Raw genomic sequence first — 72,089 nt, 5'->3', positions numbered from 1 at the left:
CTTCATCCACTGTTTCTGGTAAATAACACTTAAAACCCCAGGAATTTCCTGGATGATGTGAGCTGTAAAAGTATCTTTTGTCATTTTAATAAGGGGGTTGATTGACACTGTAGCCAACCATGTGATTAGAGGGTTGGAACTTTCATTCTTATCCCCAACTCTGGGGAGAGGAGAGGGGTGGAGGTTTAGTTCAATCAGCAATGGCCAGTGAATTAAATCGGTCATGACTATGTAATGAAGCCTCCATAAAAACCCAAAAAGATGTGGTTTGGAGAGCTTCTGGGCTTGTGAGCAGGTGAAGGATCTGGGAGAGTGGCCTGCTTGGAGAGGGCATGGAAGCTACACACCCCTTCCAACACTCCTTACCCTGTATATCTTTTCTATCTGTCTGTTCCCAATTTATCCTTTTATAATAAACAGTAATCCATTAAGTAAAATGTTTGTCTGAGTTCTGTGAGTTGCTGTAGCAAATTAATCACACTCAAGGAGTTCATTGGCACCTCTGATCTGTAGGTGGTTTGGTTAAAATCACAAGTGACAACCTGGACTGGCGATTGGCATCTGAAGTAGGATTGAGGGATCAGTCTTGTAAGACTGAGTCCTTAACCTCTGGGATTTGTACCTGTCTCCAGGTAGATAGTGTCAAAATTGAGTTAGCTTGTAGGACATCCAACTGATGTTGGAGGATTGCTTCGTGATGTGGGAGCAAACACACACATCAGAATTGGTGTTGGAATTGGATGGAGATATATATAAGTATATGTGTGTATACACACACACACACATATATTATTTCTTGTTTATAGATTTTTAAAGCCTCATATTACTTTAAAAACAGAATTTTCACCTGCATTTGGCTAATATTGTTTATGTTACAAGTTGTGATCTACTCAATCAAAAAATTTTTGGAACATGTAAGTAATTTATGTGTGCCTTATAAGCAACATCAGTACCTTTAGGCAACTGTAAACACTCTGAGAACAGAACTCCAAGGCTTGTTTTTTTGTTTGTTTGCTTGTTTTTTGTTTTTTGTTTTGCACTTTCTCTCATTTAACATTATTTATCGTTCTCTCTTCATCTCAACCAATAAACTCACATTTCCTACTTGAAGTTTGCCTTAAATCGGTGAATAAGGAAACTAGAAATTTGGAGGTATAGCTCTATGAGGCTGCAGCTCAGATTTTCAGGGAGATGACCTTGTGGTAGCATCTCTGAGGCTGTGTCATGAGGCTGATTTTAGTAGTTTGGGAAGTATGATGGTTAATTTTATGTGTCTACCTAACTGGGCTAAGGGATGCCCAGAGGGCTGGTAAAACATTACTTCTGCATGTGTCTGCAAGGGTGTTTTTGCAAGAGATTAGCATTTGCATCAGTAGACTGAGTAAAGAATATCTCCCGTTACTAGTGGGGGGGGGTGCAGCACCCAATCCACTGAGGGCTGGAATAGAATAAAAAGTCAAAAGAAAGGTGAATTCTCTCTATCTTTTCCTGCCCCTGGATGTCAAAGCTCCTGGTTCTTGGAACTTTGAAATCTGAGACTTATACTAGCAGCCCTCCAGTTCTTAGGCCTTCAATCTTGAAATGGGACTTTCACCATTGGCTTCCAGGTTCTTGGGCCTTCAGACTTGGACTAAATTTTGCCACTGGTTTTCCTGTTTCTCCCACTAGCAGAGGGTAGGTGATGACAGTTCTTGAGAAATTTAAGTCAATTTGGGGATGATCTTTTCAATACTATTACATATAAAATAAGCTGTAAGTGATACTAGATTTTTCACTAATGGTATATTCTGTAGACTTTCCTATTCCTATGTTTACCTCTTTACTCATTATTCATTATGGTAGCATTCATTCTAGATCTAGGTCACTGTAGTAGTAGAAAAAATTCTGAACTACAATTTCCCTGTCATCATTGTGATTTAGGCAATAAGGGCACATCTCTTAATTATTTTCAGCCTCATTTTCTTTCTCCATTATCATAAGAATTTAGAAGATATTCGTTAATTTATTTGGTCATTCAACAAATATTTATTAAACTTCTAATATGTATGGGGTTTGTGACACATGATGAGATATAAAAAAAAAAAATTGGATGATATTGAGCTGCCCTCAAGAGAGGATAAAAATTTTTAAGTGTCCAAAATTGCACTGGAAATATTTCCCAAATGTGCTGTACTCATATCAAATAATAAAAGGAAAAATAATAAGTGAAGTTTATATTTACAGAAAAGCCATAAGCCAAGCTTACAATCATTAGCTAAATATAATATGATGCTTGGAATTATTCTGCTAGATACATACAAATATTACAAATATGCTTAATATATTTTTAACACATCATCATTATTTTTAACAGAGAAATGTAGTACCAGGGCAATATAAATTGTTATGATCTAATGAAAACACAAAATAAATCAAGTACATTAAAAAATGTAGTACAGTAGGAGTTTTGCATTTTCTATTAGTCATCAAATTTCTGAAGTTATGCATAGTGTAATGAAATATCATTAATGACATATGGTCTAGAATTGTAGTAAAAATAGATCCCTTAGACTCAGTTTTCACTATTTCCATATGCATTACTAATCCTGCTATATTTCCTTTTTACTCTTAGAGTCACGACCCTTTGTGGCTCTCATAGATGCTAGCAGTATTAGATATTATTTTGTCCTTTCTTCCATTTTGTTTGGTCTTGGTCATGCGACTTGCTTAGGTCAATAGGATGATGAGCATGCATCCATGGCTTATGCATCCTGATGAGAAGATTTTAGAGACCTTGTGAGTTGTCATGAGCATACTATGAAGGTGCACACACGAGTTGTGTCTTTCCACTATGTCAGTTTTATTCAGTCATAAAACAAGGTTAACATAATTATAAAGTATGTTCAGGATTCCAAGCACAATGACATTTCACTGCACAGTTAACATGGCTTCTTGTGTGGAACACGAAGCAGAACACAAGACAAGTCACAGAACAAACAATATAACACAGGGGGTAGGAAGTTAAGGAACCAAACACGAAGTCAGTCTGTGGTGTGCAGTTGAGATAAGGCCTCAGTTTGGTCTGGATCAGCTTTTGGCACTTGTTTATTATATTCAAGTAATGAAGGATCTCAGTTCTCTTTGGAGATGGATCAGGCTGAGCCTTCTGTGACAGCTGCCTTTTTGAGTTGCTCAGACATAGAGGGGTCAGTGTCTGAGGAGTCTACAGTTTGCTGCAAAAATCCACCCTTACTAAAGGCATTTAATCAGTTGTGGACCCTTTCAGACCTATTCTGCTTCTGCTAGTTATTAGTCCTGAGGTATCGTCAGCTGGTACTGGTCTTGGCGATATCTGATATCTGCAGTATACTTAACTACTTGCATCATTGCTTGACAAAGGCCTCTGCTTGACAGGAGTGACTCCATCTTGCTCTCTATACCTGGTAAAAATAAATATCTACAGCATACTTCAGTTTAAAGTCATTCAAAGTCTCCTCCAACACCCAGTTTTCTAGAGTCTAAAAAAAACGTAGCCCTATTATTGCTTCAAATTCATGATAGTTGCTAATTCTTGGGGGTAGAAAAGAATCTGCAGACAGTGCCTGTGGGTAATATAGGAAAAATACGGTAAAGGGTATCAGAATATGCCCCCCCAAAATATGCCCTTTTGGCATAAGTATTATTTTGAGGAAAAACAGACGATAGAAGAAGTTCTGAAAACAAAGTAGAAATTACCCTTTTGTAGGGAAATGTACATTTATAAAGGAGATCTCCATTTGTAAGCCTATCTCTCTCTGTACCAGGAAGAGAAGACAACTGTAAATCATAAGAAAATCTTAACAATGGAGAAGCCCCTGCTTAAATCTGCATAAGAAAACTTACCATTACCTTACCAGAAAAATCTTACTTTTCCTGGTAACCTTACCATAACTGGCCTTGCTACAACTTTCTTTTGTCTTCAGCTGAAGATGGCATTTAAGCTAGTATCTTAGGCCACCTCAGAGACTTATTCATTTTTCCCAGGGTATGTCCCATATATACATGAAATATACGTGTTAATAAACTATTTTTCTCTTAGTAAGCTTTTATTACAAAGGTTTCAGCCAAGAACTCAGAAGAATAGAGGGACAATTACTTTTCCTCCCCCATGACAGCAAGGTAATACAGCAGGTTGAAAAAGTCTCTTCTCAGAGAAAATGAAGGTAGAACTTATGAAAAGCCATCTTGTGTTCCATAGACATAAGAAGAGGCACTAACATTGGTAGGAAAGTCTCAGAAAAGCAAAAGCTAGGAATATGTTATATATTGAAAAAAAAAGTCAACAAAGACACTGAACAGAGGTTTTTAAGGTCAAAATATGAAGGAAAAGGGAGGGATTTCCCACTGCTTTGATAATTGTGTAATATTGATATGACAGAGCAATGAAAACAATACATTCAATACTTTGCTATATCATTCCTATCACGTAGATATAATGTTCCTACAGAAAAGGAGTATACCAAAATTATGGATTAAGAGAATCATTTTATAGGTTTCTAGCCATTTTATATAATTTTAACTCTTTGATATCAAATTTAATACAATTTAACATTGAAAGAACTACTGATATAATTAAAGAGGTAAATTATTGCTTCACTATAAGATTCAAAAAGTGTAAATATTAAATGATATGAAGTTTGTTTGCTTTAAAGTCTCTTTTTATAAATGAGAGAATTAAGGCATTGGAAATTTAGGTCCATGATCATAGATCAGCCTGCTGGGCAAATGGCAAACTAGAACTAATATCTAGTTTGAAGTAATATCTACTAGAAGTAATATCAACTTCCTTTTATAAGACAGAAAATGAAGCTCATAGTGATTGAATTACTAGCCAAATGTCACATAGTCAATAAGTAGAACAGTTGGTATGTTTCATGTATCAAAATGGTACTCTGTTCATATTCCTAACATTATGCATTAGTCTAGTACATTTAAGAAATATAATTCCTCTGTTAGCATGTCAGCCAGCAATGTATGTACAGATTTTCTTATCAGCTTGTTTACTTTTTATGGTATACTGTAGATCACTGATCCTCAAAATTCATTGCACATATGAATCTCTTGGGGATCTTGTTAAAATTCAGATTCTGATTCAGATATGCTGGAGATTCTGCAATTCTAAGTGATGCTGCTGCTGCTGCTGCTGGTTACAGACCATGTTTAAGTAGCTAACCATTAGTTATGCTATAACACAGGGGGCTGTGGACCTGTAGCAGTCTGGAAACTATTTTTCTGCAATGAGATAAGAAACTTGTACAAGGATCTAAATAAATGTCCATCTTTTTTCATGGAGAAAGTTGTTAAAATAATGACAGATGGACTAAAGGGTGTTCTTAATGACACAATAGATTTATATTCTGACCCAAACTCCTTACTTTAATTAACACCCAATTCACAGAGAAGCTTCTTTCAAAGCACATACGTTGGGGGTTAAGAGAGTATAAGAATTTTGAATGTAGAGGAGGAAGAATAAAATAAATATCTCTGAAAAAAAGCACTACCTGTAGGGAAAAAAAAAAAGCCATGCTGTGAAGAGGCATGAAGACTGCATACCTGAGATAATACCACCAAGGGAAGGGGGAAAAAAGAGTTTGGAAAAAGGGTGGTTGAAAGTCAATGATAGACTTTTCCTATTAAAACAATTTATCTTAGGCTGTGGAAGAATGTTCTTCCTTTCTTTCTGGCATTAGAGTCTAGGAAATGATGGTGCTAGTAGTTTTCAAGTCAGACTGTACATTAGAACCAATTTTGAGAACTTTAAAAATTATCTCCACAGAGACTGTGACTCAATTGGTTTGCATTCAAGTGCTTGATCATTAGAATTATTTTAAGCTCCTCAGGGGATCTTAATATCCAGCAAAGGTAAAGAGAAAGATAAGCAAGGGTAGAAATATCAACATTTCAGATAATTAGGCCTCTGAAGGCTAACTTGTGAACTTAAGTATTATTTATAACTTCGTTTCTAAAGGAAACAATATTAACTTCCAAAATTTGCTAAAGAATTCGAAGGAATTAGGTTGTGGGAAGAGATGGACCAGTGAGGAGTGATTGCTAGGATACAACATGAATTCAGTGAGTACTAGTTGGGGCAAACCAGCCTTATTTACTTTTTTTGGTAGTTATTTCATCTGAGACAAATGGAATTTGCCTGATAATACTACCTCTTATCTTTTTTAGCTCTTGAGCTCTGTGATATTCACCGCAATTCTGATTATTAGGCAAATAATACATTATTGATTTTATTTAGACTGAATTCCTGAGATGCTAAGGGACTTGCCTGCCATGACAAAGTTAGATTTACCAACATTACATTTGTTTTCCTATAAATCTTGGTGCATAAAAACCCTGCTAAGTCTTTTCTTACAACTTTTGGACAAGATGAAAAGCTGTGGGCTAGAATATAAAACAAAGAGGTGGATTTCTGATTAAATATATTTATCCAAAGAGTATTGATTGATGGTAAGCTTGATATAGTTCTACAGTGAGAAGATCAGAGTCTGTCCTGGTTCCACATTTTTAAATATTTATTACTAATCAGTGTGATAACGATATGGAAGTTAGGGTTATCAAATACACAAAGCTGAGACTGACAGCTAGTATTCTGCACACCATGATCCACAGTTAGATTCCTGACAGACTGGAATAAGAATTCAACTACAGCAGGATAAAATTTTACATGCACATAAAATTGTGCATTTGATTTAAAAACTACCAAGTACGTTTAAAGAGAACATATTAAAAATTAACATATTAACAATATGTGAGGGCTTTTTATGTAGAAAAGAAGTTTGATGTAGTTTGCACAGATCTCAAAGACAGAAATAGGAGACTGAACAAAAGATGAAGATAGTTTGTAACAGAACATGAGAGGACTTTTTGGCAAAATACGAGTTAACAATTTTAGAAATTTTGTCCATATAGCAGCTTGGTGTTCTGCTACAATTATTCTACTTAACCCTTATAACATTGCTGCCAGGAAGGTATGATAAACCCAAACTATAATGATGAAACTGAGATGATGTAGGTTAAACTTTTGTAAAATGTCACACGTGGAAAATGAGGTAAACTCATAATTGGGACTCAAGTTGGCCTGCTTCCATTTTGTACAAAATAATTAACAAATTAATAAATTATTCATTATAGGAATTTGTCAGACATGTCAAGGGGACTATTGTTGGGAATCTTCCAGAGAAAAGTTCCTTAACTGGGCAACTGAAACAGATTAATTCAAGTTTCCTAATTTACTTGTAATTGTTGTACTAAGATTAGGGATTGCTTCCTTCTCAATCACATGATTATTGTGGGCATTGCAAATTTAATATGATCTGTTCCCTAGCCAGAGTTAGATGCTCCCTGACTCACCCAAGGCATAGTTAGTTGATTGACCAAAGGATGGATATCCATTGGCTTTATACTGGGCAATGAATTCATTCTATGAGATTTCTACACTTGGAGCTAGAGCATATTATTCTTTTTACAGATTATTCAAACTATAAAATCTGAAACTCAGGAACTGCTAAAAGTCATGTTTACTTTCTAGTTAGAGGGAACTGGTCTAGAGCTAAAGCAGAGAGAATCAGAGATGAAAGGGCGAATATCAGTGGCATTCCAGAACCTGATTGTGTATTTGTGAGACTGAGCTACATTCCGGCCACTAGTTCATGATGCCACACTTTGTCTTTGGCTTCAGCTAGTCTGGGTTGGGTTTCTCACCAGTACAATGCACAGTCCCCAGTCACTTTCTGCCAAGAATGCTAGTAAATAAACCTTAACATACAGAGATGTCATAACATATTTAAGGATTAAGTCTTTGCATATAAAAGTCATAATAGTAAAGTAATTTCTGATTTTATTGTTTCATAAACATTGTTGCTTCATAATGTAAAGCTTGATATTTATCCCAGCCATTTTTTTTTCCCTTGGGAAAATGAGTTTTGTGATCATGTTGTTGAATTTTCACAATAAAGTTGCCTTAGTATTAATGGTGTAGAGTTATGGGAAACCCGAGTTACTAATAAGGTGTATATGATTGACTCTTGTGTGTATGTGTATGAAATCAGAATTCTAATTTTAGTTCCTTATACTACTCTATAAAATTAAACTTTCTATTAAAGAAATAACTGTGACTGAAAGGGTTTTTAATTAGAACATATAAGCTATATTTCCAGCATTTGACAGTGGAGCCTTAACATTAACCTTGCAGTTAATGTATTTAACTAGTTATTTTATATAAAGCTTATTAAAAATGTAGGCTTTTAATGTAGTCTCTGCTCCATTTTACTCTCAGCGTCTTGTACTGTATTCAGAATGGTGAATTAAATGATGATAAAATAGTTTGAATTGTGTCTACAACCATTAACCTTTTAGCAATGGTTTTTAAACAGAGCCATGCATCAGAGTGGTGAATTAATTGATAAGAAGTCACTCTGATGGTTTTTATTCAATATTCTTCTTATAATCATCACTCTTTAATATATTTCTAGAATCACATTTGGGATATGCATATTATGCCAATATATTTATAATTTCCTACCGCCTTGTTTTCTAAAAACAAATGTCATTGTGTCAGTTTGGCCGCTGATGTTTTACATGTTTAGTAAAAACAAGTTTTAAGTGGATGTAACGTATTAGGGAATATAAAGACATTATCTTTTAAGTTTTAATAACAGATACTATGTTGTGAAAAACTTAAAGAGATGGCACAAAAATTTTCCTGAATGCCAACAGAAGGGGGGGAAATTTATCTTGTGGTTGTCCTTCGCATACCTGAAAAAGGTGAAAGCAAGCACTTCCTGCCAGAAAAAGGATGAAAAGTACTTTCATTATTCCTTTCTTTTGGTGAAGTAATTGTACAACATTGTTTTGAGAAATGAACCAAAATGAAAATCATAGATGTCTGAAATGTAAGTTTCTACATGTTCGTATATTTATATACAAGTAAAATTATTAATTACAAATGGCTATTTTAAAATGTTTTCTAAAAATATATTAACAATCAGCAGCAGCACTTCCTTTTCTTTTGGTGATATAACCACTCTTTCACGGTGGTTATGCTCTTCCCTAGTTGTTTAGTTTTTCATAGCACTGGGGGCATGAGGGTAAGAACTGACATGTGAATAAGCAAAATAAAATCTAAACCGATATGACTTTCTCTTTCTAGAATAAAAATCTCAGAGTGGTATTTAAATTTAAAGAACTTGAAAATGAGCATTTCTGTTTATAAAATTCAAAACTCTGTACTTTTGGAGATCTGGTTATATTCAGATTTCCTTATGATTCTGTGAACTATCCAGTGATATTGAATTTACTTTTTCACATCTCTTTTTTTTCTGCTTATCCACGTATGCTTAAGTAAGTGTGAAACTATTTCTATAGTTTAACAACAATTTTTTAATTAATAAAAACATTTGAAAGATATATTTCAAGTATTGAAGATAGCTAATTAAGTGTTATTTTACTTGTGAGTTTGCTATAGACTTAATGTTTGTGTTCCTCTAAAATTCATGTTGAAGCATAATACCCAATGTGACGGTATTTGCAAGTAGATCCTTTGGGAGGTGATTAGGTCATAGGGGTGGAACCCTCATGAATTGGATTAGTGCTTTTATAAAAGAGAAACCAGAGAACTCTCTTGCTCTTTGCCATGACAGTATGAAACCTAGAAGAGGGCTCTCACCAGAACCTGACCATGCTGGCACTCTGATCATGGACTTCCAGCATCCAGAACTGTGAGAAATAAATTTCTGTTGTGTATAAGCCACCCAGGTTATGGTATTCTATTGTAGAGGTCTGAGTCAATGAAGACAAAATTACATATATTTCTTGATGTTTTAATAATGTGTGACTTATATGTGAATGATTTTAGAATTAGATTTTCCTTTCAATATTTAAAAAAAACATAGCACTTTTCACAGAACTAGAATAAACAATCCTAAAATTTGTATGGAACCACACACACACAAAAAAGCCAAAACAATATTGAAAAAGAAAAGCAAAGCTGAAGGCATCACAATTTTGGACTTCAAGTTATATTACAAAGCTGTAGTAATCAAAACAGTATGGTACTGGCACAAAAATAGACACATATATCATTAGAACAGCATAGGGAACCCAGCAATAAACCCATAATTATATGGTCAATTCATCTTTGACAAAGCAAGAAAGAATAGTCAATGGGGAAAAAGATAGTCTCTTCAACAAATGGCGTTGGGAAAACAGGACAGCAACATGTCAAAGAAGGAAACTAGACCACCTTCTTACACCATACACAAAAATAAATTCAAAATGAATCAAAGACATGAATATGAGACCTGAAACCATAAAAATCCTAGAAGAGACCACACGCAGTAACTTCTCTGACATCAGCTGTAGTAACTTATTTTCTGGAAAGATCCCTTAAGGCAAGGGGAACAAAGCAAAAAATAAACTATTGGGACTATATCAAAATAAAAACCTTTCAACAGTGAAGGAAACCATCAACAAAACTAAAAGGCAAACTACCTAATGGGAGAAAATAGTTGTCAATGACATATTCAATAAAGGGTTAGTATCTAAAATATATAAAGAGGTATAAGTACCTCAACACCCTAAAAACAATCCAATTAAAAAATGGACAGAAGACATGAACAGATATTTTTCCAAAGAAGACATATAGATGGTCACATGAAAAGATGCTCATCGTCACTTATCATCAAGGAGATACAAATCAAAACTACAATGAGATATCATCTCACACCTGTATGAATGATTACAATCAACAGCACAAGAAACAGGTACTGGTGAGGATGGGGAGAAAAGGGAACCCTTTTGCACTGTTGGTGGGAATGCAAATTGGTTCAACCACTGTGGAAAAGAGTATGGAAGTTTCTCCGAATTTAAAAATAGAACTACCCTATGTCCAGCAATTGCACTACCGGGTATTTACCCAAAGAATACAAAAACACTAATTGAAAGGTATACATGTGCCCATATGTTTATAGCAACATTATTTACAATAGACAAGATATGAAAGCAGCCCAAGTATCCATCGATTGATGACTGGATAAAGATGTGGCATATATATATATATATATATATATATATATATATATATATATATACATAAAATAGAATGTTATTTAGCCATAAAAAAAGAATAAAATCTTGCCATTTGCAATGACAAGGCTGGAACTAGAGAATATAATGCTAAGCGAAATAAGTCAGTCAGAGAAAGACAAATACCATATAATTTCACTCATATGTGGAATTTAAGAAACAAAACAAATGAGAAAAGAGAAAAAGAGTAAGAGAGACAAACCAGGAAACATACTCTTAACTATAGACGGCAAACTGATGGTTACCAGAGAAAGGGTGGGTAGGGGTCTGAGTTAAATAGGTGATGGTGATGAAGGAGGGCACTTGTGATTAGCGTGCAGTATTGCATGGAAGTGTTGAATCACTGTATCATACATCTGAAACTAATCTAACACTGTATGTTAAATAATTGGAATTAAAATAAAAACTTAAGAAAATATGTAAAAAAAATTAAATGAATTTTCAGAAATCTTTAAGATAATTTTCTGCTGGTATGGAATATTTAGGATGAAGTTGTATCATGGAGGTTATTTCTGCGGTACCTCTTTACATAGGGATTTGGAAAAACATTTTTAATTATAATAATATTAACTATATGTTTTGAAAATCTCATGATGGAAAATATGTATATTCATTTTTTTCATTTTAATTTCACTTTATTTCTGCTCTCTAATTTTATCAAGATATAACTGGCATATAACACTATTACTTTTAGGTACACAACATGACGATTTTATATATATTGAATTGAAGACCACGGTAGGTTTAGTTAACTTCCCATCATCTCACATAGTTACAATTTTTTTCTTGTGATAAAAACTTAAGATTTACTCTCTTAAGCAACTTCCAAATATACATACAGCGTTGTTAACTATAGCCAGCATATCGTACATTACATCCTCAGGACTTATAACTGAAAGTTTATACCATTTGACCGCCTTCACACATTTCTCTCACTTCCTCACTCTCTACCTGTGGCAAATCTGATTTCTGTTTTTATGAGGGTTTTGTTGTTGTTGTTTTTATATTCCACATAAAAGTGAAATCATATAGACATTTTGTCTTTCTCTGACTTATTTCACTTAGCTTAATGCCCTCAGTTTCCATCCATTTTGTCACAAATGGCAGAACTTCTTTCCCTTTATGAATGAAGAACATAGCACATTTTCTTTATCCATTCATCCACCAGTGGACACTTAGGTTGTTTCCATGTCCTGGCTATTGTATATACTGCTGCAATGAATATGGGAGTGCAAATAGCTTTTTGGGATATTGATTTTGTTTCCTTTAGGTATATACCAAGAAGTAGAATTTCTGGATTATATGATATTTCTATTTTTAATTTTTAAAGGGACATCCATACTATTTTCCGTAATGGTTGTACTAATTTACATTCCCACCAATAGTGCACAAAGTTTCCTATTGTCCACATCCTCTTCAGTATTTGTTATCTCTTGGCTTTTTGATAATAGCCATTCTAATAGTTGTGAGGTGATAGATCATTGTGGTTTGGATTTGTATTTTCCTAATTATTACTGATATTGAGAACAACAACAACATACCTGTTGGCCATCTGTATATCTTTTTGGGAAAATGTCTATTCAGCTCCTTTATTCATTTTTTTAAAATTTGGATTATTATTATTATTATTACTATTATTATTATTTATTATTAAGCTGTATGAGTTCCTTACATATTTTGGATATTAACCCCTTATCACATGTGCGGTTAATAAATATTTTCCCTTTTTCTGTAGGTTGCCTTTTCATTTTGTTAATTATTTCTTTTTCTGTGCAGTAGCAATTTCCTATTTTGTTCCTCATGCTTTAGATGTTATATCCAAACAACCATTGCCACAACCCATGTTAAGAAGATTCTTCCTTATGTTTTTTTTTTCTAGATGTTTTGTGGTTTCAAGTCCTACATTTCAATCTTTGATCTATTTGGAATTAATTTTTGTAATACAAGAATGGTGTCTAGTTTCCTTTTTTTGCATGTGACTATCCAATATTCACAGCATTATTTATAGGAGAAATTGTCTTTTCTCCACTGGGTACTCTTGGCTTGCTTATTAAATGTTAGTTGAGTTAGAGAGGGAGGGAGCCAAATCATAAGAGACTCTTAAAAACTGAGAATAAACTGAGGGTTGATGGGGGATGGGAGGGAGGGGAAAGTTGGTGATAGACATTGAGGAGGGCACCTGTTGGGATGAGCACTGGGTGTTGTATGGAAACCAATTTGGCAATAAATTTCACACTAAAAAAAAAAAAATGTTATTTGACCATATATGCATGGGTTTATTTCTGGCTTTCAACTCCGTTCTGTTGGTCCATGTTCTGTTTCTATGCCAGCATCATACTGTTTTCATTACTGATTTTGCAATATAATTTGAAATCAGGATGTATGATGCCTCTAGCTTTGTTCTTTGTCAAGATTGCTTTGACAATTTAGGGTCTTTTGTGGTTCTATATAAATTTTAGAATTTTTTTTCTGTAAAATATCCCACTGGAATCTTGATAAGGATTGCATTGAATCTACAGATGGCTTTGTGTAGTATGGGCATTTTAACAATATTAATTCTTCCAATTTATGAACACAGGAAGTCTTTCCATTTATTTTTGTCTTCAATTTCTTTCTTCATTGTTTTGTAGTTTTCACTATAGGGATCTCTCGCCTCCTTTCTTAAATTTATTCCTAAGTATTTTTATTATTTTTATGCTATTATAAAAAGGATTGTTTTCTTTACCTTTTTCTGATAGTTCACTATTAGTGTATAGAAACATTATTGTTTTTCATATGTTGATTCTGTATCTTGAAATTTTACTGTACCCATTGATTAGATCAATAGTTTGCTTGCTTTTTAAAACATTTTTATTTATTTTATTTTTTAAAATTTAAATCCAAGTTAGTTAACATGTAGTGTAATAATGATTTCAGGAAAGGAAGGATCAAATAGTTTTTTAGTGGAGTCTTTAGCAATTCCTATATATGAAATCATTTCCTGAACAAATAGAGAAAATTTTACTTTTTCCATTCCAATTTTATTTGTTTTTCTTGTCTGATGCTCTGGCTAGGAGTTCCAATGCTATGCTGAATAAGAGTAGTGTGAATGTAAATTCTTGTCTTAGAGAAAAAGGTTTAAACCTTTAGTGATTGAGTGTGTGATGTTAGCTATAGGCTTGTCACATATGGCCTTTATTATGTTGAGATACATTTCTTCTATACCTAATTTGTTGAGACTTTTATCATAAATTGATGTTTAATTTTATCAAATACTTTTTCTCATCTGTTGAGATGAGATGATTATATGACTTTTATCTTTTACTCTATTAATGTGACATACCACATTTATTGATTTGGGTATATCAAACCATCTTTGCAAACCAAAAATGAATTCTCCTTGATCATAGTATATGATCCCTTTAATGTATTGTTGAATGAGGTTGCTAGTATCTTGTTGAGAATTTTTGTATCTATATCCATTGACCTGTAGTTTTGTTTTCTTATAGTGTCCTTAGCTGGATTTAATATCACAGTATTTCTGGCCTCATAAAATGAGATTGAGAGTGTTTCCTTCACTTCAAGTTTTGGAAGAATTTGTGAAGGACTGATATCAATTCTTCTTTAATTTTTTTAATGTTTATTTATTTTGAGGATAGAGAGAAAGAGAGAGAGAATGTCTTTGGGGAGGAACAGAGAGGGAGACACAGAACTTGAACAGGCTCCAGGCTCTGACCTATCAGCACAGAGCTTGCTGTGGGGCTTGACTTCATGAACAGTGAGATCATGACCTGAGCTGAAGTCAGATACTCAATTAGCTGAGCCACCCAGGAACCTCTAGTTCTTCTTTAAATATTTGGTAGAATTTATCAATGAAGACATCCAGTCCTGGGCTTTTCTTTGTTGGGAGGTTTTTGCAAACTGATTCAATTTTTTACTTGACATTTGTCATTCAGATGTATTTCTTCCTCATTCAGTTTTGCTAAGTTGTGTGTCTCTAGGAATTTATACATTTATTCTAGGTTGTTCTAGAAAAAAACCCTAGGTTTCTTGGTTTTCTAGGTTGACCAATATGTCAACTTGCACTCTTAGGAAATAAATACCATGTTGAAGGTTCCCATTGGGGTAATTTTTAAACGTTAAATGATATTTAATATGCTATTGTCTATCAAGAAGGAGCTAGTCAAATATATTATGGGTCACTATAAATAGAATTTATGTACCCATATAAAATTATGAGGAATGTAAGTATTAATAATCTGTTACTAAATGAGAAAGCAAGTTGCAGAGCAATGTGATAGTATGTTACTTCTTATATAATAGAGTACTAGGTCATATATCCTTTGTCACTTGTGTAAATACAGGCAGCAGCAAGAAAATAAAGGCAAAAAAAAAAAACCCAGTAATAGTCCTTGTATTTGTGTATGTGTAGTTAGATAGAGGTAAGAATGAGATAGATTTTCCACCTAAAACTGTAATAATAATTAAGTATAAATATATTTAATGTTTAATATACACATGTACGCATGTTATTTGTACAAATATAAGCATATATATGCTCATACATGTAATGATACATACATATACACTTCACAAGTCCCTGTATATATGTAATGTTTGCATATGCAAACCCTTGAAAATTAAATTCTAAAATTTTGTCTGGAATATGAAAATGAGTCATTCACTCTAAGTAATATCTTACAAAAGTAATATCTATGTAGTCAATCTGGCATTCTTTGAGTGGTTAAAATGTAGCTTTGTTGTCTACATTTTACTGATACGATGTCAGTGTTTTGACACTGGTTCTTGACAATGAAAAGATTGCCCTGGGCTGGAGCCCTAGATTTGTGTATAAGACATAATATTCTGGATGCATTCCAGGAGAGCTAGGAAAAAAAAATCCATCTGCACAATAGGATCGGTACATGTATATTTGCACATTATGACTAACCCCAGATTTTTCCCCATGTACAGTATGCTTTTGTACAGTTTATCAGCCATTAAGAAATATACTTGAGCTGGGCTTTTAAGGCTTATTGAAACAAAGGCACCCAGCCCTTGATAAGCATTTATTTCTACAATAAATTATAATCCTTTTCAATCATAAGAACCACACTCTTTATTTTTGCTTCAAAAAAAGAAAATTATATATATTCATTATATGTGAAATTTGTGAAGGATGCCCCAAATAATGATGCTGTATAATGCAGCCACAATGATGCATTTGACACCGAAAGAATAGCAATGGCAGGTTCTCATAGAAATGTCCCTTGAGCAATATACAATACTTGATAGCATGCTCAGCATATTATATATTTTTTCTTTTATGACATACTTGATATAAAGAAAATTTTCTATTATCGTAGGTGCTTTTCAGTGATTGCTGTCATAACAATAATACCTAATATAATGGGCTATTTTATAATCCACAAAACACTTTCCTTCATATTATCTCATTTGTTCCTTGTAGAGGTTAATAGCATTTTTAAAAAGGCAAAACTCAGTTAAGGGATGTATATTTCTTGTTCACAGCCAAATATCTAATAAATATAGATGTATAGACAAGCCAGATTTTGTGACATCTTATTTTGTACTCTCTTTATTATTTTTTCTTAGATCCTTAAAAAATTGTGTGTTCCAAAATATCCTAAATCTCTTACGATGGTGCTAGATATCTCACTAAGGTGGCATATACCCTAAATTGTAACCACTGATGTTACTGTGTAAGGGAATATTTGAAATCTATTATATATGGGAATGAGAGTATTAATATTTTATTATTATCGCTATTTTCTTTGTGAAAGAAACTCCATTTTTACCCTACTGTAGCCTGTGGCTGTAAGTACCTTAAGATAATTTCAAGACCCCTGAATGTACACCATCACAAAGTCAGCTGTTAAAACTATAGATCCCTTAGGAATTCTGGATATCCTTCCCATAGTCCACTTTAGTTGGAGCCCAGTGAATATTGGCAAGGAAATAACCTCCCGGAGAGCAGAACCAAAGCCTGCCTTAGGACAGGGGTGTATGTTAAGGCTGCACAGCTGTATTTGGTTAAATCTATGTGCTAGTAATTTCTTTGTATGCCTTCTAAATGGGAATTTTTTATTACAGATATATTATTTCATCTGCACCATGGCACATTCATTATTACTGAGGACAGAGGAGGTCTTGTCCACTAGCTTCAAGTCAGGGGACTATGAGGCATCATCTACTGTCTTGATACAAACATAGACAGGAAGTAACACCCGGGGCTTTGAGCTGGTTTGGTAACTGGGTGAAATTTAGGGTCCGGCCCTTGTGAAGAGATTCAATCTTTCAATATATGGGGATCAGTATATCCCTTAATAGCTAGTTTGCCAAAAGGATGACCTATAAAAGGATTAAAGTTACTTACATAGAAACAGAAACCTAAATTATTGGGGAATTAAGTATCCTCACACACACACACACACACACACACACACACACACACACACACACACATGTTTTCCCAGATTCCACTGCAAATAATTATAGCATTGTGACCATGTTCTAGTCAAAGAGATTTAAGAAATAACTGGTAGTAGAAGCTTCCAGAAAATCACATTTTACCTTTCTTCATTCATCCTATATCCTGTGGAATTTGAACATTATGGTTATCTGACTGACAGATCAAGAAGTAGCACTGGAAAATGTGACCAGAAATAGCAGTAACATCAGCAAGAGATACTTGTCCAGAGGTAGCAGGACTGCTATGGCTACTATTGTCAAAGATTTTCAGTCCTTTCCAAAGTCCTGCCACCTTCAGTACCTGATTTGTATGCAAACTTGTAAGTTTCATTGCCTAATAAGATGTGTAATAGAAGATATTCTGTCTGTGGGGAAAAAAAAGTGATATAGAAGCAACTTTTTTAATGTACAAAATCTTGCACATGAAAAAGAATACTCATAAAAAGGCTAGAAGATAAATGTTAAGAAAAATCTTCCAGAAAATAGAACCAAAAATTAAATAAATGGAAAACAAAAGTAAATAATAGGTATCAATCCAGTAAAGCATATATGAAATTAATAGAAACTTCTGAAAGTCACACAGAAATGCTGTTGGAAGATTATCAGAGAAAAATGTATGAGGGATTTTATTAAAATTGAAAAGCATTAGTTTTCGGATTGTGATGCCTACTTAGTGCCTAGTCCAGTGAATTAAAATAAATAATCCAAAAACCAAAAATAATCTATGCAGAAGTTTATGTGTATGAAATTTTCAAAATTTGGAGAGGAAACAATCCTAGGAAAGAGAGAGAACAAGTGAGAGAAAGAGAGAAGGGAGGGGGGATTTCCAACATAAACCTATCCTTAGCCATTTTTTTAATCATTTGTGATATAAAAATTTTATACTTCTGCAAAGTCCCAAAACTTTTAAATTTTCTACTGGATTGTCTATAGTTCCATCAACATTGTTCTTCTCACTGCCATGCTTTCCTATGCTTCTCAAAGGATGAAGTTGTGATCTATATCTACCAGATTCTCTCGTCAGCAGAAATCTGGGTTAGATGCCACTGCCGAGAATTACACACCTTTTGGAAAGAGGGAAAGAAGTGCAGCTGCAAGGACAGAGAACATGAGGTGTGCAGTGGATTCTGTGCGAACTGCCCACAGGTCCTTCAGGCAACAAACCCCTAAGCTGCAGATCTCCTGAAGGCCAAGAACACTTTCTATTTTGAACTCTGCTCTCCTAGTTTCTCCATGCTTGAAAATCCAGATTGCTTTCAGTTTTCCTGATGGAGCTCTAGTATGCCTCCCACGCACAGTCGTGGGAAGATTAAAGGAAGAAGAATGAAAGAAAGTGAGGGAGAGAGAGAGAGGGAGAGATGGGAGGAGAGAGAGACAGTGAGCTGGGGGCAGGGGGCGGGGGAGGGAGAGGTTAAGTGAAGAGGAAAACAAAACAAGTGGGGGAAAAAGCAAGTTACTATGTGTAATTTGTGTTAAACATGTAAAGCTCAAAATCTTTACATTGAAAGCTCAAAATCCTTACATGTACACATAACCAGCATTCTTTTAATTTTTTAAAAAAAATTATTTATTTTGGGGAAAGCACAAGCAGGGGAGGGGCAGGGAGAGGAGGACAGAAGATCGGAAGAGGGATCTGCACTGACAGGCTGCCAGCAGCGATGCTGATGTGGGTTTCGAATGTGGGGTTTGAACTCAGGAACCAGAAGATCGTGACCTGAGCCAAAGTTGAACGCTCAACTGAATGAGCCACCCAGGTGCCCCACCTAAACAGCATTGTAAGGAAAAGTGCGGCAGAGTGCGCATTTGATTCCTCCAGAGAGTACAGCTGCAATGGGATAAAGATAATAAAGAATGGGATGAAGATGATAAAGAAAACATTGTTTTTCTTTATGCATAGTTGTGCCGCTTGACTTGTTACAGAGATTGCGAAGCATTCCTTTAATTACATAATGCGAACTTCCAATGTGATTTTAAGAATATTTTCCCTGAAAGGATGATATAACTCTTGTTCGTGCAGGCCTTTCATCCTCAATTCACTCCATAGTTCTTCCTGACTTCAGAATTGACTAGAGCATGTACTTCATCAACACATAACAATGTTTCTAATGGCCTTTGTATAAGAGAGTGATAAGCTCCGGATTAAAATAATATCTAGGTGTATACATTTGGGAGGGAACCCGCAGTGGAATCAGTGGGAAGCAGATTTCACTTATTCAATATACTAAAATTAAGCTATCTAATGCAGGTACTTGGGAGGCCTTAAACCGTGATTGTATAAATTTCCAAACAACACATCAAGAAAACACCGCAAGGGTTTTCTTTGCCGTGCACCTGCGATGCCACAGGGAGACAGAAACAGAGACAAGAACAGAACCCAGTGTCTCCTCGCTGAAGGTTGAGACGTGTTGCCATGATGTACTTCTCTGTTCTGTAGATCGGCTTGTCCAATTCTGGAGTATTTGAAATGTTACACGCAAATAGGACATGTTAGTTGCTCTGATAAGGTTTAATCAAATTGTTTCCTCGAAGGTGTATTTTGTTTATTATTATGAATGAACGTGTCAACATGAGGTGTGACAGGAGCAGGGGTAGTTGCGTCTCAGCTTGTGCTGGCAGCAAATTATGTTCACATCATGTTTCTGAATTTCATTTACAGATAAGCACTGTGAGTAATTGTAACATGAAGTGGTAATCTACGGCTGATATATGAAAATAGAGAAACTTAAATTAAAAACATCATTCAACTGAAATTTTAGACTGTACTGGGGTAGGCCAGACTTCCAAATACAAAAGGAATGCCCACCTGAAAAAGAATTTTGCACTCAAGTCATGTGAAATTTTGTCTCAAATAAATAGCAAGTGTTTCTACCAATAACTGATTAACATATCATTGTAGATAGTATATATATATATATATATATATATATATATATATATATTATGTTTTGATATAAAAGATTTCATTACCCTACTAAACAGATGCGTTATGTTTCTAACTGTCATTATGCTTTAGAATGTTATATTTTAGGTGATATTTGGCTAAACAGCAACTGCAATGTATTCTGATACTCTTTCTGATCACGTGGCCTAGATGAAAAAGAATCATAGTCAATTTAATTGAATGTAAGCATGTTGGTAAATGAGATTTAAATGTTAACATTAAGTAAGTAGAGAGATTTTTTAAAAGGAGCTTTATAACTAAGGTAAGCTAGTTTGGTGATTCCCAAGCCAAATCTACCTTAATGCACTTTTAGAAAATTCCATGTCCTCACTCTAATCTAATTAAACTGATTCTCTGCATTTGGGCCCGAAAACCTGATTTTTAAAAAGACTTCTCAGGTGACTGATGATCTTCTTTTTCCACATTTCTGAAAGAATCCGCCTCCTCTTGTGCATAGATGAGAAACCGCAGAACTGGAAAGTTAAGACACATATTCATCAGGAGATTAGAGCCTTGCTTGGGAGTCTGCTGCACTGTGTAGCTTCTTGGTCCCTGTGTTCTCACTGCAAAGAGTACTCACAGATTTTGAGGGGCTGTAATTTGAAGAAATAAAAATTAACTTTTAGGTCAGAGGATATTGGCTTGGAGAGATGACCCAATATGTTTATTTTAGCAACAATGGGAATCAGAGAAAAGAAGGCCTCGTACTATCTGAATTTTCCTTCATTCTTCCTGTCAATATTGGTATAAGAGGGCAGATGAAAATCAATGAAAAGTGAACTTTTAATATCTGAGGTTTTTTTCCCAGAATTTTCATTTACTATTATGAGCAGCTTCTAATATTTCCATCCATTTGTTAACCTTCTCAATCCCTTGTTGCTTAGTGCTGTTTCTACTGAGAGGGAGTTTAAAACATATCACTTGGAAACTGAATATTCTGTTAATATTCTACATATTAACATCAACAGTGCTAGAATGATCTTCTGATTTTATCATAAAGTATTTAACCAAAAAAGATATATACAAAATACATATGAAGTATGTAGAATTTTGCTAGCGGATGTATGAAACATTTGTACAACAAATGAGAAAATCTGTATGGCTTGGACATTGAGATGTGACCTTGGGCATATTAATTAGCTTCCATCTCTGTTTTATCATAATTAAAATGGAATTGGAGTGATACACAACTCGGAGGGTTGTTGTGAAGAATGACAGGTATGGATTTGTAGTGTCCATCCAGATCTCCTTCATCAAAGCTGGCGGCAAGGAGGGGCACCTGGGTGGCTTCAGTCAGTTAAGCATCCCCACTCTTGATTTCATCTCAGGTCATAATCTCATGGTTGGGGAGCTGGAACCCCACATCAGGCTCTGTGCTGACAGTTCCTGGTTGGAATTCTCTCTCTGTGCTGACAACTCCATTGGATTCTCTCTCTCTGCCCTTCCCCCCGCTCTTGTGCTCATGTGTGCAGGTGTGTGCATGTGTGTGCACATGCACGTGAGATCTCGCTCTCAAAAATAAACATTAAAAAAAAAAAAACTGGCTGCAAGGAGCTGCAAAATTGACTGTTGTCCCAATATGCCACCTTATGCATCCATCTGAGCATTTGGACTGAAGCCATCCTTCTCCCAGGATGTTCCCAAGTCAGTGACTAACCCCGGCAGGGGTTCCGGTGCCACCTACTTCTGTAGGATTCAGAGCTTCCCTCATTGGCAGCTTTGGTTCAGGGACTACGGTTGACCTTGCAGAATCTTTCTTACTACTGTGCCGCAGTTGGAGAATTCCTGCGATCGTCCTTCCTTCCCCTTCTTTCACCAGATGTCATGCCTGCCTTAGAATCTGAAGCTGCTTCTTTTATATTCCTACTTCGTCACCTTTATCCTACACAGGCATTTCTCCTAATAAATGTCTTTCACATATCATCTTATCCTGGTGCCTACTTCTTGGAGGACCTCAATTAAGATGTGGGAATAAATAATTTACTATTAATAAAAATATTTGCAATATTGCCTGCACATAGTAAGCACCATGTAAGTGTTAATATATAAAAGCAAATAAAGTGAAGGGGGTCAAAAGGTACAAACTTCTGCTTATAAAGAAGTAAGTCATAGTGATGTAATATGCACCATGATGATTACAGTTAATAATACTGAACTGCATATTTGTTAGCTGCTAAGAGAGTAGATCTTTATTATTTTTTTAATGTTTATTTATTTTTGAGAGAGAGAGAGTGACAGAGACAGAGTAGAAGCAGGCAAGGGGCAGAGACAAAAGGAGACACAGGATCTGAGGCAGGCTCTAGTCTCTGAACTGTTAGCACAGAGCCCCATGTGGGGCTGGAACTCATGAACTGGGAAATCATGACCAGAGTGGAAGTTGGAAGCTTAATGGACTGTCACCCAGGCACCCTGCTAAGAGAGTAGACCTTTAAAGTTCTCTTCACAAGAAAAAAAATTGAAGCTATGTAAGAGTATGGATGTTAACTAGTCTTACTGTGATGATTATTTCAGGATGTATGTAAGTATCAAATCACTGTGTAGTGCAAATGAAACTAATTAATGTTATATGTTAATTTTAGTTCAATTAAATATAAGTAAAGATTGTAAATCATTTTTGATTGATCATGAATAATTTATCATATATGTATATAAGAAATAAACTTAATAGAAATATAAGAAATATTATTCTCTAACATGTTAAAAGAAGTCATTACTGGCCATTTGGCTACCTGTAATATTATTTTGGCAGTTGTTTCCAAGTTCTTGGCATAAAGAATAAAGTATCAATTGATTTCTGGAAAAAGACAAATTATGTCATAGTTACTTTAATTTCTTTTTAATTCTTTATTTAGTATTGAGAAAAAAACAATCTGAAGAGCAAATGCAACAGTATAATCTCATAGTTTTCCTTGTATTATCATTTAGTGGCTCTGGTCTATATAGTTTGGTAGAGCATTGACTGAAAATTTAGCAGCATGGGCTGAAATCACATCAGGGTCTGTGTTGTGGCATGAAAAAAACAGTGAGACAAAAGATGGTTGCTTTGAAGACTTTTCTTTCATTTTGGGTGGGTGAAGGAAAGAGGGATTCTTAGAATTAAACAGTTATGTTTACAGAAGACTAAGTGATAATACAAATTAAAACCTACAATTGCCTATCTTCAAAGTAGCTCATCATGGAATTATTTATTAATGCTAATTTACTTATTAAAGATAATTTGTCCATAAAAATTATGAGCCTTGGTGGCTCAGTTGGTTAAGCGTTCTTGGCTCAGGTCATGATCTCGCGATTTGTGAGTTGGAGTCCCACATTGCGCTCTGTGCTGACAGCTCAGAGCCTGGAGCCTGTTTCAGATTCTGTGTCTCCCTCTCTCTCTGCCCCTCTCCTGCTCACATTGTCTGTCTCTCTCTCAAAATTAAATAAACATTAAAAAATTTTTAAAAATTGTGAAAGATTATAAACTATCTCCTCAAAGTCATTTCTGGCAATTTATGTAATTTTTTATGAATTTATCAAAATTTGGTCTACAAATTTTATAAAACATTTGTTGAGAGGTGCCTGGGTGGCTCAGTCAGTTAAACATCTGACTCGTGGTTTTGTTTCAGATCATGATCTCAAGGTTTGTGAGTTCAAGCCCCGCGTCTGGCTCTGCACTGACAGTGTGACAGTACAGAGCCTGCTTGGGATTCTTGCTCTCTTCCTCTCTCTCTGCCCCTCTTGCACTGGTGCTCTCTCTGTCTCTCAAAATAAATAAACTTAAAAAAAAAAGAATTAAAAACATTTATTGAATTTTCTTATGTAAAACTTGCATATGAAAGAAAAGATGTTTCTAAGTCACCCAAGAGCGTTTTCTATTACTTTTTAAAAATTTGATGAGTGAGAAAAGACACTCAATTCTCTGGGATAAAGTAAAATGGAAAAAAATGTGTTCGAGTATGGTACTGCTACTTAAGAAACTGTGATCCCATGACTTTTCCAAGCCTAGGTTTATCTATTAAATGATAATATTCCATATTTTATATTAGTAATTGTGCATAGTTTTATTTATGTTTTATGTCACCTGGAAATGATATCTGTGTAAGTTTTCTTCTGTGTGCATTACTTTCCTTTCATTCCCCACTCCTCTCTGCCACCTATTATGAAATTGGGGGTTAATCCATCTAAAGCTGCTTCCAGACTAAAACGCACTTGGCTTAGAGTAATTAATCTTGTGTTGGTTTTTAGACTCATTACTCAAACTGATGGGGCCTTCAGCAGAGTGGCAAACAGGGAATTGTGCTGAACAGCAAGAAAAAGAAGGATTTGGGCCAATTTCTTGTTTCACAGGTCTTTACAGTCTCATTGGTGCTCATTGCTCTCTGAGGCCCTCTGTGCCCTCAGGTAGTGTGAACCTGCTCAGATGTCTGTGGTGAGGCAGCTGCAGTCTCCTTCTGCTAGTTCAGTATCCAGTGGGAGCTGCCGAGAACTAGCTATTGAGGAAGCAGATGAAAATAGTATGCTTCTAACAATTATACTCACACCCAGCCATTCCATTGACCTAAAAGGAACAAATTCATACAGAATACCCAGCAAAAGAAAAAGAAAAGGGAAAAACAAATAACTGGAAAGAATCCATGTTGAGAAAGAGAATAAGAGGAACACTGCCATTTGCTCATTTCCACTGCAAGGATCTGAGGAGCCCACACCAGCACGATTATATTTCCACTGTTAGATCTGCAGATTCCAGATTTCCACAATGCACTTCCTTACTTTTGCACTCATACCGCTAAGAATAATTTCATAAGCATCAGTGACTCTGTTTGCTCAAAACTATTCATGTGGTTCTGATTTTTACAAAGGAACAGGGAATTTTAGTATGTTGATTTTGAGAGGTCATGATAGAATATCAATGTTTATATCTGATCTTGACGAATCTTCACAATGAATGCAAGATGAAAACTATACGTTGTGTTTTATAGATGGAAAAGTTGGGGCTTGAGACGTTATATACTTTGCCCAAATTCATGCATTTAGTAATAGAGTTTGGATTTAAATCCTAATCTCTATTTTATTACTGCTCAAATATTTTTAACGATTTACCATGATTACTTCAAGAAAGAAAATGCTTATTTTAGAGCTCTATAAGTTTAGCCTGAAGGTAAAATCCAAGTCTTTCACTTTGTCTTCTTAAACCTCCTATATTACCTTCCCTAACTCCCCTCTCTAAATTTGTATTTCTATTCTTTTCTATTTTAAAATAGAGAAACAAACATATAGTGTTTTCCTTATCTTCCTACCACCAAAACTTCCAAATATGTACATTTGTTCTCATATTCTCTTAGCTTCCATTCTATATCAATAAAAAATATCACGGGTTCTATTAAATGCCAATCTTTTGCTTCCTTGTGAATTTTATTCCTAATGTGAGCTTCTATTTTGATGTCATCAAATGGCTTGCTTTCTCTTGAACTTGCACTCCAGGTTACTAACATGCTGTGGCATCTCCCATCTGACCAAACAAACAGAACAAATAACTGATAAACCAAACAATAAACATAAACTCAAACATTGCATACTTGGTTCATCTTTCTGTAATGCGATACATATGTTCTTTTCAGAACGATCCTTCTTTTAAAAACACAAATATTTTTTTCAGTATATCATCTTCATTTACATGGTTCTCATCTACTACATTTGTGCTCTATTCCCCAAAGTATCAAGGTCACCAATGAATTTTACATTAACTAACCCATACAATAAAACACTACTTAATTAAAGGTAAAAAAGTATATACAACAACACGGCTAAACCGTTGAAGTCAGGATGACGAGTCAAAAGCTATATTAGGGGCTCCTGGGTGGCTCAGTTGGTTAAGCGTTCTACTCTTGGTTTCAGTTCAGGTCATGATCTCACGGTTCATGAGTTTAAGCCCCTCATCACGCTCTGCAATCATAAACTGGAGCCTGCTTGGGATTCTCATTCTCCTCTTTTCTTTCTGCCTTTTCCTGCTAGTGCTTTCTATCTCTCAAAGTAAATAAATAAACTTATAAAAAAAGCTACATTAAAAAATAGTACACATTCTATGATTCCATTTATATAAAATTCTAGAAATACTACTCCATAGTCACAGAAAGCAGATCAGTTACCACCTGTGGGTGGTCTGGAGTGAGTGAGATTGATTACAAAGGTGCACGAAGAAACTTCTCAGGTTGATGGAAATGTTCATTTTCTTGATAGTGGTGAGAGTTTCTTAGACACGTGTCTAAATACATCAAATGATGCACATTAAATATGTGTAGTTTGTTTTACATCAATTGCATCTCAAAAATCTATAAAAACCAAATGCAGATTTTGTGTTCTGTCCCATGTTAAATCTCTGTTCCCATATATAATGTTTTAAATTATATAGTTAAATTATTTACTTGTACTCCAAACAGTCAGTGTATTCTTTATATTAAATCAGGGAAGAGAATTTTACTCTTTATGCCTGTGTATTTATTATAAACACATTTCATGTTCAAGAAACTAAATATTCAAATGGCAAAAAAAATAAAATGAAGGATATCTTACATTGTAACCCCTTTCCATTCCTACTACTCACAAGTAAACAATTTTTAGAATTTCTCCTTTTGGGGTACCTGGGTGGCTCAGTCAGTTAGGTTTCCCACTCTTGGTTTCTGGTTAGGTCATGATACCATGGTTTCATGAGTTTGAGCCCTGCATTGGGCTCTGTGCTGGCAGTGCAGAGGCTTTTTGGGATTCTCTCTCTCTCCCTCCCTCTCTGCCCCTCACCCACTCGTGCTGTCTCTGTCTCTCTCCAAAATAAATGAACTTTAAAAAAAATTTTTAAAGGAATTTCTCTTCTTAATAATTAGGATGGATTGTCTCATTACTTTTAGTAATATTATATTAGTCTATATTCCATATTATAAATTATGTGATTATATTATAGTTATTATAGTTATAATGATATATTTTGTTTTGTTACTTTATATTATTAACTATGTGTTTAAATATAATCATATAATTGCATAATATAATTATATAACATATAATTAAATAACATTATAATACCTCTAATTTGATATTGAACTTTTATAAGCCCTCCTTATTTTCTCCTCCCCAGGTATGTTGAGAAGTTTCTTTACCTCCATAGCAAACCACCCCAATAGTACTTTGCTACCAACATGTATAATGACATGTACGTGTGTAACAAAATCATTGAAAGCTTCATTTATAACTGGAATCATTGAATAAAAAAGCAAATGCAAATGCTTCTGCTTTTTTATTCAATGATTCCAGTTATAAATAAAGCTTTCAATGATTTTGTTACACATGTACATGTCATTATACATATTGGTAGCGAAGTACGTGGATGGAACTGTTGAGTGTCATGCTAAGTGAAATAAGTCATACAGAGAAAGAGATACCATATGTTTTCACTCTTATATGGATCCTGAGAAACTTAACAGAAGTTCATGGGGGAGGGGAAGGAAAAAAAAAAAGAGGTTAGGGAGGGAGGGAGGCAAAGCATAAGAGACTCTTAAAAACTGAGAACAAACTGAGGGTAGATGGGGGGTGGGAAGGAGAGGAGGGTGGGCGATGGGTATTGAGGAGGGCACCTTTTGGGATGAGCACTGGGTGTTGTATGGAAACCAATTTGACAATATATTTCATATATTAAAAAATAAATAAAATATAAATAAATAAATAATAAACATTGAAAAATAAAAAAAATAAAGAAATAAAAGAAAGGAACTAAGCCATGTCTAGAATGTCCTCAGAACATTCAATACCACGGTACCTATGCTGCATTTGCACCTGGCTGGCATGTCAACAGTGGGTCAATATATACAGCAGTTGTACTAACAGCAGTCCAAATTTTCCCCTAAAGCTTGCCCAGCATAAAACAAGAGAATGAGGGGAGAGTGTAAACTCTGCCAAAGGAGGTATATTTAAATACTGCATGGAATTATTAACAGTCTGAACCTTTTCCCTCATTTTTGATAGTTGTAGATTGATATAGTAACTGTTATTTAGCAAATGCAGAATGCAGAATGAATGTTATAGCACTTTGCTATCAGTCTGTGTACTAGTTAGTTTTCCTATGTAACCGATTATTCCCTAAAACTCAGTTGGTTTAAAACAACAACCACTTATTTAGCTCATGATTTTACAGAGCATAGATTTTATGGGATGGACTGGGCTTAGATGAGCTCATTCACACACTGGTCTTGGATGACCTCACTCTTGTGCCTTGAAGTCAGGTGCCTGTCAATTGGGTCAATAACAAAGACTGGGAACACACGTCCTTCATCAACCACCAGGATATTCTAGTTCGTTTTCATAGCAACAGGTTTCCAAGAACAATTAAAATAAAATAAGCTCAAATACACAAACATTTTCATATGTCTATTTCACACTTGCAACAGTACCTTTGACCAAAACGCATTGCAGAGTTAAGACCAGAGTCAGTGTGAAAGGTTATTGTTCATATATGTAGACATAAGGAGGTGTGAACAAGTTGTGGGCCTTTCATTCAACAATATAAATGCACACTCATATAAAAGCACCTCACCTTCCCCTTTACACTTTGAATTTTTTGTTAATGATATCATTATTTTTCTTCCATTTTTAATTACATTTAGGACTTCTTATAATGGACCTAATGAACCTCTGATTCTTGATCCATGAACATTAGAGAGACGCTATTGTTTGTCTGTGGTTATGTAGATGACTAAATGTAGGCTGGGTTATCCTGCAGTAATCACGAACATAAAAATCTGTTCATTAAAACAAAAAAAAAGGTTTATCTTTCATTTATTTATGGTTTGAATAAACAGATGGGGAAAGGTAAAGAAAGGCTCTTCTGATGATAGTGTGGGGACAAGAGAGTCGATTTTGCATTGTGCATGGGAAGAGTGCAAATACTAGAGGTTTTGTTCTGAGTTTGTTTTCCTTGACTCTTTTATAATTAATCACTTATTTTATATTAAGTATTTTGCAGTATATTTTCATAAGCTGTTTATAAATTTCATTTACTCCTTCAATGACAGGAAGTTAATTCGGAACTTTTTATCTTATTATCTTATTTGTTTCAACCTTTCATTTGGACCCATTGCTTCACTGATAGAAATTATCTATTTACCTAATGTAAATCTAATACCTAATACAACCTTCCCGTGTACCCATGGGATCTTCAAATGATCACTTTGTTAACAATCATGCAAGTATGTGTACAGAGACTATCAAATATCTTGCCCTCTTGGGGAGATCTATTCACCTATAAAATATCTATGGGTGGACAGATTCTTGGTTTTTGGAATTGTCTTTCTCCTAGTGCACTGACAAGAGAAATTTAGAATGCTTGACAACCTAAACCAGTTTTATTCTAACTTTTCATAATTTTCTCAAAATTCTTCTTCTTCTTATATATTCCATGGCTTCTTCTTACCTCTTCTAGATATCTGTCATAATAAGAGAACAGTGGACTACACAATTTGGGAGATTTAATTCATCTTTAATAATACCACTGGTGTATTTAATAAAGAAAAAAAAATCTCTTGATTTTCAAATAGCATTCTAAGGTTGAAAGAGATCTCTCTCAGTCAAGGCAAAGCATTTTAGGATTATGTCGTTCAGTTTCTCAGGTTTCGCATGTTTAAATCTAAATTTTGTATGCAATGCACCACAAATAAACTCTGATCATAGCAGGGGTGCTCCGTAGCCAACCTAGATGTACATTTTAGTGTACTACTTTTACCTTTTTTAAAGAATATGTGAGCATTCACATATTCTTGTAAATATTTAAACATGTAAGTGCAAATATGTATACATGGAAATATAAAACGTGTAAAGGTTTTGTATTTGCCCCATCATAATTTATTAGAAGTAGGGGCCGCTGGGGTGGCTCAGCCAGTTAAGTGGCAGGCTCTTGATTTTGGCCCAGGTCATATTCTCACAGTTCATGAATTCGAGCCCCACAGCAGGCTCCACGCTGCACAAGAGCTCAAAAGAAATGCTTACACTCTCTCAAATAAATAAACTTAAAAAAATTTAGTAGAAGTATAGCTGCTAGTGTGTACTCCTTGTCTCCAGGAGATGTTGTGACAGCTTATTTTGAGAAGTAAAAACTTAGTTTCAAATAATTTTTCTTACTCATGTTTATTTAGTTAGTTAGAGATCACTAAGATGTTGTGGTTCCTTGTAATTTATTTAAAAGTGCATCTTAGAAGTGGTTTAAGTGTTGCGCCTTCCTCAGAAAAGTTGTTTCTTGTGAAATTCTATTCTATTTTATTGAACCAATGTTCTGGGTATTACTAAATTTCATTAAATAGACCATCTTTTCTGTGTAAATTTTATTGAAAGGTAACATTTATAGATGAAGAGAAAACAAATCCCAAGTTTGGAGCCTTGTGAATTTTCACACACTGAAACACAACTACATAGTCAATACCAACACCAAAAAGAATACTGCCTGTACCCAGAAGTCCTCCCTGGCCCTCTTAATGGTTAATGCCTCTCAAGGAACACCATACTGGCATCTAGCTATAATCTAATAAAATAGCAAAATACCAAATTTGACAAATAAGTTCAGGAATATTTTGAGAAGAGGTTTATTTATTATAACCCAATTATGATATGGATAACTGGATGAAAAAGGATGTGGAAGGAAAGCTGACAGAAAGGGCAAGTTGAACTTGAAGAGAACAAAAAACATTATTTCTATTTATTCTCACTGGGAGGTATATGATGTCAAATGACCAAATTACTTTTGAAAAAGTGGTCCATAGGTTAGGTTATAATAAATGCAGTCTCATTTTTACAATGCCATTTATTTCCTTGGGGTAGTGAAAAACAAGGACAATTTTTAGTAAAAATAATAATGCTTTAGGAACAAATCCTTCCTGTTCAAGCTGTTAGGGGATACAGATGGCATGGTGCAGATAAACACAATTTTAACCTTGCGCTTTTCAAGGTTTTATCAGCTATTATACTCAGCTATGCTTTGGGGGAGTTCATTTTCTGGGAGCATAATAGCAAAGATTTGCCTCCCTAATATTCTGGTCCATCTAATAGAGAAATTAGAGCCACCATTAGTCTGGAAAGAGCTTTGCAGAGTGAGTCATTTAAAGTCTAAAAGCTGTAAAGCCTTTTGCCCAGATGGATGATGGGTATACATGTTGGCTAGCTTTCCGACATATGACTGATTGAGCTGGAACCTTTACTGAGTGCTTTTCTTTCTGTTTTAAATCTCAGCAGGAAGGTCATGCTCATGGATGAGAGTGTCTAAACTTAGTGATTCAGGCTATGTATGGAGAATGAGCAGGCACAGGGCAAGATTTTCTGTGATGCTCATTCAGCATCTAACTGTATCCGTGCAGTTCTGGGCTCCATCCCTGAAAATACCTTCCATACTTGAAAATATTTTAGCAAAATGTGTTGATTTTAATGTTCAGAGATGCACCTTCTGCTGCTGAGGTACAGTTTTGGCATCAGTTCTTGGGTTGGAACTGTTTTTGCTGCCTGTGGTCTGAGGAAGATTCTCCAACTTTGGAAATCATGGAGACAGGACTCTCAAAGTGACTGGCTCATACTGGATATACCAGTTGTTCAATTTGAAAACTAGGGAGTGGCTGCTGCCTTACTCCTTTTACACTCAAGCGTCTATCTTATCACCCTTGACCCTTGAGTTCCCTATTAGCATAATAATAAGAATACTATACTATACTATACTATACTATGCTATGCTATACTATCTCACCCTTGAATATTCTATACTAATACTATACTAATTTCATCCTTGAATTCCCTATACTCTTCTACTATAATTTTCCTTGACACTAGGGGCTTATTTTCAAGGCTTTTGATTGGATGTAAAAGATAACATGTAAAATGACATCTAGTAAGTGTTAAAGATTATTTTTTTCTTCATTATATTTCTTTTCCAAAACACAAGTATTCATTGCTCATCCTCTGGATCTACAGGATACATTATTTTTTGCATCTCTTAAGGCACAGATTCTTAGTACTCAGTAATTATTGGCATGACTAAACACTCATTGTTGGAGAATCTCCTGGAAGCAGACAGGAAGAACTCACATGATAACATAGGTTGAGGCTGGGTGTCTGAGAATAAAACAAAAAAGTAAGACTATTCAGAAATCCTAGGGTCAACAAAGGATTTGACCTACGAAACTTTGATCTATTTACATCTAATGTTTTGTTTCTAGAATTATTCCTGTGACTCATCAAATAGAAGGGGCGCTATTCAAAATTAGCATAATTACATCACCAATGTTTTATGTGTAAAGCATTAACTAAGACAGTGTGTATCTGGACACATTTTTCTCTGGTAACCTTGCTTTCCAAAAAATGTTCTCCTTTGATTTTCCAGGAACAAACACATGATTACCCATGTCACCCCCTTCCATTATTGGAAGGCTTATAGGATGGTGGCTAAAAGTAGATAATATGAAGTTACGCTGTCTGGATTTGAATACCGGTGCTAATATTTAGTAGGTTCATAGTTCAGACATTAATAGCTTTATTTATTTATATATCTTTATACATCAATAATAATTATGGCAATAATCATATTAAGTGATAGGCATATTATGAAAATTAATTAATGCATCTATTTTGTTTATAATGGTGCTTGACATGTAATATATGCTATAAAGGAATTTTTATGTATGCTTCTTAACATTGTGTAAGTCTCCATGGTTTTATTGGTCTCTTTCTGATCTAGGACTGGATCCTGATTTTTTTTATTTTATGCTTGCTCATCAAATATACAGATCTTACTCTCTGTTAGGTAAAAGTTGTTAGATTACTCATAACGTATCTCCACATAAAAAAATAATGCCAGTAAACACACACATGTGTTTAAAAAGGTCTTTGGTAAGTCAATCTATTCATGAGAATTCACACAACATGCAAAGTCAATGTAAGATTGATTTAAGTCACATGAGCATTTTGATAACACTCATATTCACTATATGTTGCTGTTAGTAATGCACAGGGAAGACCAGGAACAAAGTATTTGGATACAAATTCTCTTTAACCAAATTTTCAATTCCTATATCCCTTAAATTATTCTAATAGATTCAATTAATGATTCAAAACTAATTAAACTGAGTAAAAATGGGAATGGGTATGTTTATCATGAATTTGAAAACTAAAATATTTATATGCTACAAAAAATTCCAATAATTCCAATAATTGATTGCCATCCCTGATGTGACTCCAGACCACTGCCATTTCCAGCCAAAAATAAGGGAGAAAAAAATCAAGCCAAGCTTGATCAATAACAAGATGGTGAGGAAATTGGCCACAACACTACCAGCTATACTCTGTTGGAACCAACTGAGTACAAAATTGCATTTTGCTGCTATAGAGTCTGGAAATGTAGTTGCCAGCTGCATAATAATGTCTTCAGCTTAAACTGAGGTGAGGTGGTGATAAGTGGAATCTATTATTTAAAGGAAGGAAGAAGGAAGGAAAAAAAGAAAGAAAAAAGAGAAGAATACGAAGATAGGTACATGGAGATAACATTCCCCATTATAAATACTTCTGTTTCCTTGTGATGAGTTTAAGCCATATATTTACTGTTAAAAATTACCCAAAGCATTATATCCTGTCCTCCATGATATACACATGGCAACTCTTTTTCCAGTAAGGTTTACATGATTAGAGAAAAGCACCTTACTGCTACCTCTTGACTCATCAGTCAGATGAGCTGGGTTTTGAGCTCGCTTTGGTGTCTGTGAAACCATAGACGTGTTATTTAATCTTGCTGCATTCCAGAAAATGAAGGCCAGATTTGATTATTGCCATAGCACATTTTAAGTTTAAAGTTATATGACTTTAAGCCTTCTTTGTAAATATGCAGTTGAAGATAGTATGACACTATTTTAAAATTCAGTTAAAGCTTTGGATATTTCAGGATATGCAGTTATTGACACATCTTATAGATAAACATAACTATTTTATTTTTCTATATTATCTGGTGAAAACAAATGTCATAGTAAACTGTAACAGTCTATATTCATATCAACCCTATCGGAAACTTTTCTATCAGTTGTTTTACTTAAAAATGGAGATCAACTGTTACTTCTAAGAACAAAAATGTGTGTCCATTCGGAGCAGAACTATTATTTTTATTAATAGTTCCCACATTTTTTTTTTTACCTCATAGTCTCTAAAGTCATACTTTTTATCATCTTAATTAAGAAAACACATATGTCTTAATTTTCTCTTCCTTTAAATTTCTCTCATTGCTCTACTGGGTCAGTCTTATACCAACTTGCAGTATGTTTCCATTCAAATAGTTGAAATACATTAATTAACTATGGCATATGTTTCTATTTTCAATGCCTTTTAATTTCAAATGGAATTGTAACATATGGACAATCATCTAAGATTATTTTATATCTATATCATCTATCTATATCTATATCTATATATCTACATCTATATCTATGTCTATATCTATATCTATATCATCTATATATAGATGTATACCTCAAGTAATATTTGTCATTTTAATGGAGACACAACTCATATTCTGGGTTGCTCTTTAGTATCTTTGTGAAATGGGTTGGATTTTTAAAAAATATATAGTGTTTGAAATATTAATAAAATGTGTTTCATTTTTCAAAAGCACCCTGAGTATGTGTTGTCATGTTTTCAATGTGAGGCATCAAATCATCAAGTGGAATTTCATTTATCATCCAATCATAATACGCATCTTAGTGAAAATGGATAGTCAATGCTCAATTTAACATGGCTTTGCAGTTGATCCCTCATAAGAGTATTATGGTATACTTCTAATTCTCTCTAAACCTAATATTTATTTTTCGGGATTATTCATAAGTAACTCTAGAGAATGTGCCTCCCTTTTGCAGTGTGTCATGACTGAAAGAATATCACAAATGAGATATCTATTGAATGTGTATTGTTTTCCCTTTCTTCCATCTACCTCATTCTTCAGCACATGAAATCATTAAAACATCATTTGCTTTTCCCAATTCAAATGCAAATTGTATGTTGGACATATGGTATGATAGCAAATTTGGCAGTTAGCACAAAGATAAAGTGTTATGGATTTCAGCTTAAGTGCTTGAATTTTGTGTGGAAGGTCAAATGGCATTATATTAGGTTTTCTGAAAACAAGTGGATAGTACTGATTAGTAAAATCTAATCAGGGATGCTTTAGAAAAAAAATAAATAAATAGAGGTTATACAAATGTTTTATTCCTGCTTCATAAAACTGGAAACCATTTCTTCATATTTAAAATGCAAATAGTTTTACTTACTCTATTTTGTGTTTTACAAATGCTTTTAGCAAGCTAAATTCTTTAATAGACAAAGGTGTTTCCTGTATTAACAAACTGAAGGGTGGGCATTTTTAAAGTAATTTCAAAGAGATTAGCTTTAAAATAAATAATGACCTAAAAATCTTTATTACACATTAAGTAATGTTAACCTCTTTTAAGCTGGAAAATTAATAAGTCAGAGTTGAACTGAATATTTTTTAAATAACAATTTATCATAACCTTTTCCATTTCATATAATATAATAAGTGATATCCATTTGAACTATTTTAAAACTCTCTAGAGGGGCGCCTGGGTGGCGCAGTCAGTTAAGCGTCCGACTTCAGCCAGGTCACGATCTCATGGTCCATGAGTTGGAGCCCCGCGTCAGGCTCTGGGCTGATGGCTCAGAGCCTGGAGCCTGTTTCGGATTCTGTGTCTCCTTCTCTCTCTGCCCCTCCCCCATTCATGCTCTGTCTCTCTCTGTCCCAAAAAATAAATAAATGTTGAAAAAAAATTAAAAAAAACACAACTCTCTAGAAACTTAATATGATCAGTACGAGATGTACTTTAAACATTTGAAAGCTAAGTGAATATTTTAATGGCTTCAAAGCTTATTAACTTAAAATAGCAACTATAGGATTTGGATGCAGGCAGTTACGTAAACATACTTTCTCATTATCTAGAATAAGATAACTTTTTGTACCAATCCCCTATGGCTGATATCCTTTCATGGTCTGGTACAATGTAAAAATTTCAGACAAATGTACTTGTATTTGGAAAAAGCTTCTACACCTACTTGTTTTCAGTTTCAATAGACTTGCTGGTTAAATAACACTAAACTTACAACTTAAGTTAAAGATAATTCAAAAATAAGTGCACAGCTGTTCATATTTTTATCTGAAAAGGGGGTTCTTCAGTAAATCAGCTCTCAAACTATCTTTTCCTAGCATATCAATACCCTACTTCTTCCTCACAGGTCACATATTGAATTGCCACCTGTTATGGGTTGAATTATGTGCCCCCGCCCCGTTTATATGCTTAAGTTCTAACCCCCACACCTCAGAATGTACACTTAGTTAGAAACAGGATCAATGCAGATGCAATTCGTTAAGATGAAATCACTAGGATAGACCCTAATCTAATATGACTAATGTGGTACAAAGGGGGAAATTAAAACAGAGATAGACACAAATGGAGAGAAGATGATATAAAAAGACATAAGGTGAATATGGTCATCTATAAACCATATAGAGTCCAGGAAAAGATTCTTCCTTCAAAACTGTCTAAAGAAACCAAGCCTGTTGATACCTTGATTTCAGACTTTTAGCCTCCAGAATTGTGAGATGGTAAATTTCTTTTAAGCCACCCTGTCTCAGGTACTTCATTATGGCAGACCTAGCAGATGAATACATGATATTTAGATAACTTCCAAACCATCCAATCTCAATGAACTATTTAAGTTGTTTCAACCATTGAATATATTCATTTTCTTCAATGGAATAGAATCAGCTTCTACTCCAACGCCCTACTTCCCTGCACTAGGCTATTCCATTTGGCTTTTCACTACTTTTCTTAAGCATAATATCTTGATGTTTGAAACACATTTTAAATAACTCAGGGTTTGATGTCAGTTACTTTGTGATTATTTCATTATGCATTTACCTTCATTTCAATGCCAGGATTTAAAAGCCAGATAAAATGTATTCATTATTATTCACCAAATATTAACTTCCTAGAAGGTGCCTAAAACTAAGAAGTTTCCCAGAATGTGAGATTTCTTAGTGCTAACACCAGGAAAGTCTCCAGTGAACCAGGGTGAATTGACACCCTACACCTTGGTTAGATACAAACATAGAGGAGGGACTTGAAAAAAATGTTTCTGAGATGATGGTGGTGTCATAGAAATGGTAAGACAAAATCAGAAACTTGAGTGGCCAATATACCCCTGGGATATAATGCTGTCTGGGGTGTGTGTAAGAATTGAGTTTTATGTAGGCTGGTCTTCCCCTCAAACAGTTACTGAATGGAAAAGTTGTATAGAATGGGGGGAAAAATAAACAAAATAGTGAAGAGTAGAGTGGGAACTGTGCGTCATGCTTTGAAGACAAATTTAGAGTTCAGATTCCTTTGGGGGGTAGTCCCAAGAGCCAGTTCAAAAACCTAGAGTAATGCATCTTTTGGGCAAAATGAAATAAACACAGCCTCACACAAACTTCAAATTATCAAACCTTTAGCTCAACCCCTGATTGGAGTGAAGTAATCAGACTACATTCTGGACTCAGGAAAATGTGACATCAGGTACGAATGTTTTTAATGCAAGGTATGGCATTTGACTTACAGTTGGTAGGCATGCCAAAAGTCAGAAGTCAAATTAAATTATTTGATTAATCTTCAAGAAGACAAAATAGAGAAAGGGTAGAAGAGAGGATACATAATACAGATAGATTTAATGGAAAACAAAGAGTTAAGATGCAGGATGCAAGTTTTAATATAATTAATAGAAATGTACTAATTGGTCAAATTACAAGACTACTTTCAGATTGCACACACACATAAATCATGAATATGCTGTTTAGAAGAGACGCATTTTAAAAATAAGGACATAGGGGTGGCTGGGTGGCTCAGTCGGTTGAACGTCTGACTTCGGCTCAGGTTGTGATCTCACAGCTCGTGAGTTCGAGCCCCGCATTGGGCTCTGTGCTGACAGCTCAGAGCCTGGAGCCTGCTTCAGATTCTGTGCCTCCCTCTCTCTTTGCCCCAACCCACTCGCATTCTGTCTCTGTCTCAAAAATAAATAAACATTAAAAAAAATAAGGACATAGATATGATGAAATAATGGGTATAAGTAGTTATAACATGAAAGCAAATTCAACAAAGTTGGTGCAGCTCTTCAGATGCTGTTTGCTAAGCATAATTAAAGGCAATAAGTTTTATTGAATATGCATATAAAATTAAAGAAAATTAATAAGAAAACAGTTTATTTTGAATTATTGAGAGCTTTCTCTCTGGGCTTGGGATTGAGATAGAGATGCCCACTATCATCATTTCTATTGCATATGGTACTAGAAGTCCTGGTAAGAAAATAAGACAAAGAAATGTATATATGTGTGTGTATATATATATATATATATATATATATATATATGGAATTGGAAAGAAGGAATATAATTGCTATAATTAGAAGTTAGTGTTTAAGCCCGTCTTATAGGAAGGAGGCCAAAGATCATTTTTCTTCTCTTTTTTTTTGGTTTTAGAGTCACACAATCTAATTACTTCTTTTTCAGTCTTATTGAGATATAACTTTATTGAGATATAACTCACATGTAAAGTCTACAATGTGATGATTTCAAATACGTATACATTGTGAAAGCATTCTTCCATTGGTTAATTAACCTCTATTACCTCAAAAATTACCTTTTTTTTTCTTTTTGGTGAGAAAATTTAAGTTCTCTCAGCAAATTTCAATTACCCAATACAGTGTTATCAACTATAGTCACCATGTTTTACATTAGATCCTCAGACATCTTCATCTTATAATTGAATGTTTGTAGCCTTTATCAGCCTCCCTAACTCCCATCCTCTTCTTCAGCCCCTGGCAATAGCTTTTGTGTTACCTATTTCTGGTGATTTCGGCTTTATTTTGTTTTATCATTTGCTTGTTTTTCTTTTATCACATGTAAATGATACTTTATCTTTGCCTAGCTTCATTCACTCAGTATAATTCCTTCTAGGTTCATCCATGTTGTCGCAAATGACAGGATGCCCTACTTTTTTACAAAGGTAAATGTTACTTTATGGGCGTGGATATATGTATCATGTTTTCTTGATCCATTTGTCTGTTGACAGACACATAGGTTGTTTCCATACCTTGGCTATTGTGAATAACATACAAATATTTTATATCAAGTAAATTCCCATGAAATTTACCTTGGCTCAGTATCACAAGAAAACTCTGGCCCATATGGGTAATGCATCAGAAATATTTAATCAAGACCAAGGTAATTCGAGTATTCCATATCCCTAACCCCATCAGCCTTTGGAAAGGGCTGCCCTGAAAGGCTGATTTCTACATTTGTGGCTTTCTTTGTACCCATGTGACCTCTGACAGCTTGAGGGCAATCCTCTGACAAAGCGTTGCAGGACATGTCATCATACCAGGAATTAGTGTGCACTAAAAAGTGAAGTAAATTTGGGTGCCTGGGTGGCTCACTCAGTTAAGCCTCTGACTTCAGCTCAGGTCATGATCTCATGGTTAGTGAGTTGGAGCCTTGCATTAGGATCTGCACTGACAGTGTGGAGCCTGCTTAGGATTCTCCCTCTCTCTCTCTCTCTCTCTCTCTCTCTGTCTCTCTCTCTCTCTCCCTCTCCTTCTGTCCCTCCCCCGCTTGTGTTTTTCTCTCTCTCTCTTACAAAACAAATAAATAAACTTTAAAAAGAAGTAAAGAAAATCAGTTTTATGTAAGTGGGAGAAATAACTTTTTTCAGTGCAATTAGGTATTTCCAAGTTACTTTCAATAATGTTTTTCTGTCTATATAGGATTTATATATTTTTTGAGAAGTGAGATTTACTCCTTTGTATTTGACATTTTCTGATGTGTTAAAAATAGCATAATATTTTCAAATTTTGTCTATCTATTGATAGAATATGCATATATAGTTGATTTTTGTGGATTTACTTTCCCCACATCCAATTTAGTAAATTTAATTATTAATTCAAATACATAACTTTATGTATTATTTTGGATTTGTAAAATTTTTTTAATGTGTATTTATTTTTGACAGAGAGAGAGAGAGACAGAGCATGAGCGGGGGAGGGGAAGAGAGAGAGGGAGACACAGAATCCGAAGCAGCCTCCAGGCTCTGAGCTGTCAGCACAGAGCCTGATATGGGGCTCGAACTCACAGACCACAGGATTATGACCTGAGCGGAAGTCGGATGCTCAACTGGCTGAGCCACCTAGGTGCCTGAATTTTTTGGATAATTTAGCCTGTATCCCAGAATGAAGCTACCATAGGGGGGAAAAAAACAAAACAACTAGGCAGCTGTGATAGAAAAAATACTATGCTAAGTTGTTATGATTTTAGAATTAAGTCCCCACCTTTCGCCCTCAATTTGTTTATTATTCCATACTACCTCTTAGGTAATCAAAGTGTGCACGCACAGCATTGTCTGCTCTTCCCACTTGGACATCCAACATTTGTTTCATGCCTCCAACTTGGCCCCCCACCACATAGCATTAAAATATATCTGTGTAAGAGTATATTATGTGAGATAATAGCCCATAAAGATTCATGGATTACTGTTTAGAAATTTCCTGCGAAGTTACTGTCTTATTCCTGGTGAATGATTCAAATAGTGGGAATTGCTTTTTCTGGGCAGGATGGTGGAGACATTTGGTTGAGGGGATGTGTGTGAGCTCTCTCCGGTTGGACCTCTTTAACCACCAATGGTTCTTCCTTTGCTCCCAGTTAGATATCATAAAAACCTTATCTTTTAAAATGTGTGCCATCCCAAAGGAACATCTACTAAATTTGGCAGAGAAGTACCTGTCAGTCAACTGTATCATGGAGTTTTGAACATCTTTTATGGATGCCAAGATTTTAGAACAACATAGAAAAAAATCTCAAACCACTAGAGCTTACATGTACAGAATTTGAAAAATAGCTCTTTCCAGTTAGTATTTATGAATGAGCGTTATGCAGTACATAACCACAAAAGCCTTCCCTCAAATCCTCAGAATGGAGACAAAAGGCAAAATAGTGAACACTGGTAAGGCCTGTCTGCTGTCATTAACAATTACCTGGTATTCTCATGAATCTTTATACTTTTCTCACTTTGTCTTCAGTGTCTTAACTGTAGCTTGACATTTCCTGATAAGAAAACTTACAGGATACAAACAGTTTACTAAATTTCATTGCTCCTTAGCTGATCTTTTTTTTTTAAAGAGTTCTTTTTTTTTAAACATTTATTTATTTTTGAGACAGAGAGAGACAGAGCATGAACGGGGGAGGGGCAGAGAGAGAGGGAGACACAGAATCGGAAGCAGGCTCCAGGCTCTGAGCCATCAGCCCAGAGCCCGATGCGGGGCTCGAACTCACGGACCGCGAGATCGTGACCTGGCTGAAGTCGGACGCTTAACCGACTGCGCCACCCAGGCGCCCCTAGCTGATCTTTTATAATAAAATGAAAGAATGACTTTTTCATAAATTAATTTAACCATTGTCACATATAGGTAGTGTCTTTATGCATTCGAAAGGGTATTTACTATAGTTTTATGAGCCTGATTTTAAGAAGTCAAGAATAAAACTTTTAAATAAATATTACATTTATTATGCAATTATGTTTTCATTAGCATTCAAAAGAAAGAATAAACCAAGTATTTTAGAGTAATGTGCTATTTCAATGTGTGCAGCTAGATTATTTTTTTATAACTGTTCTTAAATGTGTAGTAATATTAATTAATTTGTTCTGGCACATCCACAGGAAAAACATTGTCTTGTTTAGAAAGATAATATGATAGTCCATGAATGTATAAAAAGCTAGAGTCTGGGAAAAGAGGGTACAACAGAGAAAAGTTTAAATTTCTTTGGAATCAAAAGGAAGACACACAGAGAGAAGAATAAAAAAGGACTCAAAAAGGTGACAAGGGTATGAGGTTATCTTTGGTGTGATATGAACCTGGAAGTAAAAATTCATGGTGGTAAGATGGCTGAATTAACTTCAATAAATAGTGAGTCTTATAATTAATTTTCTACATTTTCTGTGCTTTAGTTATTATTCTAAACCTTCAGTGAAGTCCGCTTACATATAGAGAATTTGAGTGAGAGTATGTATATTTGCATGTGGGTGGGTGTGAGCTCATATATGCATATAGGACTACCTGTGCATGTATTAAAAAAATAGTTTACATTATTCCTTTGATTATATACCTTGAGGAAAAAATACTAGAAAAATATGATTAATACATTGAAGTAAATTAACAGAATTATGAACTTGAAGGTTATCAATAAGCTTAGAGGTCACCAAGTGGCATAAGACCCTTAGAATTTGCAGAGATCTTAGGATGCTATATGACCATTTACAAGGGAAATTTAGCCCATTTTATCAAGATCTTAATAGACATAGTGACCTCAGTTGACATACAAGTGTTTGATTAAACCCGTCAATAATTCACTTGCTTTGCTTTGTTTTTCTGTTCATAGTTTATTGATGTTGAATCTCTTAAAATTATCAAAGAAAATGTGGCATGAAAATAAATGAAAAAGCCCTCATGTATGAAAACAAGTTTGTCTATTCAAGCAACTTTTTCTGAATATCCTTGAAGGGGTAGACCCTTGTAGATGTAGGGTATCTCCAGATGTTATAACAAGTGAACCTTCAGATCCCAGTTATTAATACAATAGACGTTTACTTCTTGCTTACATAAGGTCCCATCACTGTCCATGTGGTGGGTATGGTAGTGATGTGTCATAGTGTGATATTGGTTCACACAGTTGTTCAGAACCCCAGGCTTATTGAGGCTTTGCCGTCTTCAATGTTTGACTCGAAGTTAACCAATGTCCATCTAGCAGAGAAAACCAGTAGTGGTTCTTATAGTGGAGTCTTACAGGCTTGACATGGAAGGGTCTGACACTACATCCACTCATCTTTTATTGGTTAGAACTCAGTCAGAGGCTTCATCTAACTGGGATGAGGCTAAGCAATTTATTCTAGTTTAGCGTTCAGTAGAAAGAGAAGACAGATGTGGTGTAAAAATCGCATTTGTCATCAGCTATAGTTTACCCTGTGGTCTCCAAATAACTGCTTCACTTTTTTCAAACTGAAATACATCCCATCCTTAAAAAAGATGGTCTGATATTCCAACAGATCATTATTTGTGGAGGGAGAGACCAAGGATACTTTTCATAGACTATATTATAGAGCTTTTTAAAAATGTACACAATCAAGACTATTCACTGAATAAGATATATAAATGGCAAATAAGCATTGGAAAAGATGTTAAACATCATATTTATTAGGGAATTGTAAATGAATAATACCACAATCAAATACTATTACACACCTATTCAGATAACTAAAATCTGAGCCACTAACACACCAAATGCTGAGGAGAACGTGAAGCAATAAAACTTACTCATTCCTGCTGAGAATAGAAAATGTTAGTTACTCTGGAAGGCGGTTGAAAAGGTTCTTGCAAAGGTAAACATAGGCATACCCTAAGATCCAGCAATGACACTCCTATTTACCCAAATCAGTTGAAGGCTCATGTTCACACAAAAGCCTGCACATGTATGTTTATAGCAGCTTTAAAAAAATTGCCAAAAATTGGTAGCAGGAAAGTTCTTCAACAAGTGAAGTGTTAAACAAACTGTGGTGCATCCATGCAATCAAAGGAATATTGTTTTAAAAAAAATCTGTCAAGCCACACAATGACCTGAGAGAATCTTACATGCATATTGATAAATTAAAGAAGTCAATCTACAGGGCGATAAACTGTGCTTCTAACTATATGACATTCCAGAAAAGCAAAAAAATATATAGGGGCAATAAAAAGATTAGTGGTTGCCAGAAGTTCAGGCAAAAGCAAGGGGAGAGGAACAGGTGGAGCTCAAGGCATTTTTAGGGTGACAAAACTATTCTGTATGAGACCCCAATGATGGACACATGGCATTATGCATTTGTCAAAACCCACAGAATGGTACAACAGTGAACCTTAATGTCAACTATGTACTTTAATTAATAATAAATGAATACATATTAGTTAATCAATTGTAGAAAACTATGGGAGATATTATAAAGGAAACTAGGAATGGTGAGACAGAATAGGGTATGTGAGAATTCTCTCTACAGTCTGTGCAGTTTTTCTGTAAAACTATAATTCCTCTAAAAAACAAAATCCTTAAAAAAAAAGGCTACCTTAGACTTTTGACAATTTTTCTGTAGATATTTCAAACCCTTCTTGAGAAAGAAGAGGTGATAACTAAGGTAGAAGACTGGAGACTAGAGAAATCTTAGTGGAGTTTGAAACAAAAGGACTCCCAGTTTGCTGTATGGAAAATATCTTTTGGCAAATAAGTAAGCATAGAAAACCCATTCACCAAATCTTCAACAGAAACTTCCTCATTTTTTTTCCAAAAATTATCAGCTGTTCTAAGCAGCTCTTGTCATAAGGAAGGTTCCTTAACAAAACCCCCACCTTATTTATTTTTTAAATTTTTTAATGCTTATTTATTTTGAGAGAGAGAGCAGGGGAAGAGCAGAGAGAGAGAGAGAGAGAGAGAGAGAGAGAGAGAATCTGAAGCAAGCTCCGCACTGTCAGTGCAAAACTCGATGTTAGGTCTTGAACTCATGAACCTTGAGATCATGACCTAGGCCAAAATCAAGAATCAGACACTTTACTGACTGAACCACCCAAGTGCCTCAAAACCCCCACTTTAAATGAAACTTCTACCCCCTTAGTCTCAAACGCTGCATCCTGTCAACTGGTTTTTTATCTTCAACAATAAAAAATACAATGTATATGTGTGTGTATATATATATATATACAAACACACACATTTGGTTATATATATACATTGGTATATATATATATATATATATATATATATATATATATATATATATATATATCTCACACACACACACACACACACACACAAAATACAATTAAAGAAACTAAACTATTATCAAGTAAAATGGATCAAGTAAAATGGATACACACACACACACACACACACACACACACACAACCAAAATACAATTAAAGAAACTAAACTATTATCAAGTAAAATGGATACTCTCTGGATTTGCCACTCAGGGATATTTCTGTGTGAATGAGAATTACTTGGCTGCCACATAGAATATATGTTTGTCGTAAGTGGGTGATATTTCCTATAGTCTTAGAAACTTCTTGGCAATAAGACTATCAAATGGATTTGGATCTTAATTCTCAACTATTTTCAGTGAATCTTCTAATCCAAGGACTTAGTAACAGAGTTCATGAAACAGAGTAAGAAGCCAGTACATATTTGTTAACTAAGTAAAATCTAAGTGTATTACAGACTGTGCCTTCCTGTTCATTTTTTTTCTTGCTTTGAAATGTCTGTTCTAGATTTTGAATGCTCTTGATAACAGTTCTCTAACCCCAATGTACACTGAATTCTAACCTGATGGAGACCCTGACATTATTACATTCTAAGAACTGCACCAGCCATATCCCAGATAAGTGATGTCTTCCTCCAGTTTCCATGTCATGAATTAGGCAGGAACTTGAAGAACTCAAGTTTCTTTTTCTAAGTATTTTGTGTAACACATTTGCTTTGCAAAGACATTTCCATCCAAGAGGTAGAAGTTAAATATTGACACTGTCTTCATTACAAATCAATGAATATCAATACTTTTCTCTTTTTGACAGATGTGTAAGAGACCTTGAGACATTATGACTCATTTCTCTGGCTTAAGCAAAGAAAAAAGTTTAAAGTGAAGATCTCCATTATGGCAAAAATTCATATGGTTTAGGGTATAAAACATAATACCATCATGGATATTATAAATTGTTTATATCTTCATATTTTCTTTAATTTGGGGGTTACACACACACAAACAACTTCTTTCACATTTCTTCAATTCAGACGTTGAATATCGATAGAGACCATTGGTTCTAATGAAATAATAGTATTTTAATGAACTCTAGGAATAATTTTATAACTGTTTGCTATAAATAAAAAATTAAATATAAAATGATGAATAGAGTGATCAACCTAGGTAAAATATAATTCTTGAAATATGTTTCCTAAGTTTTATGTTCTTTTTCCTTAAACGGGTTTTGGGTTTTGTTATTTTTAACTAAATTTCTGATTAATGCTACAAATTAATCTCTGTGCTACAGTTTCCATATTTGTAAAGTGAAAATAATAATAAGAAACTCATATGTATGTTATAAGAATCAAAATCAGATAAAGGTCCACTTCTAGCCAAGATGGAAATAGGTGCCAAATTTACCTTCCTACCTGAAAAAAGAAAAAAAAATATGGAAACAATTTATAAAACTTTTGATAAATGGGTAGATTGTAACATTGTACATCAGGAAATAACGGACAGTGTATCCTACAAGATGGGAAACAAATGAGGTAGGGACTATGATTGCTTTAGCTTATGCCATTGAGGCAGATTTCAGACAAAAGCATAGAAGGGGAAATTCCACCCAAAAGGGTGGAACCCTAATTATTAAGAACATGAAGAAAACTACACTAAGGCACTTCACAATTATATTAGGAAAATCAGTGACAGAAAATTTTAACAGCATCCATGAAAGAGAACACATGTCCAAAGTAACAATTAAAAGAACGATTGCATATATCATTGGAAGCAATGCAAGCAAAAAGAGAGTTCAGCAATATCTTTAAACTGTTTAAAGAAGAAACAATTGTCAACTTAAAGGTCAATGACCAGCAAATTGACCTTCCAAAAATGAAGACAAAATAAAAATATTTGGAGGCATACAAGAACTGAAAGAATTTATCACCTGACATTCACTGTAAGAAATGTTAAAGGAAGACTTTCAATTGGAAGCAACATGTATCTACACAGAGGAGTGAAGAGGAACAGAAATTTTAACTGTTTTTATTTTTTTTCTTATTGCTTACATCTATTTAATTCAATATTTGAACAGAAATAATAACAACATAGTATGGGATTTATAATACATAATAATAATATCTACATAAGTTATAACATGTAATTATAATAGTAATATAGACATAATAAATATAAAATGGATATATATGTATATATATATATATATATATATATATATATAGGGAAACATATTAAACTATTATCTAGGCAACTACACAAAGGCTGAGAGGGGTGAGGGTATTTACACTATAATTAAATTATATTAATTAGTATAATATAACACCTTAATTGTGTGAAATTAAAGAGGTGCACAATAAACTCAAAGTAACTACTAAAGCACCACAACAGACTTGCAACTAATAAGCTAATCAAAGCAGATCAAAATCTGCTATTCCTAGTCATCAACCGTTTTGTTTTGACCCAGGAATCATATATTTGTGCCAGCATGTATGAAACGATAGTAGGCTTACTTGTTTATTTGCATAATGGGTAAAATCTAAGACCATTGTCTGGTCATAATAATTTTGGAGACAGGGATGAGATGCTAACAATGATGGCCTCCTGAAAGAGGAATTATGAGGGCCTTGTTTGATGAATAAGAGGAAAGTCAATAGGAATCAATAGTGAATATATTGAGCAATGAGTATGGGCAACTGGGAAATAAGGGGATCTCCACTTATTGCCTCTTATTGAAGAGGGACTGGGGAAAAGGGTTCAGGGTCAAGTGTCTGAAAGTAGGCTCAAAGATGGCTACCTGAACAGTATCCTGATTGTGCCTAATCCTCTTTTGGGCAGGGAAACTTCTGCACAAATTTAATGGTTAGCCTTGAATCTTTCCCCTTGTAACAATTAGTATTTAAATCTGTTCTGATTAGTGGGAGTTTCCATTCGCTTTCAGACAAGAGTTATAGATACACACTTACCCTAGCATGAAAGAAGAGAAAGTCAAGATCTATATGAATTAAAACAAGTGACTTTTTAGAATTTTAGCTAACTAACATGGGATATGAATGGGGCAGGGAATATAGAGTTTGTTAAGGATGAACACAAATAGATGGACCATTTTGCCATTAAGCCTGTACTATATTCTATCTTATCAATCTTAGTACTATATTCTATCTTATCAATCTTATATACATTTGAAGATGATAATAAAAGGTTTCAGAAATTTTTCAGTGGATCCCAGCTGCTATGAGGGAACTTTGGCCATCTGGGGGAGATACATCTACGGCAAACACGCATGGGAAACCATAGATGAGAAATTGACTAGTGTTCAGGTTCTTACAGTCTCAGATTGTGTTTACAATGCTGATGAAGGTGATCCATTGAAAAATGAAAAAAAATCAATGTGTAGAAGTCTAGATAAATAATAACTGGAAGCCTCACTTCCCTGGAAAACTCCTCTAGCCATTATGTTTTAACTGACTGAGAAATTAGAAATTATTTAGAAATAGGGCATCTGTTGTCCCCAATTAAGTTGGACTCAAATAATATCATTGCTTTATGAGTCACGACTGAGTTAGACAAGGAGTGCAAATCCCATTGCCATGAGTGGAAATCTGTGTTTCTGTGGCTATTGTATTAAGGACTCTCCAAAGGTAAAATAAACATTGTCAGCCAGGAGAGCCTTGCTGTCCAATTACTAGCTTTTGGTAGACTATAAACTTTAGAAGTTTGGTTTCTGAGAAACTATTGCACCACTTGTAACTGAAAATAAATATTCTTTGATATTAGCGCAGTTTCATTTTGTCTTTTTGTATTTTATGATCCCTTACTCACCTCTACCCTGACACCTATTGCTTAATTAAAAAGATGATGAGGAGTATAGCCCAATGACTCTGTCCCCTAGGAGCCCAGAGTTATATGCATGGATATGAGTATGCTGGAAAAACTTCAGGGAGAAGAGGGATTCAAAATTTTAATTGATAAGTTGGATATACTTTCTCAAATAACATTGGGTGTGATGTGAATACACCCCAATTGATGGGGTTTGGGTAACATGTGCAGAAGAGAAGGAGGTTAATGTGACCTATTGGGTAGGGTCACTGTAGTCTACATCAGTGTATTATTGTTACTTCCAAATTTGAATTATAATAGAAACTTATGTACTATGTGCTTGTATTTCTCTCTTCCTTAAATTTAGAGTGGATTACTATGATTAAGAATAACTGCCTATAAAAACATGGTAGTTCCTTTGAAGTCCCACAGCCTCAAAGTCTCCTGTGACTTTTAAATATCTGTAAACGGAGATGCTGTGGATTTTTAGTTTTGGTGCCAGTTATGAGAAAGCAAAAGTGGGCATCATCACTCTATTCAGTTGGCATGACTCAAGTCTCCTCTCATAGCTGAGCCTATGGGACCCTGTGATGAACTTTGTTAGGTTTTCACTGATTCTTGGGCTTTTGCTGAGTGGCCAAACTGCTTTGCTGTTTGGAAAACCGTAGACTGTCAGATTAAAGATGCTTCTCTTTGGGAGAGAGAACTCTGAGAAACAAATTAAATAAACGTAGTCTGTTATGTCTGTCCAGTTAGTCAGAGTGGCCAAGAGAGTGGTATACTAATGAGGGAATTAGACAGAAGGCAGAAAGGGGAGCTGGATTATAGTTGTGAGGTGAATATTCAGAACCAGTCTGAAATTGCTGATTGTTCCTTACAAATTAATGCTTTTTTAAAATAGCCAAAATAGTCTTGGGTTGCCTGAGTGGCTCAGTTGTTTAAGTGATGAACTCTTGATTTCAGCTCAGGTTGTGATCTCCTGGTTGATAAGATTGAGACCCATGTCAGGTTCTATGCTAACAGCATGGGGACTGCTTGGGATTCTCTCTCTCCCTCACTTTGCCCCTCCCTGGTTCATGCGCTTGGTGTCTCTCTCTCTCTCTCTCTCTCTCTCTCTCTCTCTTTCCAAAAATAAATAAATACACATTCAAAATAAATAAATAAAATCCTTAATAGTCTATATTATAGTCCTCATAAACTATTTTCAAATATCAAGGTTTCCGGGAGCCGCCATCCATTGGCTGTCTTAACATCAGACATTGCCAGATACTCCTCATGTAGCAAGTTTAGTGACACTAGCAATGATAGCAAGAAGCTGGGTTTCAATGTCATAATCTCAATGAATCTAGACAAGATCATACTGACTGCTGCTTCTTTTTAAATGTGTATGAATGATATAATTAAAATCTATTATATAGTCTCTGCTCTAGTCAAGATGTAGTAAGCAGACTCTAACCTAAATCTCTCACTGAATACAGTCAAAATCTCCAGACAGAATGTATGGAAGAGCTACCTACGTACTATGAAAAATAAATCGTATCAAATGGATTGTGGAAGGAAAGTATAAACCCAAAGTACCACTGAATCAGTGGTAAATTTCCTTCAATATCTCCTATCTTAGATTACAATAGAAACTAAAAATTGGAACTTGGCACTGAATGCATGCAATAAGTGTCCTATGTGAACTCTTTATTCCCCATGCAAGTGGAAATGGTGGCCCTAAGATGAGAGAGAATGGGAGAAATCCTTGGTTTTCTGTTCTTTCTTCCCCAGCTGCTAAAGAAATCCTTGGCTCCAGCAGTAGGGATGGCAATGGCGGCTGAGCAGGGAGTGTCTCTCTGACAAGAAGACAGAGCATGGGGAACATTCTACAGCTTTTTCCCCCTTCTTCTTATCTTCTTGCTGCTTGGTTGCAGAACAGAAATGTCATGGGAAGCATGTGGCAGAGTGGGGAAGACAAAGCCCTCAATTACTGTTCAATGTACCCAAAAGGATGGCATCTGGGAAAATATTGGGAAGGTTGTTGAGGGAAGGAAGGCCAAAAAAGCAGTTCCAAAAAGTTGTGTATAAGCTCTTTGGCTCACACCTGAGTTTCATATATGTGGATCTGAACAAAGGATGTGAAAACACACCTATGATGAAGATCACCTTTCAGGCCCCAGACTAACCACTAGGTGGCAGATACGCTGAACAGATAATGAACAGCATTGAAAGGATTTGTAAACTGAACTGACATTGGAACCATAGCCCATAGAAGAAGGTGGTAGAAACTATGGCCTGAACCTAACTTGTTTGATGACACGCTAAAATAAAACAAACAAAGATTCCTCATAGGATTCACACAATAATCAGAGACATAACATAATATTTAAAATGTCCAGGGTGCAATAAAATAGCAGTTAACATATGAAAAAGATAAAACCATCACAACAATTTTCAAGGGACAAAATAATCAACAAACACTCACTTTGAGGTCAAACAGATGTTGGAATCATTAGCCAAAGACTCTAAAGTAGTCACTATGACTATGTTCCAAGAAATCAACGCATACTCTTGAAACCAATAGAAAGATAGCCCCTCTTACAGACAAATAGAATGCATAAAAGAGAATCGAATGTAAACTTTAGAAGCAAATGGGATAAAATAAAATAATTTTAAAAATCCATGGAAGAGTCCAGATCATGATGAATATAAACAGAAGAAAACCAAGAAATTTGAAGATAGATAAATAGAAATTATCCAGTATGACAAGAAAAGGAAAACAAAATAGCAGATGATCGGGAGGCTATAGAAAAATAGCAGTGGGTTTAACCTTGGTGTCATTGGAATCCCAGCAGGAGAGAAGACAGTATGAAGTACAGAGTAAACATTTGATAAAACAGGCTGAAAACATCCCAAATTTGACAAGAGGGGGACACAGAAATTTTTAGTACACAGGAAAATAAATAATTTCAAAAACTGTTGATTCATATATTTTGCTCTATTGCTTCAGGTAACCTCTACAGTATTGTTCAGCTATAGGTGTTGTATTAAACATTCTAGATAGACAAGAGGCTCCATTCAGGATTTAACTGAATAGATTTTTTTCCTTTTTCTTTTTTAATATTTATTTATTTTTGAAAGACAGAGACAAAGCATTAGTGGGAGGGAGACGCAGAATCCAAAGCAGACTCCAGGATCTGAGCTGTCTGCACAGACCCTGACACGGGGCTCAAACTTACTGACTAGGAGATCATGACCTGAGCTGAAGTCGGACGCTTAACTGACTGAGCCACCCAGGTACCCTCAAGTGAAGAGATTTCAATGAAATTAAAATTTACATTGCTATCAGTAGGGATAAGAACCCAAAAGAACTTCTGGGAGAGTAACAATAGCAAGCAAGAACATAATACCATCCCTAGAGTGAAGAAACAAAGAGATGAATGATTTTACAGAATTTAGAGAGAACTTAAGCCATTCAGGACAGGCACCTGTGAGGTGTTGTAATTGTGAAGGAACACAATCCTGATAGAAATTTGAAGTTATAGCATGACAGGAACAAGGACAAATATCTCATTCTTTTCCTCCCCCTGCCCTCTCACCCCTTGGTCATATCTTTCATGGACTAAAGAAAAGAGCGTGTTCACTGAAAAAGTAACCTGGGTGATTATGGTCAGCTTCAGATGACGCAAAACATATCAGAAGAAATTAGAATAAATCCAGAGGCACATATAGAGAAAAAACATTAGAGAACCACACTTGAAAGATGATATGGTGATGTTGAATTGCATGCAACCTTAAAGCAGGTCAGTTTTGATAAGGAATATTAGAACCTCTGAGAAATTACCTTGTGATGGAAGACAAGAAGAAGGAAGGATCGACTATGGTAGATTTGGATGAGAGTGATTCACTCACAGGATGATTTGCAAAGAAAAACTCCTGACGTAGAAGTTACTCAGTTGATGTAGTTGCCAATGGGATAGCAAAATCAGTGTAATCAGATGTTCCTCACAACTTGGGAAGTATTATGAGGAATGAGAGTGTACAGTTGTAGCCATGGCAGACTGAGAGTGAGCACATAAGCAAATCATTAATTGTGGTTTGAGATTAGATATAAGGCACTAGCTAGGGTATAGAGATAAGACTACAAATCCCAAGGAAATTTGATAGAAATAGGGCCCAAGGTATCCTACTGGGACGGTGGCCAAGTTTGGGCCAGAACTCTACATCTAGGGGACACGGTAGGAGCAGGCAAGGTAACTAGTCAAAACCATGGTGATAGAAAATTCTGCAGAATTCCAATTCTGTGCTTTTGACCAAAACGAGACAGAGAATATTGAGACTTATTAATAAGCATTGAGACCCAGAAGTCACCTGGGATGGAGGGAGAGGAGTAAGGGTTATCAGATTTAAAATCTTTGAAAATTACTTCAACGAACAAACCTTTCTGATCAAGAAAGAGGAGTAGGGGCAGGGTGCCTGGGTGGCTCAGTCGGTTGAGCGTCCGACTTCGGCTCAAGTCATGATCTCAGGGTTCATGGGTTCAAGCTCCACGTCAGGCTCTGTGCTGACAGCTCAGAGCCTGGAACCTGCTTCAGATTCCGTGTCTCCCTCTCTTTCTGCCCTTCCCCCTCTCATGCTCTGTCTCAGTCTTTCTCAAAAAATAAAAATAAAAACATTAAAAAGAAAAGAAAGGGGAGAAGGGTTATAAATAAAGCTAAAGGAAAAGTTTCTATGGTAATAGGTCATTGCATTAGTACAAGAGGACAGAAGATCTAAGATGGTAATAATTGCTTTGTTTAAAACAACAAAAAAAGGAATCTGTCTATTTATTATCTATTTATACCTAACATACAATTAATGCTATGTATAGTATAACATATAATTATCTCTATGTATTATTGTTGGAATAACAAAGACATTGAACTGTCATATATGAAGTATCATTTTCCCCCTCAATGCCATTAATTCAAAACCTCTTTCACATCATACAAGATTCCATTCTTATTAGTATAGTTTTGTATTTGTTTCCTCAACAGTTCTGATGCTTCCCTAATGATAAAGAGACAGACAGAGAAGATACAGAGAAAGACAGAGAGACAGAGAAAAAAAGAAAGTTTTTTTTTTTTTTAATGTCAGTTGTTAAATACCACTTCCTGGCACACACCCTTTGATATCACCTCTAGTTGAGTATAAGCTGGACCTAGTGACTAGCTTCTAACAAAGACAATATGACGTAAATTATGCTCTCACTTTTGAGAGCAGGTTAAAACAGGACTGTAGTTCTCATCGTCCTCACCTGACTGCTCTCTGGCTGCTTCATTTGCTCAAAGGGAAGCAAGCTCCCATGTTGTTGGGTGCCCTATGGAGAGGGCCATTTAGTGAGCATTTGAAGTCTCTGGTCAACAATCAGGGAAAAGCAGAGGAGGCCCTTGGTCCAACATTTCATGAGGAGCTGAATGCTGCCACCTGAGTGAGCTGGGAGTGAATCCTCCCCCAGAGGAGCCTGTAGATGAAACCGAAGCCCTGAGGCTTCTTGATTCCAGCCCTTTCAAAGAACTTGATACAGGGGCACCCAACTCAGCTATACCTAAGTTCTTGACTCATGAAAATGTGAGAAAATAAATGTTTACTGTTTTCAACCTCTACGTTTGGGGCAATCTGTATAGTGCAATAAAGAGCTAATATGTCAAACAAAGATATGATATGTAAACGGAATTATGTGTTTATGAAGTAAATACCACAGTTGTTCATGTAAGCTATCAGAGTGTACTATTGTTCAATACAGGTAACTGTAATTCATTTGAAAAACACTGTTAAATTTATCCTGTCACATCTATTCTGTTCCTTGTGCCCATGACTTAGAATGTGTATGTCAAGGAAGTTTAAAGCCTAATAAAATATAAGAATTGTGACATCAACAGTGTAAAATGTTCATCCATTCACATCTTTTCAACTAAACTTTATTTTTGTCAAGAAATCTGAATGATTTCCCTTTCAGGTAGATAAGTATGAAGGAGATTTATGCATACATTGATATATGAATAAGTCATAAAGATACATTCTTAAGAAACAAAGAATAAGAAAATATGAATTTGTATATTTTGCTGTATGTTTATAAATGTAATCAGCATCTCTATAAAATGAGATACTTATCCTTTAATTGTGTCAGTTGGAATGGGTATATTTATCTTAACAATATTATCTTGTTTTATTTTTCAATGAGTACTTTTAAGATTTGTTTTCTTAACAACTTTCAAATATACAATACAGTATTAACTATAGTCACTATGTCAATTACATTACCAATAGTTATTTATTTTATAAATGAAAATTTGTTCTTTTTGACCTTCTTCTCCCTTTTTTCCCTCCCCCACACACTCTGCCTTGGTCAACCACCAATCTGTTCTCCATATCTATGAGTTCAAGGTTTTTTGATTGATTTCTGTTTTTTAGGTTTTCACATATAAGTGAGATCATGTGGTATTTGCCTTTCTCTGTCCGGCTTTATTTTACTTAGCATAATATCCTCAAGTTTCATCCATGTTGTTGCAAATGACAAGATTCCCTTTTCCTTTTTTAAATGGCTGAATAATATTCGTGTGTGTGTGTGTGTGTGTGTGTGTGTGTGTGTTATATTTTCTTTAGGCACTCATCCACTCATGGATATTTAGGTTGCTTCCATGTCTTGGCTATTGCAACTAATAGTGTAATGAATATTGGACAACAGATATATATTTACAAGATAGCTCTCAAGTTAGCTTTCTTTGGATAAATACCTAGAAGGACACTTGGGCTGCTTCCATAATTTGTCTATTGTAAATAATGCTGCAATAAACATACAGATGCATATATTCCTTTAAGTTAGTGTTTTTGTATACTTTGTGAAAATACCCAGTGGTGTGATTACTAGATCATAGGGTATTTCTGTTTTTAATTTTTTTGAGGAAACTCCATGCTGTTTTCCATAATGGCTACACTGATCTACACTCTCACCAACAGTGCATAAGAACTCCCTTTTCTCACATTCTCATCAACACCTAGTTCTTGTCTTTTTGATAATCATCATTCCAGCAGGTGTGAGGTGATATCTCATTGTGGTTTTGATTTGCATTTTCCTGAGGATGAGTGATGTGGAGCACCTTTTCGTGTATATGTTGGCCATCTGTATGTCTTCTTTGGAAAAATGATGTTTATATCCTCTGCCCATTTTTGAGTTGGAATGTTTGTGGGTTTTTTGTTTTGTATTGTTTTGTTTTGCTATCTAGTTGTGTGAGTTCTTCATATATTATGGATATCAATCTCTTATTACATATATGATTTGAAAAGATTTTTTATATTCCATACATAGGCTTTTCATTTTTTTAAAAAAAATTAATGTTTATTTATTTTTGAGAGTGAGACAGACAGAGCATGAGTGGGGGAGGGGTAGAGAGAGAGGGAGACACAGAATCTGAAGCAGGCTCCAGGCTCTGATGTGACAGCACAGAGCCTGATATGGGGCTTAAACTCATGGACCGTGAGATCCTGACCTGAGCCGAAGATGGACCCTTAGCTGGCTGAGCCACCCAGGCACCCTCATTTTTTTTAATGGTATCCTTTGCTGTGCAGAAGCTTTTTGGTGTAGTTCCACTTATTTATTTTTGCTGTCATTGTCTTTGCTTTTGGTGCCAAATCATGTCTTACATTTAAGTGTTAATCCATTTTGAGTTAGTTTTTGTGTATAGTATGAAATAGTGGTGCAGTTTTATTCTTTTGCATTTGGCAAAATGCATTTTGCATTGGCCATTTTCCCAATACCATTTATTGAAATCTGTTATTCCCCCTTTGTATATTTTTGGCTCCTTTGTCATAAATTAATTGACCACATATGTGTAGGTTTATTTCAGGGCTCTCTATTCTGATCCATTGATCTGTTTGTCTATTTTTTATGCCAATATTATGGGTTTTTTTGATTACCATAGCTTTGTAATATAGTTTGAAATCAAGAGGTGTGATGCTTCCAAATTTGTTCTTTTTCAAGATTGCTTTGGCTATTTGGTTCCTAGAATTGTTTGTTCTTGTTCTGTGAAAACTGCCATTGAGTCAGCATCTACATAAAACAAAATAATTATCTCAAAATTACCGTTTTTATTGGGATGAGTATATTTATCTTAATAATATGGATTTAATTACAATTAATAATATGGATTTAATTATAACGGATTTAATTACAACTGGGAAAGCATTAATAAGATAATGCTATATGGAAATAAGGGGATGGGATCAACACACTAGTATTTTCTTATATGCTTACGTTTTTTAAATGAAATTGAATATATTTAACTTCAACCATAAAATGGGATTAGATGGGAGTGCCAGGGTGGTGCAGTAAGGTTAAGCATCTGACTCTTGGTTTTAGCTCAGGTCAGGATCTCACAGTTGTGGGATCAAATGCTGCATTGGGCTCTGTGCTGGCAGCATGGAGCCTGCTTGGCATTCTCTCTCTCCCTTTCTCCCTGCCCCTACCCCCCCAACAAAATAAATAAACTTAAAAAACTGGAATTAGATAGTAACCTCTAGGAGGTGAAGCAAGTACAAATAAATTGGAGAAAATGATTAGAATTATATTTGTGTTCATTCCATGTGTTACTATGAAATAAACAAAAAGGTGAGCATGAGCTTCTCATGCCCATCAAAAGATAGGTAAGAGAAATGTATCTAAGAAATTGAGACATAATTTAGTGGAAATTATATTAATAATGTAAAATTTTGTAAATTTCAGATATTATCCCCAAATCTTATTAAATTTATGCTTCCAAATTAGGTCCTGATGTATTTGTGGGTCATAGTTTGTCATAATTTTTTGAAGTATTATTCTCAAAATAGGTAGAATTCGATTTATGATGGTTGGGGTAAGGATTAATAGTATATATTGATTGGAGAGTATACACTTAAAAGAACTGTCAGTGTGTTTAGGTTTGCAGAAGCCAATATTTCCAAAATGTTAGTAAAGGAGAAGCATTAGGAAAAGAAGAGTGTATGGGCATACAGTAAAATTTATATGTAAAAAAAGAAAGAAAACATATCTTTTATTCTTGTTGATGATAATGATATTATTATATGAGAAAAATATTAAGAAAGATTCTCCTTGTTCTTCTCACTATTGTCTTGTTCAACATTGTTAAAGAGCTCTATATATGCATGTTGGGGGAGGATATGGAGTATAACTATACAGTGATGCTACTGATATTTTAACAGACATTCCAAAATTCAAATATTCAGACTGTTTCTTCTAAAAATGCATTCAAATGTGTTGCTATTTCCAGAAACGTATTTTCTGAATTGCCTCCCTAATCTCTTACTCATTCTTTTGAACATCCTAAATGGTGACAAATAATTATGCCTTGAGGGTAGATTTTAAATTAGGTAAAAACCAGATGTCATCTTAAACATAGAGAATAAGATGGGTTATAAAATCGGACAGTACAATTTCTGCTCAAAAAAAGGAGATTGAACACATAGTTATGAGACTGTTTTTCTCTTCATTTGCTTTATAAATCGGTTCTGAAGGCAGGCATTATAAAAAGGATTTCCAAATATGGCAGCACAACTAGAGTAAAATACTTGGCCTCCCAATGCAGTCATTTCAAAGACTCATTTATTTTGTAAATTCTGTTTTTAAATTAAAAGAAATGTTCCTATCTAGAAGCAGAATAGATCTCTTACGCAAGTGAGAATATAAATTTTATTTTCCTTAAGGAAAGAACAGTTCTTTTCTGATTTACCTAAGAATGAGCTAAGTGTGTAAGATTAAAAATAAATAAATAAAATAATGAAACATTATTTAATGCTTTATATCTTATGTAGTAAGTGAAAGTAAGGCTTTCTTTAACTTAACCAATTCACTAAATAAATACATAATTATTAAGTGTGTGATTACTAGGCAATATCTTAGGTGTTTGATGTATGTTAAATAAGAAAAAAAGCTAATAGTATTTGGGGCATTTATGAATCTTACATTCTAGTAGAGAAAGGTCAAACAACAAAAACAACAACAACAAACCACATAATATTAAAAAGGAAAAAAAAGAAAAAAAAACAAGGCAAGAAGAATCATGACTGGGATGGCAAAAATCAGGAAATTTTTTAAATAAATGGTCACAGTAAGCCTCACTGAGAGGAAGTCATGTGAGCAAAGACTTGGAGGAAGTGATAGAATCCATAGAAATATCTTTAGGAAGCCCATTCAAGGCAGAAAAAAAAAAAAAAAGCCAATTCCACATCCCCAGGGCTAGAGCATGTCTGACACTAGGGAACAGAGCAAGGAAACTATTATGGCTGAAGATAAATATATGGTTAGGGAAGAAATACAATATAAAGATGGTTGGCTTCTACCTTGCTTGAAGGGTGGTTCAAAGAAACAGAGTGACATGACCTAGTTTCTGTTTTAAAATCATTACTATGAGTACTGGTTTGAACACACAACATAGAAGTACAATGTTAGAATGATTAAGACCATTTACCCAGGTAAGAAATAATGATGGCTCAGATGAAGCCGTGTAACAGTGGAGGTGGTGAGAAATGTTCACTATAAATACAAATTTGGGGGTCACTGCACATTTATAGCATTGAAATTCATGATACTGCACTAGATTAACAAAGGTAGGAGCACAGATAGGAAAAAGGGCCTAAGATTTAGCTCCATGGAACTGAAGACCCAAGCCTGAGATAGGGAAAAAGAGGTAGTATCAGCAATAGGAGTTGAAAAGCAGCAATGAATTAAAGTAGAAAGATATCCAATAGTGTTGTCTTGGAAGCCAAGTAGAAAGAGTGTATCAAGCAGGAGACTTATTAACTCTATCAAAAGCCACTGAGGATTGGGGGACCTGGGTGACTCAGTTGGTTAAGCATCCGACTTCAGCTCAGGTCACGATCTCGCGGATCTCGCGGTCCGTGAGTTTGAGCCACAGGTCTGGTTCTGGGCTGATGGCTCAGAGCCTGGAGCCTGCTTCCGATTCTGTGTCTCCCTCTCTCTCTGCCCCTCCCCCATTCATGCTCTGTCTCTCTCTGTCTCAAAAATAAACTTAAAGAAAAAAAGCTGCTGAGGATTCAACTCAGTTTTTCTAAGGTAGTATTAATGTACCTTGATATCTTTGTATTAATGATAATAGTGTGATTTTTCACTTTCCAAAAAGTCTTCATTTGCATTGTAAATTATGTGATCACCTATTGATAGATCTAGTAAAACGAGGACAAAAACTGACCAGTGGATTTAATAGTTTGAAGGCTATTGAGAACATTGGTAAGAACAATTTAGTCTCCTATTGAAGCAGATGGCTGATTAGAATGGTTTTAAGAAAAATTAGAGATAATGGGTGTGGATTATTTTTTTAAACAAGGAAAGTAGTAGTACGCCTATAATTTTATAGAGAATAAGTGATGCTATAGGAGAGAAAATGAACAATTCTTTGGAATAATGTCATTGAAAATTAGAGGAGAATGAGATATTTTCAATAAGTGAAGTGATTGGCTTTATAAAATAACATGGATAGTACATCTGTGGTAAAATACAGGAAGGCAGAGTATCTGGGAGGAGATGTTAAGTACGTAGATAATGATGGTGTTCTATGGACGTTTGCTTCTGATTGCTTCCATCTTCTGAGTGACGTTAAAAGCAAAGTCTTCCATTGAGTCAGAGGGTAGATAAACTGTTGTAGGTTTGAGAAGAGAGGATAAAGTGTGACATAATTATTTAAAGCAAGTGTTGACAATCTATGGCACACAGGACAACCGTTTATTTCAAGTTTTACTAAAGTATAATTAGACCTATTTGCTTATATATTGTATATGGTTCTTTTCAGCTACAATGGCAGAATTTATCACAACAGAATCTGTATATGGCCTGAAAACTAAAAAATATTTACTATCTGACCCTAGAAGAAAATGCTTATCAACCCTGTTCTGGAAAAATGAGACAGTGGCTGGAAGGGACAAATGGTATAAATGAACAGAGTTGTGATTCATTTAATGTGTAGTTCATAAATGTAAAGTGAATGCATGTGTGAGGTCTTTTGGTCATATTTGTCTGCACAGACACAGGTTTGGAGTATGTTAAGCATTGGATTAAACTTGGGTGTATTTTTGCCAACTGAGAACAACTGAGTGATAGAGAAACAAGAAAATCTAGGGTGTATGTAAGGGAATGATTATAAGGATTAATTATTAAATTCAAGTTGGTTAAAAAGAAGAGAAATGACATCGAAGGGAAGAGGGATGACTGAAAATTCATCAGAGATCTCAGTGAATGAAATGATTTTTGGAACATGGTGCAAAAGGGTTGGCTTGAAAGATGGGAGCTGATGGTCATTGATATGTATGGAATTAACAATTTAAATGAGCTGTGGCTTTTGGTAATGAGAAATTGTAGGGTATACCCTGTGGAAGAGTAGCTGAGAAAGGAGTAGCAAATTTTAAGGGATTGAAAATGTAAAATATGGAAAGTTTCATATATCTATTTATTTAAATCACCAAGAAATGAGAGTGTCCGGAACTTAAGTAATTACAAAATGGGCATAAGTAAACAAATGTTAGCAACTATGCGAGGAAGTTGATGATGTAAGACTGAAGCTGAAGGTTTATAGAAAGAATAAGGGGAGACTGAATAAAAAGCTGGTAAAACACTGGTACAGAGACTGGGGGAGAATAAAACTTCCAAGACTCAAGAGAAGAGCAGAGAAAGTAATATCTTCAGAGAAAATCAGATTTCTACTAAAGCAAGAAGGTGAAGGAAGAGTAGGAATGAACTTAGGCCAAATGCTTTGGATGTATCTATACAATCAAAAGAGAAGCTTATAAGATAGTATTTAGGAGCGCCTGGGTGGCTCAGTCAGTTAAGTGTCCAACTCTTGATTTCGGCTCAGGTCAAGATCTCACAGTTGTGGTATTGAGCTCCTTGTCGGCCTCTGCGCTGACAGCATGGAGCCTCTAGAGAATTCCCTCTCTCCCTCTCCCTCTGCCCCTCCCGCACTTGTGCTCTCTCTCTCAAAATAAGTAAATAAACATTAAAAAATAACAATAAAATAAAAAATAAATTAGGGTTTAACTAGAAAGTAGTAGGCAATATGCTACCAATTTGAAGGTTTTTAAAAGTACAAGTTTTACTGCTAAGTCTGAGATAACGGAAGTAGCTTTGCTTCCTCAGTTGCACAGGTAGTAACAGGGTGAAATGTAATCCATTTTAGGTAACCTCCTTCACTTTGAGAAAGGCAAATGTCTGTGATCTATGAGTGTTTTGGGCCAGATGGTTGGAGGAACACCTGGGATTAAATGATGTAGTGGTCTACTGAATTAAGGCATTTTCACTATAGTCTCCCAGATCAGTATAACTCTATAAAAGAAAAATTTCAGACTTTAAGAGTAGTGCTCAGGTTTACATCTTTCATGACACTGCTTAATACATTGTTTAATGTCAAAAGCCAAATGTAATCCCATACCCAGAGACGACACTCCTTGTTATATTTTGAGGGTTTTTTTTTTAAGATTTTCGATCTTTAATAATTAATATGTTCAACTTTTGCAATGAGAGGAAAATATCAGTGGCCACAATCTGTAAAAATGATGGCATTTGACCGATGTTGGCAAGGGGTTCAGATCAAGACTTTTCTAACTCAATATACTGAAACTAGACTTTGAAGAAAGGAAAATACAGTAGCGACCCCCCACCCCTTATATACCAGGGAAACATTCCAGGATCCCCAGTGGATGTCTGAAACTGCAAATAATTCCAAACCCTATATATACCATGTTTTTGCTTATACATACATCCCTATGATAAAGTGTAATTTATAAGTAAGGCTCAGTAAGAAATTAATAATAATACCTAATAATAAAATAGAAAAATTATAACAATATATTGTAATAAAGGTTATGTGAAATATATTGTATTGTACTCACCTTTCTTCCTGTGATGATGTGAGATGATTAAATGCCTACATGATGAGAAGTGAAGTGAATGGCGTAGGCATTGTTACATGCATTAGGCCGTCTGACAATATGTCAGAAGGAGGATTGTCTGCTTCCTAATGACAGTTGACAGCAGGTAGCTGAAACCATGGAAAGTAAAACTGCAGATAAGGGGGAATTACTGTAACTGTTTCTAACAGGTAACATTTATTTCTAGAGGAGTTTTCAGAGAACTGTGAGTGGATTTTATGGTCTTCTCATATTCTACGTATAAGAAGTCCCAATGTAAAATCCTGAAAGATAAATATAGATTTGATCTCTATTTTAGTAATTATAAATATGTCGTCTCATAAGTGTGACTTGTCCTTTGTTAATGGCTATAGAAATGGATAAATACATAAGAAACTTTTTATTTTAATGAAACTTTTTTCTTTATTTTATTTTCATACTTAGCATTTAAACCTTTATGTTAATATTTAATATTTGAATTTTTTATTTAATATTAAACCTTTAATTTTAATACCCATATGGAATTAGAAGTATATATGGCTGGCAAAAACATCAAAATCACTATACTACTGAAAAGGAGAAATAATTTTGTCTGCGTTTTGATCTTTCACAATTATTGCAATTTGGTAATTATGTTCATTCAATGGTTGTGTTTGATGCCCTTATAGTTAGTTGTTCTTTACATTTTGTCCCCCCATTTTTCTTTATTTTTTTTAATGAAATAACATTTCACTTGGTTTCCATAAACTCTTTGCTCTCTCCTGTGTAGTTCATTAACACATATTTTATAGATCTTGTACTATTTCCATATGGTTCAGTTTTATACTTCATGACTCTTGTGGACAGTTAAGTAAATTACTTTTCATAATCTATAATGTATTTCTTTTGACCTACTGCCTATTTATATCAAACAACCTTTATCAATGAGCAGGTGAGGATCACTTGTTTTACTAGATATTTGCATATTTATTGTCTAAAAATCACATCCATTGAGACTTCATGAAACACAGCAAATGCATATGTATTTTAAATGCATAGATAAATTTATGCACTCTATACTACCTTAAAGTATATTATTTACCATGAAACTAAACTTCTCTGAAAAAAAAATCTCCAGATTACTGAATCCTCACCTAAATACCCATAGCTACCTCAAGTCCACTACAAATATGTAGAGCGTGTATGCTAAATAATTTTCAACCTTTTATTATTAGGATCTTATGTTCAAAAAGTATTTTGTTTCCAACTCATTAATTGTGCTATATCTTAAGTACATAATATAGTGACTCACGTACAGTAGGAAATCCATAATTTATTATTTTTTATTGAAGAAAAAAGCGAATGACCATAGTTGAGTTGTTAATAGAGTTGAATAGCTGGATCAGTGGAAGCTCTAACTGCTGTGTTCCACCTAGTTTTGGTTAGATATCCTAAGAGCTGGATTGCTTCTTCTCAAGGGGGCTATTTCACCATACTATCTATATGAGAAAACTAATCAAAAGAACCCAAAGTGGATTATTCCATTTAAAAGCTATTCCATTAAAGAGCTATAACCAGAACCAACAGCGAGTCTCAATTCCAAAAACCAGTGATGACTCCATTTACTGGGGGATATACTAAGTTAGAGGTAGACCTGAACCCAAGAGATTAGAATTGTGTTGCTACAACCATGATAACATTTTAATTGGCCTCTCTAGGTCACAGAAAATGTTTTCTCCTTTTGTCTATCCTTAGGCCAAGCACATTTCCAAGAAGGGTTTATGGAACATAGTAGAAACTTAACAGGTGTTAAGTGTCCCAGAACAGTAATAATCCCGTATGTCATCCATTCTGAGATGCAAAATACCTCACATTTTTTCATCTTCAAAATTGAATTGCAACTTACAATCAACAGCATTGTATATTTGCTATTGTATATTACACTCCAGATGGCAGTCATGACTTACTTGTCATTGTCAATGCAGGCATCAATTTGGTTGTAATAGTTCATATTGTAACCATTTCTATTGACTTATATGCATTGTTGGCATTTCACATGTTGAGTGTAATTTCCATTTAAACATTATTCAAAAGCCCATTTAAAAATGAAAAAAAAAAAGAACTATTCACTGATTTGATATTGAACCAAAAAAGTTACCGAGAATGCAGTCATGAAACAGAAAAGAAGGGTATACACAATATGAATGAAACAAGTCAACTATAGCACAGTTTAATGAGACCTAAAAGAGGAAGATACAAGTAGCTGAAACTATGTATATTTTGCTATGGAAATGAAATTGATGGCATAAGAATTTTCACATCTTCCCGAAAAAAAAGAAGACTTTTCAAAGCAAATAGAAGCTAATGAGACTAAAACATGCCATATTGGACTGTTTTGAAATAATAGTGTCATTGTTTATTTGTACTTTTTAAAAGTGGGATATAACATTGTGTCTTACAAACTGATAGCTTAGATTCAGTGAAATTGAATTTAAAATTTAGTCCAAATTTATGGAGTCTATGTTAAAAAATTTATGACATTATTTATTTCAGGAAAGATTTAAGGCAACCGCAAACATTATATTGAACCTTCATGCCATAATTCAAAGTAGGCCCTACCCACTATAAATTTATGTAGAAAAAGATTCTGTGAATAAATTATATAAAAAGTAATACTAAAACCAGGGATCAAACCTAGACCTTCTTGGCTCATGAATTCACGTATTTCTATATATTCTGTTACCTCTTTGAATAAGAAAAAATATCATACAGTACTTTTATTTCAATTAAAGTTAATGGCAATAAGTCATACGTTATTCTAGTGGTTAAAATACAATATTGAATTTAGCTAAGAATTTCAATCTTACTTTTTAAGATATAGAAATACAAAAACACAACCATACACAAATTCACACACTTCCATATACACACAAGCATGGGACATTTTTCAAAGTGAAACAGAATTTACTATTTGGTATATCATTGTTTTGAGTTTTTGCATTTCTTCACTGCTTTGATTATGTAAGAACCACTATTGCCAATCTCTATAATCAGTTTAGTAAATTTTTAAAATTTCAAAATTTCCAAAATCCAAGGCCATGACTATATATTGTTGAAAATCTCCAAAATGATATTCTCCTTTAATTATGTCAGGGGCTTCTGGAAAAGACAGAGTATCTTCTAAGGACAGAAAAGTGGATCTGATTTAGGTTTGAAAATAAAGTGCTCATGTTAGATTAAGTAGAAGTGCCACTCAGATGACTGGGAGGTTTTGCAGATTCAGCTTTCCTATGAAAGACACTGATTTTCATAAATTTTCACTTCGATTAGACACCATTAGAAATCTCTGAAGACTTCCATATGAAGTGAGCACACAAATTCCACAAAAGCCCCATGCTTACAATACTTTCAGTGCAATTATACTTCTTGTGTACAACCCACTTTTCTTTCACTGAGAGTTATGACATCATTTTGTCTGTGTGTGGCGGAAAAGCTCATTTAAGGCCAAGGAATATAGTTTAATAGTGGTCCTTCAGTATGGAGTTTCTGGTATTAAAATTAAAGCATTATTATCCCCAAATAAATGCCATTGAATAAACGTTGTTGCATACTAATTTTATGATTTCATGGTTCCTAAATATAGAGGGTTTATTCTGCATACGAGTTCAGGATTTTAGATTAATTAAACTTTGTGGAAGAAAGAACTTTATTTTCTTAAGCCATAGACATGAAAGAAGTGATTAGGTATGTGCAGTCTGCAATTTGTTCTAATGGTTTATCTTTGTTTCTAACAATTTTTGCTTGTGTATATTTCCACCTGTTAAATTACTCTGTAATTTACTGTTTCCTGCTATTTGACAAGAAAACATTACAATCACAATAAAAAGTAATTTAAGGCTATTACCAATCAATGAAATATATCCCAGTTGAAAATGAGATTGAAATAATTTATGGGAATTTTACAGTCAAATTAGAATGGAGATTATTCCACAGGGGGGAATCAACTTCTGCAAAACTGCAAGCATCATATATTTCCTAATAAGTTCTCACAGCTGAAACGTGTCATTATTGGAAGGCAGCATCGGAAATTCAATGCAATCAAAAGAATCTTACAAATACATGCTGGCAAAAAAGGGGTATTTGTGAACACATAACTCAATAATGGATTCAAAGTTAATGCAAAATGAAGTTAATGCAACATCAGACCTAGGGGGCACATTGAGTTTAGCACTGGTGGATAACCAGCCACACATATTGTTTGTTGACTGACTTATTACACTCTTAACCCTAGGAAAACTTCCTAATAGTAGTTAGCAATTTAGTTGTGGTACCACGTCTCCCCACCGCCTTCCAACACTCAAAACTGGATGTTCTAGAAAGGAAACGTTTTGTTTCACTGTTGTAAAGCAATTACATTAATTTCCTTTTTTTCCTGGTAAATGAAACCTCTGAATTTGAAGGCTTTATGAGCAATGACAAGATTTAAGTGTGTTTGCTCACTATTTTATGCTGAGAGTTCATGCAATTGAATTTTACTTATTTATAAATCAACTCACATTCATCCAAAATAGTGACGATATTTGGAAAAGACAAAAATTTCAAGAAAATAAATACTTAGGAGCTATTGATAACATGATTTGAAAATGGGCAAATATGTGATACTATCCTTTTGTTAGTTTACCACTAAGCAAACATCAAACACTTCTTTACTCTCTACTCACCGTCTAGTTTCCTTCTCCCACTGCTCAGCTCCCAAACTTTTACTGCCTGATGCTTTGTCAATTATCCTATTAAGAGTAAAGAGTTGAATTCCCCAAATAAGTTACGTAAATGGAAACCAAACTGTTGTGGGTGTGAGAACTAGGTTAACTAATCATTCCTTCAGTGTGAATTTGCTAAATTCAATAATTTATGCAACTTAAAACTGGCATCTTTCTACTTTCAATGAGACTTGTTAAAAACAAGAACACGAGAGAGGTCGTAGAAAATGTGGAGAACAATATTTATTGACAATAGGAGTCATAGAGCTTTTATGAGAATACAAATTGTATAGCATATTAAATTATTATTAAGTGGTTATTTTTAAGGTATTCTAAGTCCCTTGAGGACATATTGTGACTTGATTATACTTATGTAAGTTGTAAAGTAATAAAATCATTTCTACCCCAAACATCACAATTAGAATTAAACTTAAATGCATATGAAGATGCTGCTCTACATTCCTGTAAGTCTTCCAGTATGCTGATCTCATTTAAAATGTTGGAAATTTCCAATAATCCCCTGGGACAAGTGAACATTAATTTATTCATTCTTTAAATGAGAAATTTATTGTATTGCTCCAGTGTGGCTGCCAAAAAGACAAGTACAGTGTGGTCTTAGCTTTCCAAGAAATGACGAAGGATAAGAATGCAATGATGAAACAAGCATAGGAATGTAAAAGGTCTGTTGCATGTTTTCTTATGGCGTGGTCTGTACTCTCATTTGCTTGACATTTAAACAGACCTACGTATGGCAGACTATACTTTCGTATCTTCCAATTTGTACACTAACAGCCAAATTGTTGAGTAATGCCTTTGAATAATCACATGGATACAGGCTGTTAGAAAAGATTAGATTTGTCATCAGTTTTTTCGCAGCTCAGCGGAGTTATTTGTGCAATTATTAGAAGATGAGGATTGCCCGAGTGAAAGTAGCTTGAAGCCACTTTCAATTTGCCACAGGATTGGCAAATAGATTCCCACCTAAATGACTCCAAAGTGCTCCATAACACCTTGATCCTTAAGAAAATTAATGAAACTCACAGGTTCAGAACTTCTGAGGGAGACAGAATTTAAATACAGATTCTGTGACCATTAAATGAAGGCTGCCATCTTCCTTTCTTATGATATAAATATCAAGACCATTGATTCATTCAAAGTAAACTTCTTTGAATCTCACTAATGGAAATTTTAATTGCCTAAAATCTCACTAATGGAAATTTTAATTGCCTAAAAAGTCTATTTTAATATCTACATTTGATTTCTTCCTATAATGTTTATTTGATAATAATAATATATCATGTTTATTTATTCCTTCTTATTTGCACAACATTACATCTATTTTTCTTTTAATCTTCACAAGAACACTGTAAGTCATATATTAGTGTTATTCCCAATTTATACATGAGAAAAATGAAATGTTGAATTAAGAAAATTGTCCATGATCATCTTTTCAATAAATGGATGAACTAAGATTTAGTTACAAGCCAGTTTTAGGTCAAATGTTTGTGTACTCCCAAATTCATATATTGAAATTCTAAATTTTGATGTGATGGTATTAGGAGGCAGTGCCTTTAGAATATAATTAGATTATGAGGGTGAAGCCCTTATGAATAGGATTTGTGTCCTTATGAGAAATATGAGAGTGATAATTTCTCAGCCAGGTGAAGATACGACAAGAAGATGGCCCCCCTGCAAACCAGGAAGCAGGCTCTCACCAGACCCCATACCTGCTGGTACCCTGATCTTGGACTTCCCAGGCTCAAGAACTGTGAGAAATAAATGCTTCCTATTTAAGCCACCCAGTCTATGCTATTATGTTAGAGCAGCCTCAGGTGGCAAGACAAGGTTTGACCTCTAAAAACAATAATGTATGCTGCCTCATACTGAGTTTTATTATCTCATGTGTATAATAGGTAGCACTTACATGTAATAAAATACAAACTGTTTTATCTTAAGAGTTTTATATTTTTCAGATCTTTGCAAGCTTGATTTATACATTCCACATTCAAGTACTTTCTCAGGAGTACACCATCTTTGCAAGAAAGTGGGAATGATTCCATAAGGAATCTATGGGCTGTATGCAAAAATTATCCAATTAGATATCTCTACTTGGGTTTTGTTTCCCTTCTGATATAAAACATAGATGAATAGCACAAGATCAGTCAAGACACTTACTAGATCAGGGGTGCCTGGGTGGCTCAGCTGACTGAACCTCTAACTCTGGCACTTCAGCTCATGTCATGATCTCACGTTTCATGAGTTCGAACCTCACATTGGGCTCACTATTGTCAGCGCAGAGCCTGCTTTGCTTCAGATCCTCTGTCCCCCTCTCTCTTTCTGCCTCTCACTCTCAAAAATAAATAAAAAACATTTAGGGGCACCTGGGTGGCTCAGTTGGTTAAGCGTCCAACTTCATCTCAGGTCATGATTTCATGGTTTGTGAATTCAAGCCCCACCTCAGGCTGTTAGTGTAGAGCCCTCTTCAGATCCTCTGTCCCTTCTCTCTTTGTTCCTCCCTGGCTCATACTCTCTCTCTCTCTCTCCCTCTCTCTCTCAAAAATAAACAAACATTAAATTTAAAAAAAAAAACAGTAAAAAAAAAGAACTTACTAGATCAAATTGCATATTGCCCTGGAAAGAGAAGCCATTTAGTAAATATTTCTAGGTTGAACTGTATACTTTATACTTTTCAATAGGATCATAAATATCTAGAAAACAAAAGAGAGAATATAATTTGATTCCTTGTTTTAATGAAAGTGAAAGTATAATACACTCAAGTGAAAAGTGTTGCTTGTGATTGAAGGAAAATCCAATTCTCTCTTTCCAATCCACTATGGTTCAAGGCTTGGGTTTGTAGATTCAATCTTCTACTTACTGTCACCTTGGACAAGTTACTTAACCTTTCTCTGCTTAAATTTTCACACCTATCAAGTGAGAAAAATAATATCACATATGTTATGTAATATCCTGGTAATTGACTAAACTGATATATTTAAATAATTTAGAAAAGTGTCATTTAATAAGCCCTCAATAAATGCTCATTGCAACAACTCCTACATCTATTACTACTAATTGTGCTACTTACCATCTACAATCCAAAACTCTATTGTTAATTTCATTTCCTTTTACTCACAATAGCCATGCAGTGTTGAAACTCATTATTAAAATATTTTAGATATTATACAGTATTAAATGGTCCCAGTTGCATTAATTTTTCATTGTATGTTTAATCACGTTTTTAATATTTTGAGATTGTTATTTTTCTCCATATATATATACCATATATATATATATATATATATATTCTGACTTTGACAAAACATGATTTTGAGAAGATATTTGAAGAAAAATAAGAGATTAACATATATTAGTAATGTTTTTATTTTGAAAATGTTTTTCACAACATAGCTTAATTTTCACAATTTTTATGTACAGACGGCACTTCTGATTATGTTGAGGTATGTCTCAACTACCCAAAACTTTACTTGTTGTGAACAGAAAATATATATACTCACTTGTACCTTTATACATTCCATAATTATTCTGAATCATGTTTCACTCATTGATTTTTTAATAGAGTCATTTTCCACTATGTAACTCAGCAGTAACAATATTTTTAAATTTAGTAAAATATAGAACTTAATAAGCAGATTATCATTTTGTCTACAGAAATTAATAGTAGAAATATTGAATATTCTTGGTATATCTGAAGTGCTTTCCAATATCTGCATTGTTTGCTAGAGATACCTAGTGTATGGATTAGAGAATACTTAATACCAAGTCATTTATATCCAGTTTATTATTTTAAAACAGATCAACCTTCACAAAATCAAAAGCAATTATATCTTTTATATACATATATATCTTATAACATCATATGGTATAAAACATAAAATAATGTGAATTAGCCTTCTATTATATGATTATGTTGATAGATTTAAATTTTTAAAGCTATGATTAACTTGCAAAAGAAATATTAGTTGTTACAATGATATCCTAGGCATGGTCATTTATATTTCCTATTCTTGGATTTGTTTTTAAATCAACATTTAATATAGTTAATAATGAATACACAATTACATTATTGGAACTTCAAACCACCTTATTATGCATGTATTACCACTAATAGGAGCAAAATTTCAAATCACATGATATTTTTCAATCTTTCTAATTTTTTTTTGT

The sequence above is a fragment of the Acinonyx jubatus genome, chromosome C2 (genome assembly GCF_027475565.1).
Source record: "Acinonyx jubatus isolate Ajub_Pintada_27869175 chromosome C2, VMU_Ajub_asm_v1.0, whole genome shotgun sequence".
In the NCBI taxonomy this organism is placed as follows: Eukaryota; Metazoa; Chordata; class Mammalia; order Carnivora; family Felidae; genus Acinonyx; species Acinonyx jubatus.
The sequence above is the reverse complement of the archived record's forward strand: the minus strand, read 5'-3'. Positions refer to the sequence as shown.